The sequence below is a fragment of the Haemaphysalis longicornis genome, unplaced genomic scaffold (assembly GCF_048455015.1).
Source record: "Haemaphysalis longicornis isolate Haplotype H1 unplaced genomic scaffold, Haemaphysalis longicornis Haplotype H1 scaffold_7, whole genome shotgun sequence".
Lineage (NCBI taxonomy): Eukaryota > Metazoa > Arthropoda > Arachnida > Ixodida > Ixodidae > Haemaphysalis > Haemaphysalis longicornis.
The window spans coordinates 192,587,596-192,659,684 of record NW_027526422.1 but is presented as its reverse complement, the minus strand read 5'-3'; the positions used below and the strand labels follow the sequence as shown (position 1 = coordinate 192,659,684).

Here is a 72,089-nt window from a genome sequence, read left to right as displayed (position 1 = left end):
GTGACGGCTTCGAGCGGGCACTCCGGAGCAACGTCAGTTCTGCTGCCGGCGGCTCGAGCCTGGGCAGAGGGTGCTCGACGACGTTTGGTGCGAGTACTTCTGGATACCGGAAGCCAGCGGACGCTCATTCGTCAGGATCTGGCTAAAGTCCTTAAATGCACTGTTCTCGACACAGAAGAGCTAGCGTTGGTAACGTTCGGCAGGACAAAGGCTCACAAGATATTACGCTGCCGACGAGTAGAGGTGACGCTGCGTGGACAAGCTCGTGGAGATCGGGTCACTTTGGAAGCCTTGGAGGTCCCTAAGATTTGCTCGGTCACCAGTCCGCAACTCGATAGCGCGACAGTTAATATCCTCAGTGAAAAGCGGTACGACGCTGCCGACATCTACCATCCGAATACATGGAAAGAGCATGAAATCGGGATACTGGTTGGATCGGATGCCTACTGGAAAGTGGCCACAGGCAAAATGGACCAAATCATTGCAGATCTCACAGCTGCAGAAACGGCCCTAGGTTGGACAATTCAAGGAGCACTCAGATCTACGGCTTGTAGATTTGCTAGCGCCATGGTACTCTCGGGTGGCACACGACGGCGTTTAAAATTTGGCGCACGTGCTGTGTGGCAACGGCGGAACTGCTGTTCCAGTTCATCGCATGTACCCGAGTCGACTAATGCCTACCCGAGCACTTGCAAGGGATTCAGCACCAAACGCAAAGTAGTTGAAGACGTGACGATGGAGAAAGGGGCGGAAGGAACGGATAGCTCTAGCGAGCAAACACAGAAGGAAGAACCTGCCCAGAAGATGCCCACTTATCAATCCACACGTGGACGCAAGAAAAATCGATCCCCCGAAAGGGCCCCGAAAGAATATGCACCTAAGGATCCGACCTCGAACCCGAGCGCGTTATCAAGAGCGGGCACCGCAAGGGCAAGCTCGAGACGGGTCAGTTCTGGAAGTCCAGCAAAGGGGGAGACAAAGACAAACCAAACGCCCCATGCGTGTTCAGTCAACCTGAAAAATACGCACGTGGAGAAACGCCAGAAACTTAGATTGGGCAGCAGCAGCGAAGGAACCAACAGGCAGAGCGTAGAGCGCATCAGCCGTTTCTCAAAGCAAACCGAGCCCAAACAGTGTGCACAGCCATTTGTGCCTGCGGAGCCGGAACGTCAAGTTTCAGGTGGCTGCATGAACCCTCATACGTGGGCCTGTAACGGGAAGGTTCTCACGATGTTGACTCCATCCCTAAGCGATGGAAGTTACGCGTCGAATACGGACGATGGAGTTGGACGCCATCGCGATCGTGATCCTGCAGCGACAAGGCTGTTCAATTGCAATGGGGACTGCACCAAGTGTTACCGCCACATGAGAAGTTTCACGTGCAATCTTCCTGTGTAATAACTACACGTCTTTGAACTCGCCGAATGACCATCTTGGGCGCGCGGGAAGATGTTGCAAATGAAGAAGAGGGGAAAGCGGGCAGGGGCTTGCGGCGCATTATCCCAATTGGTGGTGTGGTTCGATGACAGCGAATAAAGAAACACGTATCGCTCCGTCTAGAGCTCTGGGCCATGACTCGCACGGCGACCCCCGCCTCATCCGAAACTTTCACGCGCGGAAGCGGTGACATATCGACAGTTACAGACTGGGTCCCTTCTAACCCCGGTGCTAGGTGTACATGTGTGCCCCGAAGTATACGAGACAGATGTGTGCCGATTGTGCGCGAGTGCCAAAGCAACTACAGCCCACATCCTGTGGAACTGTGAACTGAACCCGCGGGAGGCTGCCACACAAACGCAGCTTCCCCCAAACATTACGAACGCGATGACCTCGTCGGACTACAGCACCCAACACCTGGCCGTCCAGCAAGTGCAGGCGGCTCTTGAACGCCAGCTGCCTAGGATCGCACCCACGGGTACGGGACGCCTCTCGGAACTCGGGGCGTGCGGTCTGGCTGCGGCAGAAAGAGCACGCCGGCACGACGTCGTGGCCGCGTCTTAGAGGCTCGCCCCTACTGGGCTCGCTCCTAATTGCAGGCTTTCAATAAATGTTGTTCTCTCTCTCTCTCTCCGCGAGAGTTCAGGTCCGCTGACTCTGCAAGCTGCAATGCACTCTCTCTCTCTTTCTGCCCCAAATTAATCACTCCCTCTATTTCTTGCTATGGCTTAAAAATTCACTGCCGAGCCGCTTTCCGGTAACTACAAACCCATCGAATTCTATAGTATACACTGCCCTAAACTGCACCCGGATGGTTTCTTGAAGCTTTATATTTGTGCTGACATGTACATCAATTTTCCGTGTTCCTAGTTTGTGCACGCTTTCATGAGCCCATAACTCTAGGACGTACTGCGCTGTAGAGGAGGGGCCGCTCCGTATTGGCATTGTCATCGGTGGTCATCCAACAGCTACCAAAAATCTTTGTGATGCAAAGGACGACACCTGGCTGCCACGCTGCTCGGCCGCAATCTGCGGTGCTGTTTGGCTCGAGGGCAATGCCACCACCACATCGCGGCTGTAAATAAATGTATTCTTAACAGGCCTTCCGGCCGCGTCGACCTCGCGAAGTGACAGTGGAAATTGATATCATGCTTGGTAGATGGCTTAACTAAGGTCAACATGCTGCTACCCACAAGCAAGCACTATCAGCTCTATTAAAGGCAAGTATATGGTGAGAAAACTGACTTTTGTCATAATTGCTTCTATAAACCTGATATTTAAACAAGAGATACTTCATCTTTAGGGTTTGGTATGTCTACTTTCCCCGTGACCTGTGCTCAGTAATAACGCAATCGCACCAAAGAAGAAACGGCAACATAAGCTGTTGGGTATGCGGAATTTTTGATGCGTAATGCTTAACTGTCATGCCTCGTGACGCCAAACAAGAGCCACCGATAGATCAAGTCTGATGCCGTGTGGCGCATCGTTAGGATGGCATGAAGATAGCAATAGCTTGAGCCTATAGGCTTAATCCATTACGGAGATTTGCGAAATGTCTTAGATGTATCAAAGGATGAAAGAGGAAGAGACGCAAGGAAAACAAGGGCAGCCACTACATGGTGCGCCCCGGAAAGCCATCTTCACTCTTAGACACGTTTAAAGTTGGGAACTGCTGCGCGCGGCTGGATTTACGAAAGCTTTCAAGTGCTTTGCACGTCGTTAGAGATAACGTTAAGGTTGTAAATGTTTGAGGGGAGACATAAACCTAAAAGGGCCTATTTTCGTAGTATCTTGGTCCTCAAGGTCAGGAGATAAAAGGACACATGGACACAAGCTGCAGATTTCGCTACACGTTTCACTTTGGTGGTTTACCTATTCCTGTGACGCCGGAATCAACCACATTTTTCTTTGCTAAAGACACTGCGCGAAAGTCTTGTGCGGCGCCTCGCGTCAGGGACGCCGTCCGGTTGCCACGAGGCCGGCGCTCACGTTCACAAGGGAATTTAATTCTCTGCCGGATAAGTCTACGCTATTGGGAAGCCAGGGGCTGAGTCCCCTGTTGGGAATTTCACCGCTGACTCCACTGTTGCGAACCATGGTAGCGTGGTCGATGTGGGCCGAGGTGGGTGAAGTGCCGGGGCAGTCATGATGGGCAAGTTGACGAAGAAGAAAACTTTATATACAAGTATTTACATCTTGGTATGAGAGCGGGCAGTGCGCTCCTGCACGCGAGAGATTAAATAGGCACGTTGGGTCCCCTCCCCTTCACCCTTTTTCTCCGGCTGACGTCAGGATGCACCAATCACAGAGCACGGCACTGATGGGAGCGCCACCACGCAAAACACACGCGCACACGCACGAGAGGCCCCTCCTCCCCGGGGCAGGTGAGCGCCAGGTTGCTCCCGCCGTGGCAATCCGCCGTGGGTCAGAGCCCCCCCTTTGTCCTGGCGATGTTGCACTACCACGAAGACGCCCTGCATCCCTCGGTGGTAATATTCTTCGAGTGGCCTATTGAACACAACACGCCACAAGAGGGCATGACAATGAGGCGCGGGCACGCCGCCGAGGCTTGTTGTGCAGGGCGCCCAGCATTGCTTTTGTTAGCACCGCCGCTGGCCGGTTGGCGCTTTGAGAAGCCACGAGGTCGCTGAAAGGCGCATAGTTCAAGTAGGCGCAAAGTTCGCCACTGTGAATACGCCGGTTCGTGGCAAGTCGATGACGGAGGGTCAAAGGCAGGTTTTCGGGGAATCAGTGTCGCAACAGCACCCCCGCCGCCAGACAATGCATCAGGATGACGAGCGGCTGATCGCGGCTCGGCTGGAATGATGCGGTTGGTCAGCAGGTCCATCCCGGGCTTGAGGCGCAGTTCTCCGAACTTCTGCTTTCTTCTGGTCTCCTCCGTGAACCCACAGAAGGCACGAACTCAAGGCTCCTGCAGAAATGACTAACTCGGCAGGACAACCATTGTCGAAGCACACTCGATGCGGAAAGCGCCCTCTGAACACCACTCGAAATGCCAGACCATGATAACAAAACAAAACCAACATGACAGCTAAAACATTACACCCCTTGAAACGATTCGAAGTGCTCATCTCGTGGCACAAGTTCAGAATCAGACCTAAATTTTGGGTGTTGTTAAAACAACAACTACAACAGTACCAAAGAATCATGAATGGGCTATAGGAGCTCTACGAGGCAGATGACGCAAACGAGCGAAGAAGCCAACAGGAGCTCTAAAGGCATTCCCCTTTTTGCCCATGACCATTTGTCAAAACTACTCAGCTCCAACTACCGTACTTCGAGGCTACCGAGGCAACGCATGCCTTTCGCCACAGTCTACAGCACAAAAGTCAAAACTACGAGACCGATACGACGGTACAGCAAAACGAAGTGACTTTACAAGACTCTTTGAAAAACATAACATTTCGCACATACATTTACGAAAATGAAACCTGTGATAACATGAAAATCCACAGATATACGAACACTTATCTGAAAGATAACCTAGAGATAGCTTGCTCACAGAGCTCAGCTACGTCAATCAACAGTAATCTGTAGCTTCCCTTCTTTACACTGAACCATAAAATTGCGTTGGGCTCACCATTACGCAAGAGAACCAAACTGGCACCTACAAATGCCTCAGTATACAAACTGACCATAAACACGTAGTACTAAACGCAACTACTTCCGGTGTTTATATACAACAATTTCATACACTCCATCAGGGTGAGACGAAATGAACCCTGACACGCAGATTCCGCCTACCTTACGTGGCGTTAAATCGCGAACATTAACCACTTCTCCAATCAACAACACAAAATTTACGCTTACCTCACGCTCTGTTCGACCTCGAACAATAACTACTACTCTAACGCCTAACAAAAGGTCTAACTACGCGGTGTTAGATCACGCACATGAACCACTTCTTCAACAAAACACTAACATAACGCTTAGTTCACGCGGTGTTCGATCACGAACAATAACTACTTCTCTAACGCCAAGCAAAAGGATAACTACGCGGCGTTAAAGCATGACGATCGACACACTGCTAACCAAAAGAAACAGACGCTTAACTACCTCTGTCTTACGAAAACTCGAAAAACACTTGAATGACAAAACAGAATGAGTAAAGTACGTACGCAGTTATCCACGTGTACGCGGATTCGTCTGAATCCTTGGAAACAACCTATGCCCTCGTCAAAACAAACATTTCTGGGTGTGGCCTGCCGAAACGGTGCTGCCACTTAGGCCGACCGGCTCTACTCATCTTTTGCAAAGTACACCACACAGTGTACGGGGGAGGTCTTTGACACTGAGGGGGAAAATAGGCGCAACGCGTGCGGAGAGTACGGAAGTGAAGAAAACCCAGAGAAGAATGGGACGCCCGACCATGACGAACGCGTCGGCGGGGAACGCACTCTCCCCGAAACGTCCTCCCCTTAGCTCTCCGAGAATTCCTGCGGAACCCAGTCACCCCCTTCTGCCCTTTTCGGCGTAGTGCCCCTCGGCCTCTGTCACGGCTAGGGAGCGGCCTCTTTGTTTCCCTCAGACGTCTGACCTTTCGTGTTGCTCTGCTGCTTCTGGCCATCTCAGCCTTGAATGCTGCAAAGTGAAAAGGCTCGCCCACTTTCTTTGCCTTTTTACGCTGACTGTTTTTCGGCCGCCTCCTTTTTCTTCTTTTGGGTATCGCGGCGCATTCGAGCGGCAATGCCCCGATCCCAGGCGACTTGCAGTCAAACTTGTATGGCATGTTCTGGCTGCCCGGGCCTACCTGCGCGGCTACTGGTTCGGTTCGCGCTCTGCGATCCGCCGACGCAGTTGACTCGTTACTTCTCTGCGCGCCTACGGACTTGGGTCGCGCTTCGCGATCTGCCGACGCGGCCGACTCGCTACTTTCTGGCGCAGCTACGCAGTTAGCGCGCGCTTCGCGATCTGTCGACGCCGCCGACTCGCAACTTTCCGACGCGGCTGTGAAGTTAGCTCGCGTTTCGCGATCCGCCGACGCGGCCGACTCGCTTCTCTCCGGCGCGGCTACGGAGTTAGCTCGCGCTTCGCGATCTGTCGACGCAAACGGCTCGCTTCTAGTCTGAGCGACTACGGGCTCAGCCCGCTCTTCGCGATCTCCCAACGCGATCAGACCGCTTCTATCTCGAGCGGCATCGCATACAGCTGGGGCATCGCGATCTGCCGACGCGGCCGACTCACCACTCTCCTGAGCGGCTACGGGTTCAGCTCGCGCTTCGCGATCTGCCGAGACGATCGACTCACTACGTTGTTGAGCGGGTGCGGGTTTAGCTCGTGCTGCGGGGTCTGCCGACAGGCGGTACCCACTCCGCAGGAGAGCTGCTTTGACCCTTTCATACACCTTGGCATCCTTTTTGCTCAACCACCCGATTACATTGGCGACACAAGACGGCAGTAGCGCCAAAAGTTTTTGGGGCCAAACGTCGGAAGAGAAACCTGCCTTCTCGCAAGCGCACTCAAAATCCTCCAGAAAACCAGCGATGTCCTCGCCAACCGTGAACGGCTGCAGAAGGACTTGGTTTCTTAGGCTCGCGGACTCCCGTAAGGATGGAGCAGAGTGTTCGGCGGACATCCGAAACTCCAACTCCTTCATCTTGAGCTCATGCGCTCTCTCGGCAGCTTTTTCTTCCCTGGCCTCCCTCTCCTCCTGCTCCCTCTGCGCCTGGCTGTCTTTTTCAGCCCGCCGCTGAATCTCCTCATGAGCTTCCTGGGCCTCCTCTAGAGTTACCTCATCTGCCTCCATGAGCTCGAGGATCTGTTTTTTTCGCTTTGCGGGGCCAACAGAAAGACCCAACTCCTCGCAAATTTCGAGGAGGTCCTGCACTCTGAACTTGTCCATAGTTACTGCACCCCGAAACGTTTACCCTCGCCTACTCGCTACAACAAAGTAGAAAGAAAAGTCAAAACCTAGAACGCACGACGCTGCGCTAGCAAGGTCTGGCAAAACGAGAGGTAAAACTTCAGGCGCTTACCCTACCAAGGTGCTGACGCTGGCCGATCCCGCCGAGCTGCCATCCACTATTGGGAATCCCACCGCTGCCACCACTATTGGGAAGCCAGGGGCTGACTCCACTGTTGGGAATCCCACCGCTGCCACCACTGTTGCGAACCATGGTAGCGTGGTCGATGTGGGCCGAGGTGGGTGAAGTGCCGGGGCAGTCATGATGGGCAAGTTGACGAAGAAGAAAACTTTATATACAAGTATTTACATCTTGGTATGAGAGCGGGCAGTGCGCTCCTGCACGCGAGAGATTAAATAGGCACGTTGGGTCCCCTCCCCTTCACCCTTTTTCTCCGGCTGACGTCAGGATGCACCAATCACAGAGCACGGCACTGATGGGAGCGCCACCACGCAAAACACACGCGCACACGCACGAGAGGCCCCTCCTCCCCGGGGCAGGTGAGCGCCAGGTTGCTCCCGCCGTGGCAATCCGCCGTGGGTCAGAGCCCCCCCTTTGTCCTGGCGATGTTGCACTACCACGAAGACGCCCTGCATCCCTCGGTGGTAATATTCTTCGAGTGGCCTTTTGAACACAACACGCCACAAGAGGGCATGACAATGAGGCGCGGGCACGCCGCCGAGGCTTGTTGTGCAGGGCGCCCAGCATTGCTTTTGTTAGCACCGCCGCTGGCCGGTTGGCGCTTTGAGAAGCCACGAGGTCGCTGAAAGGCGCATAGTTCAAGTAGGCGCAAAGTTCGCCACTGTGAATACGCCGGTTCGTGGCAAGTCGATGACGGAGGGTCAAAGGCAGGTTTTCGGGGAATCAGTGTCGCAACAACGCCACCCTAAACATCATCATCATCAACAGCCTACTCAGGCCCACGACAAGGCGAAAGCCTTTCTCATTGACTTCCAACTACCTTTGTCGTGTGGTGCTCTGGTCCACTGTTGGCCACACAGTTTCCATATTTTATCCCTCCATCGTGTTATTAACCTTTCCCTACTTCTAGGCCCATCTCATGGCATCCATTTTGTAACCCCAATTGTCCACCGGTGGTCAGTTCGTCTTACTACATGCCCAACCCAAGTCTACTTTGTTTTCTTGAACAATGACAACATCTACTCCGGTTTCTTCCCTGATCCAGGAAGCTCGTTTCCTGTCGTTAAGTGTTATGCCCATCATTATTCGTTCGATGGCCTGTTGAACCGATCTAAGTTTGCTTTCCAGTTGTTTAGTTAAGCGCCAAGTTTCAGCTCTCTATGTTATCACCGGCAGTATGCACTGGTTGTATTTTCTTTTTTGATTGATAAAGGTAGCTGACTTCTCATTATTTTCTAGTGCTTACCGCGTGCTCGCCAGCCCATGCTGGTTTGTTTCCATTTTTTTATTTATTTACAACATAGTGCGGTCTTGGAAAGACCAAGCAGGAGAGGCGCAAAAATTCAGTGGAAAACACAGGCAAGCGTGATGGATGATAATGACAACAGGCGTACACAAAATACAGAAAGATAAATTAATCATACAGAGATGTAATTAAGACGTTATACAAAGCGTGACACGATTTTCAGAACAACGCAATATAGGTCAAGATCCTTATTACGTACTCACAATATACCGTAAACAATAATTGCATACAGAAAAAAACCAACTACTGCACAGACAATACCGCACGTTTCAGATCGCTACAAAACTGAGATGTACAGACTCATTCAGATAGTGAATTGCAGACCAATACTGAAAGAGGGAGCACGAATTTTTTATCACATTTGTGTGGGCTGGATAGGGAATGAAACTGTGAGCGTGCCGGTGCCTTGTGGGGCGTGATTGAAATGATTGGATGTATACCGATGCATTTAACTTTGTGCAACCAGTATAAAAAAAACAATTTCAGATGATTTATTTTTGTCTGTTTTCCAGGGCTCGAATGTCGTTTTCCATAATTAGAAAAGTTCGTTAGTCAGTGGTTACATTTGTTAAAAATGAACCGAATAGCGCGTCTTTGTACCGTTTCAAGCTGGTACATATCTTTTTTAAAAAAGGGGTCCCACAGAACCGAAGCGTATTCCAGTTCAGGAATTACTGTCATTTTGAAGGCCAGTTTTTATTGTGCGTTGCTGAAGCCTTGAGTTTATACCCGCCGCTCTGGCTCATTGGCTGAGATGTTGTGCTGCTGAGTACGAGGACGCGGGCTCAATTCCTGGCTGCGGCGGCCACTTTTCTGACGAGGCGGAAGCAAAAACGCCCGCGTTACGAGGTTTCGGCACACTTTTAATATCCCTAGGTGGTCAAAATTAATCTGGAGCCCTCCACTACGGCGCGCCTCATCGCCTGCGTTGCTTCGGTGCAGAAAACCCTACAATCAATCAATCAACCAATCAATCAATCAATCAATCAATCAATCAATCAATCAATCAATCAATCAATCAATCAATCAATCAATAAATCAATCAATCTTTCAGTTTATATCGAAAAAAGGCTAAATTTTGCGCGGCAGATTCGCAGATTTTTTTTCAATGCCCATACCTATATTCTGCGCCGTATTACTCTCTTGTGGTCGCGGTCACCACTAACCGCCTGTCCGATATAGTTATACTATTTTACTTCTTCTGGCGTTTCGTTTCTTAAGCTGAAGAGAATGGTTTTGGCATGCTTATTCCTCCTTACTTCAATACCCTTCTTCAATACCCCTCTTCAATTAATTCAATACGCCTCTCATCCCCCCCTGATATCCTCACCCACTACCACCTCAGCCGCCGCAGATATCCTCCCATCACCCTCGCCTTAGTCGTCTCGAAGCCACTACCCTCCGAAGGCTATAAACTAACTCTTACCCCCACCGTACACTCCTCCACAAAATGTACCCTACCCAATACTACACGACCTCTGCCTACTGCCCATCCCCTGGCACCCTATACCACCTGGTATGGGAATGCCAGCAATCCCCGTCTTTATCTCCAATCCACAACCCTACTTACGACCAGTGGGTGGACCGGCTGACCAGCTCGGACCTTGCGGCGCAACAAGAAGTCGTCGCTAGAGCCTGGGCAACCAGCCAGGACCAGGGCATCCCGGACTAAGGATGCCCCCCACAGGGCTGGTGCTCCTGCCATCTAGCCCCAAATTTGCTGGTTTTTATTAAACGCTTATTTCTCTCACTCTCTTCAGATTTATTCATATTTATTTTTAGCCCCACGGCCAGGTTTTCTAATTATAGTTCTTCAAGCATTTTTCGTAAATGTTGAGCAGTCTCTCTCTTCAAGACTATGTTGTCTGCAAACCTCAAATGACTCAAGTATTTTTCCTTTAGACTTTTTCCTGTGCTTGCTTAGGCACGCTTTAGAAATACACCCTCCAGACATGTTGCGAACAGATCTGACGTCATGGTATCGCCCTGTATTACTTCCTTTCGGACCGGGGGTTAACCGCTTTGCTTGTGAAGTGTCATCCTGCCCGTACAGCCCTTAAATACGTCGTCTAGAAGTGTTATGTAGGTCTCTTCTATTCCCTGGTATTTTAATGCTTTTACACGGCTGCGGTGTGTAGATTCAAATGCTTTCTCATATCTCAAACGGTGCAATTGATGGTGTCCTTTGAATTTTTCTGCGGTTCCCTCAAGACAATTTCTTTACAATAGTAATAACCCCTCCCTCCGAAGCCCCCATTTTTCTTAATGCTGGTAATCAACCATGGAGAACCTTGTGTCCAGATGCCTTCGTACCACAGTGGTCGCAAGTATGTAGACCGTGACGGTATTTTTCTTCCTCCGCTCAAAGGCACTGCCTCTTACGTGGACGACTTTAACCGTTTTCTTGCGCCAGTATGCATAGCATTGTTCCTCGGCCTCCCGTAATGCTACGCGTGGTGCCACTGAGTCAGCGTGTGTGGACACCGTTACAAAATGCGTTTTCTGAGAAGCTCCAGCACACTAAAAGACCATCATTTCTCGTCTTGGTACAGCGGAGAAATGAGGCCAGCGTAATTTTATGCTCACGTTTAGTTACCGTATTTTGTAAAACACTTCTGGTCTTGTATGCACTTTGACTAAATTGTTGTTAGCCCGCAATAGGACATAACTGGCCCAGAATGTTTTGTTGAAGACTGGTACTGTTGCACGCAGAACCCTAACTGTGGAAGGATAACCGCTGCTTAAGCTCGGTAAGCGGAAGAAATTCAGTCGGTTGTCTTTACGTCAACACGCCGTAAGCTAAGCATATGCTCGAATTCGATCCACTCAGTCTCTCTGCTGATCAGGCATTATCGCTCAGCCACTAATGGTCACCTTCACCTTGGTTCCGCAGCCGGTAACAATCACCATCAGTGTGTTGGGTTTGTTCTAGCGAAGCTGCTTCTCGCTTAACAAGCGCGGTCTACCAATCCTGTTTTTCTGGGCTCTCAATATATTGGTTTGCATGTTGCGCTATCAACACCTATTAAAGGCGAGATGTTTGAGTTGCGCCCTCTGGCTCTGACGCCGGCTTAGGGACTCGCGCCGCTGTCGTCCTCTACACTGCGCTTTTGAGCGGCACCAGTGCCTGTGCTAAAAATCACTCGCTTTGGTGCTTTAATGTATTGAATAACGTGTTCCCAGAAAATCACCTTTGTCAGCTTCTGACACATCTAAATAATTTCAAGCTGTATCCCCCACAAGTTTGAAACACACGAGGAGGGAAAGAACAACTCTTTTGATTGATGATTGATTGTGGGGTTTAACGCGCCGACGCAACGCAGGCGATGAGGCGCGCCGTAGTGGAGGGCTCCGGATTAATTTTGACCACCTGGGGATCTTTATCGTGCGCCGAAATCTCGTACACACGGGCGTTTTTGCTTTTCGCCTCCATCAGAAAAGCGGCCGCCGCGGCCGGGAATCGAACCCGCGACCTCGTGCTCAGCAGCGCAACGCCTTAGCCACTGAGCCACCGCGGCGGGTTAACAACTCTTTTCAAAGCATCGGTCAGAAGAATGTTCAACCCGTCTTCCCTAGCTTATCGCGAGGTTCAGCGTTCAGGGCTCCTCGATAAGTGTTCAAAATGCGTTGGCTTAGCTACAGTATTTTTGAGATGCTCTTATGACGACTCAGAAATTTAGTGCTAGGTACAGGAGCATCGCACAGCAGGAAATACCGTGGCTGTCTTCTATTTCTTGCGTTGTTGATGACTTGTATCGGATGCATGGTTTTTTTCTGTTCCCAGCGCATAAAGTTTCCTGCACCGTCACAAACGTCATATTAGTACGTTTGGGGATGTTTGGGAGGCTCACAAAGATCGTGTGGATATTTTCTTCAGACTGTATAGCATACATTCCCTTCTTCACAAATTGGCTTTCGTTATGGCTTCGTGCAAGAAGGTGCATATACGTTGTTTATTCACATGCAAATACAATGAGGTCTGTGCTACGCCACCGCGATCTCGCCCTCGGACAACGTTGTCCAGAGTACTTGAAGGCAGCTTTTGCGCCCTGAATTTCTATGGTAGCCATAGTTATCATAATGAACTGACTCTCAACCCGAAAAAAATGGCATGATTACGGTGTTGAAGGCTATACATTCTGGCTAACGAACGTAATAAATAGTATACGTGGATATATTACAAGAATCTAAACCGATGAATATTTCCAAGCAGCTCTTTATTGTATTCCAACCCTTCAAGGCGTAAAGAACACATCCTGGTCTACTCAAGACGGCGTTCTCTGAATGGAAAAAAAATTACTTTTGCTCTTTTCCTGTTCTGAGGCTCCGGTCCAGTAATAACCTCGATTTTACTGTTACAAAGGTTTCCTCCTGCTGATTCGCCTCCTCCTCCTTTTGAGCGCAGTTTACCTATCACCATATTTGAATATTGGGAAGATATCGCTGTAGGAAATGTACCCAAATATCCCTCCAAGTCCGAACAAAGACAGTGTTACTCTATCTTTACCGTAAACGTGACTCGTGTAGCTCAATAAACCTCCACACTGGCTAGAAGCCTAGTATAAAAGCAGCACGCGCCTATACACACAGTGAGTTATTTGGAACTCAACCTGTCGTCTTTGCAAGCCACATTGCATGTCGGCATACTTTCATGCTATGACAACGTAAAGTGATGTGACACAGTACTTTCGAGCGTTCGGCAAGGTTGCACAAACTGTTACCTTGAATACGATTAACGGGAATCGTAATACCTTCTGCCAAAGCCCAGAGCCCTGAAAGCCTGGTATTTGCTTTGGTCTTGCACTTTGGCTGTTGTAGGTTATTAGCAGCTAGCTATTACCTTTGTCATAAAGATTGCCTAAAACAGAAGATGACCACTAGCTCCGACTCTGCGCTCCGCACAGGACCGGCTTCGCAAGGAATGGGGCGACGCCGGCAGTGTTTCTTCCGTACCTGTATCCAAAACTTTACTTTAACTCACGGCTTGAGCTAGTGTATGCAATTTCATGTACATTATTGTGATAAAAACTTACGCACATGCCAAATCTGGAGCGGACAATTATCATACGTCAACCGACCGCAAAGAAACGGCAGGGGGAGTGAGCCCGAGTGAAGCAGACGACAAATGCGAGAATCCCTATGCCGACGTCCCGGAGGCGCGCTTCGCATCACCGCCCCTGGTCGCGCTCACCGCCATTAAGTATACAAACTTCTCCGAAGATGCCTTGTATGCAATTCCATTGAACGCATTTATTTAGAAGGGCAGTTGTGCCTAGACACTCCTACCTAAATTGATAAATCTGCTGAAAACAATATAAGAAACTGAATTATTTATTATTTGGTTACACTATTTTCCTACGAAGTAAGATTCCTTCCTGGAAGTAATGCAAAAAAAAAATCCAAAGAACGCTGCCGCTTTCAGTACAGGCGAAAGAACAATGTCAGCCCGGCGGTGACAATAAAACAAGAAAAAGGATCTGCAATACCTGTTGTGCCGCATTACTGAACCGCTTAACGAATTGCCCAAATACAAAAATGGATGAAAAACTAAAATATACCTATTCTCTCATGACGTGATCGCCGTTATCAAGTTTAAAACGTAAAGCACATTTTTACGCCAACATGCCGTTTTTTTCAAATGACCGGAAATATTGTGAGAAAGTGTAAGCTTGGGCGAGTCTTTGCTCACAGCAAATCACCACGTTGAAGTTTTTTTTGCCAGCTTCGTCGATGAAGCTCGGTTCAATTCAGCGCCTACCTCGTGTTCTTCATTAAGGCGTTGAATTATACGCCGGGCAATCATTGCAAAATTATCGTCGCGTATTTTTTGAGAAAGCGCCGTGAGCTCGGAGTCGGAACTCCCAGCTGGTAGACGCCAGACAGTACGAACCACGACGCAAAGACACTCAGTATCACCCCAAAGATTTTGTGCCAATTTCTTTCCGAAAACGATAACGCTGTTTACGCTAGAAGCTTGTGCGGTGATTTTTCAGAGTCAAAATTCAACGACGTATAGACTTACTGGTGCATGAAATTTATCACTGCATAGACTACAAGACATCACAAGCGCGAGCCTTAGGGGGCGAATAGGGTTCCTACCAATCATTACTTGGTCAGGTAAATAGTAGTTTTTAAAGCCAGGCTTTACTACTTTCGTCCAGCGATTTCGTGGATGATGCGCAAATGACCTTTTTACCGGAGACACACCCCCGGCGATACACTCGGCTAAGCGCATTGCTTGATTCGCCGGGCCCGATGTTGGCGCCTCCAGGGGCCAATGGCGGCCGCTACAGCTGCTGCGGCCGAGGCAGCCACCACCGCCGCAGCGTCCCATGCGTGCGGAACTAGGTCTTTTCGGGCAACGTGACTCGTCTCGCCCTCGGCGAAGAGGAACGGTGCGTTCACCATGAAGGAACGCCGCGTTCGCCAAGCCTGCTTCTGTGAGCGTTGCACGAAACCGAGGGGCTTTGAGACGTGGTCAGCAATACAGCTAAATCACAGGTTAACCAAGCGAAATCAATACTCAACCAGAGTAAGCCAAGCTTTTTTTTTTTGCATATCGAAGGTTACTTGATAGAAGTAGCAGCTGGCAGCACCCAAGTTGTGTGCGCTTTGCGCTTACGGATACTACTTCGCTAAGCATTGTCTGTCCTTTGTGCTGCAGTGCAATGGTGTCCGGGTTCACTAGGTGTTCTACGCGGCCAAACCGAGATACCGCTGGCCAAAATTGTTTTAACCATGTTCAATAATGGCCACTTTTCTCTGTGAAAACGTAAAAACTACGCAAACGTGCGCATTTCATAAAGCCCTATAGTCAACCAGCGCTAACGCGTCTTGAACTAAATACAGGGCGGGTCTTTATGTAAAAAAAACACTTGTGTGTGGCCTTTTTCCCATTTCAGTGGCTGAACATCCGTAGGCGTTGTCTAAACGCCCACGGCTTTTTGGTCGCCCGAAAGTAGCAACAAAAATTATCGTGATTTCGCGCTTGTTTAGAATATACTGCTAAACGACAGCCATGTTCATGATTGCAGCAATAGTAAACTCGGCCGCAGTAGCTAGTCTTTGAGCCGCACATAAAAGCAAACTCCACAAAGAACTTGATGCCGGCTGCTGGATCCAGTTAGACTGGCATGGCTACTTGCATATGTAGTAGGTGGCTAACAAACATCTGGACGTCACGTAGTGGACAACAATGCCAGCATATCTAAGTAATTACGGCCATGAAGCAAAATTGCTTCCCTCCAACAATAAGCTGATGCTTAGCAGTGTTTCAAGTGACGTCAACAGTGTTCGAAAATTGAATGACGTGGCATTTACATACAACCATTAGCCATTGACGATGTTTGGGGGAAATACGTAAGGTGGAGCAGGTTTCGTGAAGGAAAATATAAGGAAATCATTGACCCGGACGAATGTTTCTTCAACTGCGAAGTTTTTGAGAAAGTTGTACAGCTTTCCTTTTAACCGTGCGGCTGCATTGAGGTGGACGTCAAAGATTCCTTCACACTAATTTGCCATTAAGCAAAGTAAATTAACTACGTGTTAAACAAAACCAAAACATTGTCCATCGTACCTGAGTCTTCCAGCTAAGTTATAAATAGTTACACTATTTGCCTCGGAAAAAATATTGCCGCACGCGGCATGTGCCTTAGCGTGCAAGGTCATTTTATCTTGTGTTCAAAACTATTCTGTGTTTTGTGCCCGTAGCAGGGTTCGCGGCAATGCAGTCATTCTTCTTGTAAGATGCAGGAAGTTTTGGTTGGAAGAAACACTTGTGATACCCACAACAGTTTAGAGAATGAGTGGTGTTGCGCTGGTTATAAAAGAAGCGTTTGTTGTCTCGTACAGGAACGCGTGGCTATACGTCATCATTATCATCAATATCACAACGACCACTGTGATCCACTCCAGGCCCGATGTCTGAGACTTGGTATTCCAGCTACTTATATTCTTATAATGCTGGGTCCAGTTTCCAACTCCGATTTGCCCTAGCTTATTCCGCCCAGAGTCCTTTGATCGCGGACAAGTTTTTGCGACTTGGACAACACTGCTGCGGTGCCTAGAAGACTCTAAGTGCCACCACTTGGCCCTGGCTTCCTCCGCCTTTGCCAACCGCTTTCATCACAGCTTCTCGTTACCGCAATCCCGATGCTAACACAGCGGCCAGCTGAGCAAACGCAAATGAAGTCTTAATATAAGGACTTCAGCGGTGCTCACTAATGCTGTCTTAAAATAAAGACGTATTCTCCTCCTTCTCGTCTTGCTTGGACTGCCACCAGTTCTCTTATGCTCTATTGGCAGTGGTGACGCTGGACCGATGGTGGACGGTTCACCTGTTGTCCACCACACGCACGGCGCGGCCTTTGAGCCCCACTTTTACTCCTTAAATCAGGCTAGAGCGTCTTACACCTCAGTGATTTTTTGCCGCTCAAGCTGCCCTTACCTCCAAACGTGATGTAAAACTCAATTTGCTTTTAATGTTCTTAGTGAGACCGCTAGGTGACTCTTTGGGCTCCCTATGTGACATCCGCAAGTGCAGATACCTTGTATACCAGATTTACCAGGGTACCTTTGGGGCTTACTGCAAACTAGCTTAGGGTGACTCCATATTGCCTCCTATTTCATGTTAATCCTTCTTCATTGTACAGCAGAAAAATAACCTAGGCCGGAGGTCATCATAGGCGCTCATTTTTCAAACCTATTATGTTTACTATAAAATGATGTAGAAATATGCCCGCACGCGTAGTAAAAATACATGTAAAAAAAGGGAAAAAATCGAGAAGATGTGGATTATTTTCGCTAGTAAAAAAACAGATGCTAAAGCATCACAAAGTTTGAAAACACGTGCACGCTTGTATAACATCAGATGTGCACAGGTACAAGTACTAGAAATGACGGTTATTCACGGTGTTCTGAGTGTAGTGAGTGTAAGGTTTGTTATTAAAACGAAGCATTATTGCCTTCACTGATGGCCCGGTAGGCCAATTCGCCCTGCAGGAAAGCCAAATTTCTCATAATGAATGGTCGTATCTGAAGTGCAAAAAAACGCTTCCCGTGGCCGGGATCAAACGTGGGTCGCACGCGTTATGAAGCCTGCGTCTATGCCGTTGCTCCATTTCAACATGGTCGAAGCGGTGTGGAAACCTCAGACGACAACCAAAAAATCTGTCACGAGAAGAATGGCGTTGCTCTCCCTGCCGCAAGGTGTTATGACTCAGCGATGCGCACTCGGCAACGACACGGCGGCGACCCGTTGAACATTGGTTCAGACGAGCAACCGCAGGCCGGACAACACACAAAATCCATTCGAAAGATTGCGGTGGGGGAGTGCTGCTGCGGACTGCAATTAAAGGGGCCCTGAAAAAAGGTTTTACCGATACATGGGTGTTCACGTTTTCAGGTAAATCAATGTCATTGTAATCACTTCATTGGAGAATTTTGTTTGGGCGATGAGTATTAGTGGAGTTTATGCAAAACAAAACATCGCATTTTCGCCCGCTCTGCGAATCCCTCTTGTTTTGTCAACCTCCTCGAACAACGCCGGAGTGACTGCCTATGATGCCTCGCTTCTCAGTGACGCGCGTCTGCAAGAACATCCGCTGGCGGGCGTCGTCTTCTGCTATATTCTGCGCCGCAGGATCCCTTTGGGGCGTTGCCGTCTGACCTTCGCCATTCCCTTTGAGCCGTGTTTTATCATTTTATGAACCCTGCGCTTCGCTCACGACTGGAAAAATTGATAGAAGCAATGGGGCGGGACGTTTGCGCTTCCACAACACGCAGAAAGATCACGGGAACAGTGAACGACCCTGCCACCGCGCGTTGGCGGCGACGACGTGCCTGGGTACATATTGGAGTCTAAAATATGTGAGCGAACGACGAAAAACTCGCCTCCGAGTTTGGTAGAGTGAGCACATACATACGTAAAGAACCGACGTCGCTTTGAATACATTGGAGAATTGACCACTCGTTCGCGTCACTCCCGAGCTTGGTCGCGTTCTGGTGACGCCATGCACGTGCGTACACAGGCTTCGATATAGAAAATAATTCGATATATCCGTGTTCTATATAAGCGGTTTACTGTATCTCCCTGTAGAGGGCAACGTACTCGGGGGTCGCACGCGCTTCAGCGACATGCGTTGTTTGCACGGATGAAACCCCCCCCCCCCCTCCCCCGCCCTCTACGTTGGTTTGCGGCCAGCGGCTAGGGTTTGCTGTGTGTATGTGCATGTTTGTGCGCACTCTAACTTGAAGGACACGTCCCTTCCAGAGTGCGCCGCTGCTCGACGAAAAATTGCGGATCACTATTGGACAGTATTGTTTTGGATAGTGATCCCAATCCTAGGGATCCAGGGAGCGAGTATCTATAAAAACGGCGCGCTGCGGCTTTCCGGTTCTGTTCCTGTGTTCATAAATGTAAAAATGTTAATAAACCCATTGACGTTTCGCTCAAAAAGTGGCTCGGATGGATCTATGGCAACCAGCCCCACTACCGCAGATTGCGGACGCTACCACTCGCAATAAAGGCTGTTAGCCACGAGACGATATGCCACACTTCCCATTTTGTGGTTTAGGACGCTAACCCTAACGTAATATCTTGTGGTTTAACACCTCAAACCGGCAACCACTCAAAGACATTGGTGGCGTACCTGCTCACCTCGTTGCAAATGTCGACGAGAGAGGATAGTCATCTGCCGGCCCTGCCAGGTAAATGCTTCCATTCTCTTTACTGCTCACCTCTCATGCTCTTCCTCTACCGCGTCTCTCCACCCAGGATAAAGACGCTAGCAGTTTTCTCAAGTCAGTTTAAATTTACTGCGTTCCACTGCGCCACGCTGAATGCCTCGGTGACAGTACTGCCGTACGGCAGAAATGCGCGTGAATCGAGGCGCCCAACTCCACTTGCGTTCCAAGCAGAACGTGAAATCCCTCTAGTTGAACCTTTGGTTACTGTTGCCCTTTGAATTCTTAAAATACCGCTAGGTAAACCACGGGTGACCACTTTTGTATTTTTCTAGAGGTATGTTTCATTGAGTCAACCATCCATGTATTTTTAATACAGAATACACTGCCAATATCGCTTATTTATTGCTGTCTTGCCCCAGATAAGCGTAATATTTTTTGGGCTCAGCAATGTCGGCAAGTATGAACATTGCCGCCGGAAGTAGACGTTTAGATTTGGCTGCGGGTATATAAACCTGCTGTGCAGGCTCTGTCACTTTAACCGGGTGGCTGAATTGAAAGGCACACCGACAGACAGACAAACAGATAGAGAGACAGACAAAAATTTTCGCGTTCAAGTAGCCGTAGAAAGATTATTTGTATAATTGTCACTGAACGCCAAGCAGCAGGTACCGATTAGCGCCGTATACCCCAAACCCAAACGCTACGCCTACAGAGTGCACACTCGAGAGTTGCTGCGGATATTCTATAAAAGTGGTGTGTGTATCCAGAGATAGCCCATACTCGCCGTGTGGGATTGCCCAACCAAACAATTCAACACGGGAAAGCTTCGCGTTCTACCATCGTCGTCGTTAAATCAACGGGTGCATTCCTTTGTAAAGTTGTACTTAACGAAGTGTCAAGGAACGCCAAACTGAGTGGATTTCTAACTCAGGAGACCGTTTTCAGGCTCATGCATCTACAATAGCATTGTAAGGCCCCACCTCCATACTCTGCAGCGTCAGATGCTGTTACTTGTGCGCCCTTAATTGTTTTCTCTCTGATACTACAAATCAGGGCCCTGACTTTTCGCCTTGATTTGTCCTAACGTTAGGCCTAAAATTTGGTATGCTCAGGCTCGGTGTGGTGCCGCGGAAGACCAAACTGATAGCGCATAAGTTATGGCCGACACCGAAAATTTCTGGCTGATGTAGTTTTTAGGTGTCCTTGGCCGGTACGCTGGTATCGCGGAATTCTACCCTTGTAAACCTTTCGCATTTATCATTGCTTTGTTGAATGGAATAAAAAAACGTCGTCCATTTTCCCTCATTCTAATGTTAACACCCCCAAAGGCATTTGTCCTCTTTAGACTAAGACACTCATTATTTTGTAATGTGGACATGCAAATAGCCTCTTCCCAATTTCTTCGAAACTTTTTTGAGAGCGCTGAGAGGAAACAGGATTAAAGTCGACGTCATGTGTTGAATTAGTAAAATCGAGCACATCTGACTGTGGCCGCACTGCCGAAAGGTGTTTGCGTAATTTTTGATTTGGAAATAAATATACTGTTTAGTTCTTGTGTTTTTCTGGTATTGCTATCGAACTCTATTTTCTGTTACAGAAATTAGTTGAATTGGCTGAACGTGGTATCTCCATGAGTAAAACGTCGTTCATTTTTACAGCAAGAGGAAATCATCTCCCTACAAATATTAAAAGCAAAATGAAAACCGCAGTAAGCTGTTATTGGGAAACAGTAGGAGTTGTCAACAGATCGATTCTTGAAAAGTCCGTAATTGCAGTATCTCTTGTTTTTGAAAGCGACTGCCTGGGCGTTTTGATCTGGCGAGAGAGTACAGCAAAATATTACTCTTGGCCTCCTTTACAACAAGAAAAACGGTTGGCTACTGTACTTATAACAAAGCCATGCCACCGCTGGGTGCGTGTTCTCAGACCGGATCCCCAGGCCCTTTTCTCATCCATGCGGCGAGAATCTATTGCGCTTACTGCTATTGCAAGAGATTATTGCTTGAAAATTCTCAAGCTATTTCGTAATGTGAAAATCTCAGACCATTTCCACTAAAGTGAAACCTGGTGAGGGGCAAAGCATGCAGTGTTTATATGTTTTCTCGGCGCCTTGGCGTTTCTGCAACGGAGATGAAACCGTTTGGGAGGAGAGGCAGGTAGAGGTACACAGCTTTGCTATAAAAGCCTGTTGTCCTTGATGCACGAAGCTCCCTACCGCGAGGCGTAAACAAGTGTACCGGTGTTTTAATAGTACGCATTACGTTCCAGCGCTAGGCAAAAACGAATTCCCCGGTGTTTTAGTACCGTGACTACATGAGCGGAACGACGATTACTGTCTTGTACCGCGCGCCGTCAAGCCCCAAGCAAAGTAGTGCTCTCCGTCAAGCCCCAAGCGGGGAAGTACCGCCACCTGGTGGGGCCCACTTGAACGATGACTCAGGTAACTTAGATTACACGGCCTAGAGTGGCAGTACGCGCCCAAGCATGGACGACGCCGGTCACCTTTGTGTTCTGTCAGTGCGTCCACGAGTCCTGCATTCTCACCTCGGACTACCAAACTCCGGCAACTAACAATTACGACGACGGCGACAGCAGACGCCAACAGCACCAGCCCATAAGGAGCTTCTCCCGTGATACAGACGGGCGGAATTCCTTCCGTCCACGACTTCCCACTAGTGCTTTTTCCTCTTCTGGGTCGGCACTGCTAGCAACAATTTCTGCGCTTCGAACGAGAGAGGATGTCTTCATGTGTCAGCGCACCACACACAAGTGTGCTCGCCTTCAAATGAACATAGTCGGCGATGAATACGTTTTTTAAAACATACGTCATAGGGGTTTCGGATTGGTTTTACCAATTTTTCCTTCTCTCGACGTTACGGAGGCGACACAGTATGGTGTGTAGACGGTTGGTGCAATTCTCTGGCGGTAAACCAGACGCAAAGACGCCGTTGCGGTAGCACGTATTTCCAGGAATCTGCGGCGGAACCAACCCGAGTTCAAATTATGGAGCTTTTCAATCATGGAATTCTACGGAGCCGGGATGGATGAAGAATTATTCATAAATTCGAAATATTCAAATTTGAAGAAAAAAAAAAGATTTTTCACTCTAAATATGTCCGAATGTCTCCACTGCAACCTGCATCTGTTGCATCTGACTGATGGGATAGCACCATATTTGTATAACACGTTATCTATGATTGTTTTACTTGTTTGTTTGTTTGAGTTGCCTGTTTTTCTAATCAGGCTCACATTGAAGGGCGATAACCAAGTACTCGACTTTTTCTGTAGGTGACGTGAAAAAAAATATTCTACAGCATGTGATCATTAAAGCAACGTCGTTGGATGTGCTCATCAATAGAAACTAGGTAGCCCGAACGACCAGTAAGGCTCAGTGTACAATTGTGAATTTTTCTATATCTTAATTCGCAGGCTAAAAATAAAAGTATCGGTTTTGTGAATGTCTTTTTTTAGAAAAAAAGACAAGAATGCTTTTGCGCAAAAAGTGTATCCTAAATTTTTTTTAATTTTTTGGCCAGGGAAATGGGGAATTTTTTGCTACTTCTTTTCTTTACTATATATTCCACTAAATGGGTGGTATATCATCGAATCCGCAGACTCCGTCGCCTCCATCTCCACATTTTCGGCAAAAGCAGTGAGGAGGGCATTCCCCGTCCAGGTCAGGAGGTTTGCACTGGAAAAAGAAATCGATTTCAAAGCATGCGTAAGCAGCTCGCATTTTTCACAATTTGACAGCAGCTTCCTTAAAAGGATGAACAAATGTCAGTCTTTTGGAGAAATCGGATCCGAGTAATATTGTTTTAGCTACTCACGAACAAATGTAGGCAACACATTGAAAGGAGCGAGAGCAATATGCTTTAGACGTGCGCGTAAGTCAAAAGCTGCAAAATGTGACAAATACCTACATTCAGTAAAATAGTAGTGCTAGGTACGAGACGCGGTTGTTCTGTTGCTAAGGCTTTCTACGAATGCACCCTAGGTGGAAGGTTCAATCCCGGCTGCGGTGGCAGCGTTTCTGATGGGGTCGAAGTGGGAATACATCCATGGATAGAGATTTTGATGCGAGTTAAAAGTAGTTCGGCTTAAAGTAGTTCGGAGGCCCGCACTATCGCGTGCTTCATGGGCCAGTTGTATCCTCGCAGCGCTAAAACCTGAAATTTAGAAAAAAGATGCCAGAGTTGTGTTTTATTAGTCAGTGCGGATTTTTATCAACAAGTAGTATGAGTGCAAGTGGGTAATATTTCTTACGATCATGTCTGGGTACTCCGCTTCGAATCAGGTTGGAAACATATGAAATCTGATTGCTGTAACGTACTTATCTGCAACTGCCTATCGTTTTGATATTCCGGCTCTCAACTGGCTATAATTAACAGGCACGTGACGCCAACTGTGGTTACAGCAGCCCTTAAACGGCCCCTGCCTGTCCTTGTAAAACGATTGTCATGTCTCTTTTTTGCTAATATCCCCGGCACACACGTTACAATTCTCCCTAGCTTTAAATTGAAGTGCCTGAAGAAGTTGGTCTTTCACTAATTTCGAACTGAAGGATGACATTGGCAATCGATTACGATCTGTTCGGTAGGGCCCTCCGCTACTGCACAGGATGCACAGGCCTCAGGCACAGCGCGTATTTGCTCGCACCGGTCTTTGTTCCTAATGAGCCAGCTGAGTGCCCAAAGAGCAATGCATTTCCTTTTGAGATCGTGGAAACTAGTTTTCTTGATCCCTCGTTTCTCTGCTTGGTGACTTCCGTTTCTATCCTTCCTGCCAACGTAATCGTCTGCATTTTTTTCTTTCTTGATAGATCTTTTAGAGAAGGGGCTTGTGCGTATAGTGTGCACCGCACATGGTGATAATAGTGCAGTGAGCGCGCATCGAACACAGATAAGGACGTCAGACCCGACGTGTCACCTGCCCGTGCGTGGGTGTGCGATGAACACTGGGCGCGCCACGAACACGCGTGTATTGAGTGTTGCGGATTTCGTACGCAAGAGAAAGAGGACAAAGACGGCGTATCGCCTACTATAACCACCATCGGGGGTAGAGAAAAAAAAGGGGGATAAACTCGGTTCAGCTCACCCGTGGACTGACGTCCGCGTCTAGTGATATAACATTATGGTGCCGAAACCGGGGAAGAACAAACTAGCGGAACTCACGGCGCAGCGCGTTCAAGTTAGTGCGTGGCCTCGAATACATCGGATCTGCATATTTGGGATGCGTCACTCTGGAACAGTGGCTGCCATGGCTGCTTGCTGGACGCAGAGCCCCTGCCTGGAACCCGGAGATGAACACCAGCAGTCCCACAATCACGATCCTTGCTTTACTGTTCTCCCTGGTTCGAACAACAGGCGGGTCCTGAGAAACCTTGAAAGTTCGCAGGCCATCCCCCAGGTGAACATAACTGAATTTGCAAATACGTCTTCGTGTCCTGCAACCCTCATCACCAAATATAAGTACGCTTATTGATTTGTGCTGTATGGCAGAACAAAGACAGATCCGACTTCGAAAGCTGAACGGGCAGATTCAGAGTATTCTGGACTTCGACAGCTTCGTATATGACTTGGAAGAAGGCAAAGAGTACTTGTACATGATAAGTCGCACTAAGGTTTCGCTAATGGAACGAACTTCTGAAGCAACTTTGAGGAAGTCGTTCACCACGACGAAGGCTGTCGCCACCTCAACGCAAACAGGGGCCTCCAGGAGGTGGCACCTCTCAGAAAAAAGGCGCGGCCAATTCAGTATTCCCCTTAGCAACAAGGGCTGCCTCCGAAGCCATCGGTTCGTCGTCATCGGTAGAAGAGAGAATGGAAGAGAGCACAGCGCCCCTACATTTGCAGCGTCGTTGCTGAACCAGGCCGCAAGATGTAGCACCAAGACCGAGTTTTACCAAGGGGCCGGCGCCGTGGCATTCCGCCGAAGCAATCACAATACAATCCCAGACTTGGATACGCCCGGGGCCAAGCCTCAGAAGCTATCCGGCATGACCATCACCTTCATCATCATCATCATATTTACGCCGACTGCAGGGCAAAGGCCTCTCCCGTAAATCTCCATTTATTCCGGTCGTGTGCTAACTGCGACCAATTTATCCCTGCAAACTTCTTGGTCTCATCTGCCCATCTAACTTTCTGCCACACCTTTCCACGCTTGTCTTTCTAGAGATCCACTCTATTACCCTTAATGACCCACGGTTATCTTGTCTTCACAACATGGCCTGCCCACACCCATTTCTTCCTAATTTCTACTATGTCCTTAACACTTGCTTGCTCCTTGACTAGTTTGTCGCCCTCAATTTCAGTTGAACCCGTTTACTGAGCCTCCAAGTTTTTGTGCCGTAGATGAGGACTGGTAAGATGCAGCAGTCGTACACTTTCGTCTTCAGGGACAATGATAGGCTACCATTTATCAGCTGGGAATGCCAGCGCTATGCACTCCACGCCATTCTTATCCTTCTATTTATACCTGCCTCATTGTTGCGATCCGGGGTCACAACTTGGCCTAAGTAGATATATTCGCTTACCACTTTTACTGCCTCAGTGCATGGGACTGCACTGTGAATAAGATTGACAATTAGCACATTTCTTCATGCTAGCGGGCCCACGTGCTTTGCCACGTTGCATTTCCTTCGAAGTTTTCTTTACTTCGGTCCTTACTGGATGGATTCATACATCTTCTGAACTTCCTCCTGGTTCGGTATTATCCTGGATGTCACGGCTGCTGTACAGATCTCTATAGAACTCCTGGGATAACATTAGTATTCTAACATTATTGGGTGTGACATTGCCTTGCTTGTCTTTCACTGCATACATCTGATTTTTCTACATTCTTAGACGCCTCTGCACTGCTTTCAGGCTGCCTCCGTTCTTTACAGCATGCTCGATGCTCTCAGTATTATACTTCCCCATGTCAGCTGTCTTACGCTTATTGATGAACTTGGAAAGCTCATCTAGTTCTCTCCTGTCAGCTCGGGTGGAAACTGTCAAGCTTTGCCGTTTCCTAGTTACATCTTTCGTCTCCTGGGAAAGTTTTCCAGTGTCATGGACCTGTCTACCCTCGTACCTCCGACTTCTACTGCACACGCCGTGATAATGCGTGTACGATTGTCGCTGGCTCCCTGTGTCGCAAGCTCCGCTTCCTGGGTTAGTGCTGAATAGCGGTTTTGCAGCGAGATTCTGAATACCTCGACTCTACGTCTTACTGTTAGCTCATCGATCGGCTTCTTTCGTACTAGCTTGTTGCAGTCCCTCCTCAAATCTAGGGTAATTCGAGATCTTACCATCCGGTGGTCACTACACCTGACGCTTCAGGGCACTTCCACATCCTGTCCGACGCCAGTGTTATGGCATAGTAGGAAGCTTATTTAATTTTCTGTTCCCCATTTGGGTCCTGCAAGTCCACTTTTTTCTCTCCCGCTTGTGGAAGAAGGTATTTATGATGCGCGCATTGATGCATTCTGCGAGCTCTACTAACAAATGAACTCTGTTATTCCAACAACTCACACCATAATTTCCAAGTATCTTGTCTTCAGCCTGCTTCTTGCCTACTGTAGGATTGAAGTCTCCCGTAACTAGGATACACTGTAGCTTTAGCCATTGCCGATGCCCCATCTTTATAGAACCGTTCAACTCGCTGGTCGCCGAGGATGGCTGTAGGCGCGTAGCCCTGTAGAACCGTGAATTTGTACCTCTTGTGGAGGCTAATTACAAGACCGGCTAACCTTTTGTTAATGCTATAATATTCTTCTGTATACCATGCTATGCTTTTATTGACAAAAAATCTCACTCCCAGTCCTCTTCTGTTCACTAGACCCTGGTAACGCAGGGCGTGTTCATTTTTCGGCTCTGTGAGGGCTTCAGCTGTCCTCGTAACCTCGCTAAGCCCTATTACGCCCCATTTAGTGTCATCTTATTCTTCGAACAAAACCTCCAGACTCGCCTCGACAACTCTCGCCTCCACAACGCGCATGGACAACACTCAGATAAAGACAACGGGTGCACGACCTAGCAGCTGTCGCGCGTGCAACACGAACAAGACATTCACTCGTGCATCGCAGTTACAAACGAGTGGCTAGACAGAAAATCTCGGAACATGCCATTTCAAGCAAGTGAAAGTGAAGCGTTTGTTCGACTACTTGAAGAAAATCTAGATTCATGACAACGGTACGGACGCAAGTGGGAAAACCTGAGCCAGTAAATAGAGAGAAACTCCGAAAGCGAACGGGAAAAGAAAAAGGGACCACTAACCATTAGATTGAGGCTGCATTCCGAATGTGAATAATACATTCTTGCTTGAGGACTAAGTTTATTGCTTAATTCAGAAGACATTCCAATTCAAGTACAACTCCGTGTCCCTTCCTAGCTAAGAAAGCATCAAGAAGAAGGCATCGTGCCTCGAAGGACCTATGGAGGTTAAAGCAGAAAGCATCTACAACCTCTCGTTTCCATAGGAATGACATCGGACTACCAATCGACGGGAAAACCTATATCTCCTCTACACTTCCGCTCTAGTGTCACCGTCGGGGGCAGAGTATGCTGCGGATTTAGTAAGGAAGAGGACAAAGGCGGCTAATCGCCTAATATCATCCCCATCGTGGGTAGAGAAAAAAGAGGCGGAATAAACTCAGTTCAGTTCAACCATGGACTTGCGTCCGCTTCTCGCTCTACAACAGTGCGCATGGAACCCGGTACATGCGTACAACCACAAAGCCTGGCCCAAAAGCGCCGCTTTCGAGGGCAGAGCGGGGAGCCGGATGGATTAGCTCAGTGGCAGGGGATGGCCAGGATGGAAGCAGAAAGGGCCAGACAAGCGGAACCACGACCCTTCGCCTGCTCGGACTAACCAGCGCAGGTGGTGGGCGCGGAATGCGTGGTATGAGGCAATGACTCTGGACAGTGTCGTGGGTGTCTAGGTAAGCGCAATATTATTTTTTCTGCACAATCAGTGCTGGGCGTTATTTATTGTCGCGTTGCTCGTAAGGCCGTTATGTTCTTCATGGTGCTGTTAGTGTGCATGTTGTTTTTGTTGTGTTCCAGAATAAACGGGTGATTTCGTTTCATGCAGGTCGGCGCTACTTCATCGGGCGTGTTCGGGCTTGGGAACCCTTTATGCTTGAAAGGGGTCCTTTGCTGGCGAGAAACGTAGTTTACTTTTTTCTTTCCCTTTTCGAGCCTTCACTGCCCCGCGCTGATTACGTCTGTCCACTTTCGGGTAGATGGACATACCAGGATTGCTATGATTGAGATTGGTTGCGTAGGGGTTAAACTTTTATCGTGAGTCGTGAAGAACCCTTAGTCGTAGCTTCTGTCCTAAGAGGAGACCCGCCAGAAACCACCTATGCTAACTGTATGAGCATGACTCCATCCCCAAGAAGCGGTCGACCACACGAATAATACCAATGGCGGACGAGGCACAGATGCAATCGATTGGAAGTTGCGGAAGTAACCTTGTGAGTTACGCACCGGGGACAGAATAATACTGTTCTTTTAATACTGTTCAGAATAATATCGTTCTTTTCGCTCCGCTCACTGCCTAAACTTTGTATTCTGTGCTACGTCACAAACGTTGAAAAACACAGCCACGTCGAACGTTGCGTTCATCGCTGGTTCCGAGGGCGGCATCTGCCAATAATGTACTGTGATAGAACTACGCAGACAGAGATGGTATCTCACAGCACGGCAGTGTTGATGGCCAAATTGCTCTAACTGAAGAGCAAGTCCGAAAAGCAGCGTGTGACGCTCGAGGCGGCCGAATTTAATAGCATGGATCAATCGTTTGTTCGGATGCCATTCGCCAATGAGGGAAAGCGGCACTGTAGCACGTCGCTGCAGCTAAATTTAGCCATACCAACGTACGCGGCTAAGGCCAAGAAGGAAGCGGTCTTTGAAGTCCTTTGTGAGTTGTTCGATTACCACCTGGGAATGGCAATTTTGGATAACACACTAATTACCAGGATTCTGCCAGTGGCATTGCGAACCTCACCACCGGCTTGGGAGCCATATACAAACATGATAGATATTACGGTGCGCTTCAGGCAAAAGTTCCTGCCGCCAGAATTCAAATACCGGATTAAAGATGGACTGTGCTCAACTCCTGTACTCAAGGGGAGCACGAAAGCCTGTTGGAATATGATCGCCCATATCAGGATTTGGACGAGCGAGTGGAACCGAATGCACCCGAATGGGAAATGGTCTTTCGGGCTATCCGTTAGTGCTTTCCGAGATTCCAGCATTACTTGCACTTCAGGAAGTTGTCCAGCTTTGGTGATCTTGCGAAAGAGGCTTCGGTAATTGAGGCGCCCGTGTTTGCAGAAGCGGAGTGCCAATCGCCTTTGCCGGTAGAGACATGTTTGGAGCCATCCTGCGATGGGACAACCCCGCAATACTGAGGCCGGACTAGCCGAAGCACCTTGCCCCAACAGCATGGTCGCGGCCCTAGGAGCAGATTCTGTTCGTTGACTCGAGCCCCGACAACTTGCTACCCGAGCAATTCCATCGCCTAGCCAAAAGTGGTAATCACCGAATGGCACTTCGGCAACCCAGGGATCACCAATCATATCCAGCCGCCACTGGTCCACGCCCTGTGGCGCCACCGGACGAAAATCACTGGAGCCAACTCACCCCGGCATTGCGGCCCAGCCAATGGAAAGGTTTTTGTGCACGTCACCAGAGTGATGCTGGGCTGCGCCGCCTTGGGAGATTAGGAGTTGGTTCGAGCGGTGACACCCCAGCGGTGCGGCGCCACAGTGGAAGTTGAAAGGTTGAGGAGCGACAAGAAGCGCAAATAGGTGAGACATCGGTCTACCATCGTAACTCACTCCATGAATACATCACCTACGAATTCGTGCCCGCATCCCCCGAGTAAAGCGATACCGCAAGGTGAAAAAGGCTGTCCTGCAGACCGAGTACACAAACCGACCCACCTCGTGGAGCCCAGAAACGCCATCTAGGCCTGTCGCAATGCAGCAAACGAATGCAAACGACACCAACTGCTATTCTGCTCATCCAAACACGTAGGGGCAATCTTTGCGCAAAATCTGGGGCCACCTGGTGAAAGACGCTGCTGGAAATTGCCGTGAGACACCTTACATCGCGGTATGTAGCAGGTCACTGACACGAGGAAGCAGCAGTGCACGGTGACGCCCCCGCCAAAGCTCCCAAACCCGATGCTGAAAGCAACGCACATACGGCGGAGGCAGAATTAGAGCCAACAAGTTACACCATCAACTTTTAGGCACTCATAACGCCATATGGACGGCAGGAAAGGCGGTGGCTTGGTGTAGGAGGTACCCAAGTGGCCTCTAGAAAACAAACATTCAGCGCATGGTAATCTATTGGCGGTTTGCCTTTCGAGAACAGGCCGCAAGCCTGAGCGATGCACCTGTCATTACCGCAAAGCTAGTGCTAGCCGGCCTGAGAATACCTGTCGTACTGAACATTGGCGCGACAGTTTCTTTTTTCGGAGACCTTGGCGAAGCACGGTGCTCTGCTAGGACTGGGAAATTCTAACACGTAGCCACCAGTATCAGAGTACCTTCAGACTGGGTGGCACCGATAACATCAGGAGTGAGGCTGGCAGTAATCGTTGATGGTCGCAAACACCATCAAAGTTTTTTGCAACTTCCTGGGCTTTCGCGTCCAGCCGTCCTGTGCCAGAATTCTACGGCTAGGACAAGTCTAGTACTTCATGTGAAAGCCGGAAATGTCCACTACGGCCCGCGAACACCGCTACGCAGCTTCGCAGCAGCACCATCCGAATCGCTGTCAGGGTTTCTGACAGCAGAAACCTCTGGCGGCAGGGATTAAATGGGTTTGCAAACAATATTGCAGTCATTCGCAGGATCAGCGGAGGAAAACTATCGGCTTTTTAGCACTGCTACAGCCGTCTGCAGCATTATAAACAGGGGCTCCTGGGACGGTAAGCATTTTCGTACTTCACATCAAAGACGGGAGATGCCCGTTCACTCCGGTTCAACCGCAAGCCTTTGAGCGTCCACAAACTATCACAGCTGGACGGAGCCCTGGAAGTGATGGCGAATACTTGAGTGCTGAGGCCATCAAAAACCTCTTCTGCTTTCTGGTTGTATCGGCGGATGAAAAATATGGTAATGTCCTCATATACGTAGACTACAGATGCCTAAACGCGATAGCCACAAGAGATTTCTATCCATTTCCATTTACCGACGCGGTTACGTACGCGCTAGGCTCAGCACAGGTATTCACCACACTCGACTGTAGCAGACGTTTTCTGCAGGTTTCTGCAGCTCAAATGGTTATCCAGAAAAGAGCGGTCCCTTACACCAGAGGCATGTTCAAATTTGTCATGCAGCTTTCCGGTTTGTGGAATTCCCAGGCACCTTTCCAGCGCATGACGGACATCGTGAGGGCGGCGCAAAGTTCAAATGCGTGATGGCGTGCATGGATGAAGTGGTCCTACCTCCAGATAACCTTCATAATCACGTTGTTCATTTATAGACTGTTTTGCAGCGCATGCCTGACGCACGCCTCAGAGTGAACCCTCGCAAGGCTCAACTCACTGTCGCAGGATAGAGCTCCGGGCTCTATTGTGGGGCAAAGTTCAGTCCGGCCAAAGGAGGAGAAGCTCAAGGCGATCTTGCAGTTCCCAACACCAGAGAACGTCAACAGCCGGCAGCACTTCCTGGGTATGGTCGGTTTCTACAGGCACTTCAATCCAAACTGTGCCGACTGGGCACGGCCCCATTATCAGCTGCTAAAAAATGGCGCAAGATGGTCTTCGGCGGCTTCAGAGGAGCAGGCGTTTCGGCGCTGTCAACAGCCATCGCCAACACCACAAGCCCGCGTTTTCCAGATCTGAACGCCCCTTCGTTGTTCAAACCGATGCGAGTAAGTACGACATAGTGGCTGTTTTGCTACATGATCATAGCGGCGAACTGTACCTTCTCACGCTCGCCAGCCGGACTCTGTCATTTGCCGAAAAAAAAACTATGAAGTGACGGGGAAATTGTGCAACCATAGTGTTTTCCATCAAAAATTTCAACATGTGCAAGCATGGCGCAGATTTCACAAAGCAGACCGACCATTAAGCTCTGTCTTTGTTGTGATGGCTTCAGAACCCTGCCGGTCACCTCGAACGCTTGGTCCTAAACCTGCAAAAGTATCACTGCATAGTGGAATAAAAGAAGGGCACCAGCAACAAACCCATGGACGTCCTGTCTAGTGCCTCCCAGCACATGAGCAACCAACACCACAGACCTTCGCAGTTACTACGCCTGAAGAAGCCTGGTGAACCCTGGTAAGTCGCCAGCAGGTGATTAATTCGCAGCCGGCCGACGCGCAGTGCAAACGATTTGGCAGTCTCTTACGGCAGCAAGGATCGATGACGGTACAGTGACACGTGCACCGAACTACCAATGCTACATCGAAACCCAGGGTGAATTGCTACTAGGGTACATTCAAAGCGCAGACACAGACAGGGGTAAGTATCCCTTTCGGGTGATCGTACAAAGCGCCCTAGGTGGTCTTTTCTGGAGTAATTCGGCACACGACCTTAGCATGTCATAGTGACGGCGAGAAAACGTTCCAAAACCCCTTTCGCATTGTCACATGGCCTTGCGTGAGAACGAAGATTATGAAGTACGCGAAGACATGCTCAGTTTGCCACTCTGTGAAGCGAATAGGAAGTTAACCACCGGGCTCCATGAAGTCTGTCGAGAGCCACTTTCCGGGCAAATCGCGGCGTGGGACGTGATGTGTCCATACCCGCGATCAGTGGAGGGCAATCGTTTCCTCCTGGTCATCACAGATCATTTTTCGCAGCGTGTAGAGCAGTACGCCTCACGTGGGCTTAATTTAAAGTTGATGTGGGGCACGTTGTATTTTTTTACTAACTTTGGATTGCTGTAAAAACTCATACCTCGCCACGCGACGTACTCCACCAGCAAGAACCTCGGGGACACTTGCTCGGTTCTGGGCGTAGTAGACAAGAAGACATCGCCGTATCATCCAGAAACAAATATAACGGAACGTGTGAACAGAAATTTGTAGATGATGATGTTCGCCTTCATGGAACGCCGCAAAGACTGGGATAATAGCCTTTATGAAATAGTTTTCCATCTCCGTCTACGGGTAATTGCTCGACCGACTTCACACTACCAGCCCTTGTGTAGGGCCGTGACCTGTGTCTTCTTATTAAACAATCATTTAGTGATCCTGTCGAGGTGCACCCTCGCACTTATGTTCAGTATGCGCAGGCTCTTCGCCGCCGCCTGAACGATAATCTCCAGAATGCTAGGCAAGTCCTGGATTTGGCACGCCTCGAACAACACCGGCAGTACGACAAGGGCCACGCCAGGTTGAGATTTTCATCGGGGACCAGGTACTACGCCGGAGACATTAGTTGTGCAATACAGCTAAAGGGTTGGCTGAGCTGCTTTCCTGGCTGACAAAGGGGGAGGCCCTTTCGAAATCAGAAAGCACACAACAAATATTTCCTCAGTTGACCTAAAAATCTTTCACCGCAATGTTGGGGTTATAGCATAGCAATCGTAAGGCAATTTCTACCTCAAAAATAAAACCTGGGAGCCGGCTGTCACTTATTTGTAGTTGCTTCATGCTGACCACTATAAACAATCTGAAAAGTGTCTAGTGATTAACCGAGGTTCTAGACAGGGTATTGCAAAAGGTTGTATTTGTTTAGCATCCAAAGTGTGAAGTATAGCCTTGGACAATCCCTTCCAAGGAAATTACGTAGCAGAAAATTTTTAAGAACAATTACTTCATTTTTAAAAACAACTCTATCATCGTCTATATATTTAAAGAGTTCACCACAATTATGCTGAAAACCGCAAGTTGCCACCATTTCAGGCAATAACGTAAGAGGGTTTTAATGCGTGCTTGTGGCATCTACGCAGAAAAAATGTAAGATTCTCTTTGCAAAACGCAAAACCGCAATTCTCAAGGCAATCTTAACATGCATACCATAATACGTAAGAAAGAAATAAAAACCTTAATGAATGTTCACTAGGGTATGCTAAGAGTAAATCAAAAATTTGGAAGTCAACCTAAGATAAAAATGGCAGTTAGCAAGGACGTTTTTTGCTGTACCCTAATAGGTTTGGGGGAACTGATTGTAATAAGATATGCTTGGCTATTTTTCGATATACATCTGCCATATTGAAGGCGAAGCTTCAAAAGACACACAATGAAGGGACTCTGCAAGATTTCTGATTTCTGATTAAGATACGCCTTTATTTTCTGCTTGCTTTTTTGGCTTCCTTTTAAAGTGGATATCGAATGGGTTCATAGGTGCAACTGAAGGAAAGTCGGTGAATAGATGCTACACCGCTGCAATGAAGTAATTCCAGCAGTTGTAGAACGCCAAGACCGGTAAAGAGTTAAAAATCATTTTGAGCAAGTTTCTAAACTATATGATAGGCATGAGCAGTAATTTGGGCTCAGGTGCTTAATGGCCCCTTTATCTAAGTACCGGATGTGTTGGTTGACTACGTTCTGCAAGCATTTAAATTTAGAAGGAATTAAGGAAGCAAAATAGAGTACATGAAAGGCAGGGAGGTTCACCAGGGAACAGTCCGGTTGGACACTCTACAAATAGGAAGTGGGAAAGGAAGAATTTGAACTTAGAGAAAGCATATTTGAAAGACGGGGAATAGAGCTTGATGAGCAAGAAAATAAAATGATGACTACCGAAACGAAACTATGGACGATAATAAAGCCTAAAGACGAGCAGGTAAAATAACCAAATGACGAATGAAAAAACGGTGTCTCTACAATCGTTCAATCAAGCCTGTGTCCTTTAAAAAACGAAGTAATGCTTTTTCGCCTTTCGTGATTGGGATGTACAACGCCTGTGACTTAAAACAGTCCGCGCAGTTATTGGCTGCTGGTCGAGCTACCGGAATGCAGTTGACAGCTGCAGACTCTGCGATGAAAACCCGGCACACTGACACAAGAGCTGTTCTATCGCTTTGTCCATGCCACACATGTCATAAGTAGGGCTGTCAGCCATGCCGATAGTGAAGGAGTAAGCTTTGGTGAAAGCAACTCCTCTCCACAGACGGCACAATAGAGTGGCATCCGCGCGTCCCATATTAATGGGTAAGTGGTGCTGCAGGTCGGCGTGCACCCAGTGGAAGCGGCAGTTAGAAAACTACGACGTACTATCCTAAAGCGCAAACATGATTTTGCGGGATATTCAGTGCAGTGACATTGCAGCGTCATGGCGCTATAAGAGGATGTTGGCCAACTGGCCACTTTCATGAACATAATTAGCCGCTTTGTCTGCACATTCCATCTGAGAAATGCCGCAATAGCTCGGAAGCCATTGAAAATAATTATTGTACCCATGCCTTACTACAAGGTCTCACTCCGGACGGATTTCGGCCACAAGCTGTCCGTACGGTGCACGGCGAAGAGCAGACTGCAGGCACTGAAGAGTTGGCCAGGGTCACAACCCGCAGCCCATTTTTTGGGGTAATTTCTACTTGAGGTACAGAACAACCTCACGAATAGCTGTGAGTGTGGATGCAGTTGACGTTTTATTTTGAAAGCTTGAACTGAATTTCTACAGATCTGGCTGGCATTATTACAGCTCCCGCAGAGCTGAAGTTTGTTACCGAGACACCAGTTTCGACATGAATCCTTGTCTCTGTAGACTTCATGCTAAAAAGTGCATAGAGAGTGGTTTGCGACCATGTGGTGGCATATACGCTGTCTTGATTGTTCCCAGGACAGTTTGATACACTTCTGGCTTCCAGAGGCACCAAGTGGGTAATAATGGTCAGGCCGCAGTTGTGTGTCCTGAAAGGAGGCTCTCACTGTGAGCGGCGACTACCTTAGAAAAGGGTTTCCGTTGTCTCTTTGATGGCGGGGATGAGAGGTGGTGTTGAGGCAGCCGAGAGAGATGTCTAATGTGAGCCAGGAGTTCATTCACTGCTGTGTAGCTTGTTAGCGAATGATCATTTGCGGTGCATTGACACTTTTGAGACGCAACGTAGTAGACCAAAACAAGTCCGGACACCGCGGTCTTGTATTGCCTGAATTGCACGTAAGTTGGTTTGGAATGTATTGGACAGAACGGGCAGGCTATACCATAGAACATCCACAAATAAAGCATCGTAAAGATGTAGCATTAAGCGAATAGAAACACCCCACATCTTTTCGCACAGAAATTCGAAAAGCCGGACAATTGCAGAGACCCATTTTTTAAGGGATAAGATTTGTGCTGCTCATTATGAGTCCCGATCGATGGTAACGCTATGAAAGCTGGGACGTTTTACGTAAGAAATGGGGTGTGCCTTTAAAGCGATCTCTTATGGCGACATTGCTTTAGGAGTAAATGCCACCACTGCACACTTACGTGGTGCTGCTTCAAGTCCTTGTTAATGCAAGACTGGGTTTATGTGGGCCACAGCTGCCTGAAGGCGTACCCGAACCTGAGGACCTGAAACCCGTGATGCCCAAATGCAAATGTCGCCAGCATATATGGTTTGGTTGTGGTTATAATGGTTTGGATAAAGTGGTCGGTATGGTTTTTTTCATCCTGATTGAACAATGTCGTACTAAAAACCTTTCCTTGTGGGACACGCAGAAAAATGTTGTGCTGTGATCTCTTGCAGTCGGTGGTCTTAACAAAAAATTATCGCCGTGATAGAAAACTTCGAATCACTCCGTACGTTCAGCCACCCACTACCCTATCCTCCAGGCTATACAAAACGGGGTCACGTACTACGCTGTTGTAGGCCCCTTATATGTCTAGAAATAGCACTGCAGACAGACGTTTGAGCGCTTTTTCGTGCTGCACCGATATCACTAGATCACTTAATTGTGAAAGAAAGAAGGGCCGCGTCAGAATCCAGCCATAGCGTTTAGGTAAATATTGTCACGTGGATAGTTATCAAGCAGCGATGCTCTGCTTGCGGTATGCGTGATCGCCGTGCAGTGTTAATGTACAATCCCCAGCGAGTGTGACGTTCCCTCTCCTTGCCAGCCAAGCGTTCGAAGACGACGACGCAAGTGTGCGGGTTCACCGCTCGCGGGCAGAACGATTCAGCCTTCTTCGCTGAGACTCGCCGTACTGCCTCTACTCTTCGGTGTAGCGCTACGCCTAATAAATAGGTACATCTCCATCCTGCTGTCTACACCTCCGTCTACTAAGACGCAACACTGGTGGAGGAGCCGGGCTTTCGTATGCCTGGATCCCTGTCCGGTGCCAGCCCAGAAAGGCCGTGTCTCATCAACACGCCGGTCCATCGGAGCAGTCGGCGCAAGCTCGGTCTCTCGCCTGAATTACCTGGCCTTTCCGACGTCCGCACCCGTAAGGCCTCGCAAGCTCCCATTATGGCCGCACCACAGGTGGTAATTCACCAGCCTCGCGAACCCAATAAATTCCACGGGGATGCCTTCGAGGACGTGGAAGACTGGGTTGCTCACTTCGAGCGTGTTGCCACTTTTAATCAGTGGGACGATGCGCACAAACTGCGGCAGGTGTACTACTCGTTGGAAGACGGCGCTCGCATTTGGTACGAGAACCATGAGGCTACATTCACGACGTGGACCGACTTCCGCCAAAAGCTTCAGGAAGCCTTTTCTGACCCGGATCGTCCTGAGCACGCGCTGCGGTTGCTGGAGTCGAGAATCCAGAAACCCGACGAAAGTGTCACCATGTTTGCCGAGGACATGGCACGCCTTTTTCGCCGCGCTGATCCTGCCATGTCGGACGCGAAGAAACTTCGCTACCTTATGCACGGCGTCAAGGAGCAGCTTTTTGCCGGCCTTGTCCGAAACCCGCCGCGCACTGTGCAAGAGTTCATCAGGGAGGCCACGGCTATCGAGCGGGCTGTGCAGGAGCGAAGTCGCCAGTATTCTCGGAGGTCCGCCAACGCTCTCGTGACCACTGCTAGCCTGACGACAGACGACAGCTCTTTGCGGGAACTGATCAAGTCGATCTTGCGCGAAGAGCTAGGCAAGCTTGGAATTGCGACTCCACAGCCGACACCCTCCGTGGCCAGGATTGTGCGTGAGGAGCTGCGCCAAGCATTCTCGCCTCCCGACCCGCCCGTGCAAGAGAGCCCCGCAAGCTACGCAGCAGCCATGCGTCAGCAGCCACCAAACGTGCCGACTGTCGCTTTCCGTCAGCCACGGCCGCCTGTGCAGTCGTGGCCCACTTCGCAGGCGAAATTACCACCCACCCGGGTTCGCAAAACGGATTTTGTGGCGCACAGCTGACTGGCAACCCCTGTGCTATCACTGCGGTGAGCCTGGCCACGTCTACAGACGATGCCCCTACCGCGAGATCGGACTACGTGGCTTCTCTCCGGCTGCTCCCCCTCCCCGTTTTGGCCAGCGGCCGACCGAAATCGCCGACTACCTCTCCGCACGCAACACCACGCCGCCTACTCGTCGATCCCGCTCACCTCCGGCTGCGCACCTCCCGCCGACCCGTCGCGCCCCTTGAGACGACCCCGACGTCCGGTTTTCCAGCCCCCGGCGGGGAAACTAGACGAAGCGACCTCGGGAGGCAAGGTTGCTGATTGCAGAAGCTCGGAAGACCTCTCCCACCGCCACCGACGTCAACCAATGGTTTTGCCGCGACCACTCGAAGAGAACAAAGCGCCCATAGAGTTTTGCCGCTGTGTAAGCACACGACGACGAGGACCCTTAATGCCGACGAAGGCGCTAGTGCTGAGCTCAGCGTTACCATCGACGGGCATGAGGTGACCGCTTTGCTGGACACCGGGGCAGACTATTCTATCGTGAGCCAGCAATTTGCCGAGCGGTTGCGCAATGTAAAGACTCCGTGGGACGGGCCTCAGTTTCGGTCCGCCGGAGGCCACCTGATGACACCAGTCGGTAAATGCACGGCCAGGATTCGTCTAGGAGGCACTGACTTTGTTGGCACCTTTGTCATTCTACCTCGGTGCTGCAAAGACGTAATCTTCGGCATGGATTTCTTGCGGGAATACGACGCCGTTATAGACATAGGCGAGGGCAGGGTGAGCCTATCGACGCACCTGCCTCCATTACAGCCTACCGAGAACCGGCGTCTACCGCTGCGTATCGCCGCTGATGACGTAAGTGTGCCGCCACGATCCTGCGCGTTTGTCGCAGTAGAGTGCGACGATCCTTGCACTGCCGATGGCATTGCCGAGCTGCACACATCGCTCTTCCTCGACCACGGCTTTGCCATCGCGAGAGGCCTGCTGCACCTGTCCTGTGGCCGCGGAAACCTCCTGCTCACCAATTTCACCAATGAACGCCAGCACATCGTGAAAGGAACTACTGTAGCCTTCTTCGAAGCTGTTAACGACACAGAGGGCTGTTTTGTGCTTCAAACTAGTGCCACCGCAACAGCCAGCACTAAACTCGCGATAGACATCAGCACCAACCTGTCATCAAAAAAGCGCCGAGCGCTCCTCGACCTACTGAAAAAGTAAGCGGACTGTTTTTCCTCCACGTCAGGTGTCCGTCAGACGCATCTAACAAAGCACAGAATAATTACAGGAGAAACGACGAGGCCCATCCGTCAGAACCCGTACCGTGTGGCCCCTAAGGAGCGCGATGCAATACGGCGGCAAGTACAGCAAATGCTGGAAGACGACGTCATCGCACCGTCGAATAGTCCTTGGCGTCGCCCGTAGTGTTAGTGAAAAAGAAAGATGGGACATTGCGGTTTTGTGTGGGTTACCGCAAACTCAACGAGGTCCCCAAAAAAGATGTCTACCCGTTGCCTCGCATTGACGACTCCCTCGACAGACTACGACACGCCCGCTATTTTTCGTCTATGGACTTAAAAAGCGGGTATTGGCAGATCGAGGTCGATGAACGGGACCGCGAGAAAACCGCTTTCGTGACGCCTGATGGGCTGTACGAATTTAAAGTGTTGCCGTTCGGGTTGTGTTCCGCTCCAGCCACGTTTCAAAGACTGATGGACACCGTGCTGTCGGGCCTAAAGTGGCAAACTTTCTTGGTGTATCTGGATGACGTGATCGTGTTTTCCACCACGTTTGAAGAACACCTCGAACGCCTCACGTCCGTCCTCGAGGCAATACGATCCGCCGGACTTACGCTAAAGCCTGAGAAGTGTCATTTTGGGTACGACGAACTCCTGTTCCTCGGCCATGTAGTTAGCAGTGCCGGAGTTCGACCTGATCCTACTAAGACTGAAGCGGTATCCCAGTTCCCTGTTCCAACCAACAAGAAAGCCGTGAGGCGCTTTTTGGGGCTATGTTCCTATTACCGAAGATTTATACAGAACTTCGCCCGCATTGCAGCTCCGCTGACCAACCTTACACGGGATGATGTCGCGTTCCTTTGGAATGACGAGCAACAGAGGGCGTTCGATGAGCTGCGCCAGCGGTTGCAAACACCTCCTGTCTTGGCCCATTTCGACGAAAACGCCGTCACCATGCTCCATACCGACGCCAGTAACGTTGGACTCGGAGCGGTTCTTCTGCAGTGGCAAGACCGCCTCGAAAGGGTGATAGCGTACTCCAGCCGAACGTTGTCCTCTTCGGAAGCCAACTACTCGGCCACCGAAAAGGAGTGCCTCGCCGTCGTTTGGGCAGTACTTAAATTTCGACCCTACCTGTATGGCCGTCCATTTACAGTGGTCACTGACCATCACTCACTCTGCTGGTTGATGAGCCTAAAAGACCCGTCTGGTCGATTAGCTCGGTGGAGCCTTCGGCTTCAAGAATTCGACGTCGAAGTCATTTACAAGTCCGGCCAAGAGCATGCCGACGCCGATTGCCTCTCGCGAGCACCAGCTTGCCCTGCGTCGGCGAATGACTGCACCGATGACGACGCTTTTCTTGGAGTGCTGGACACATCCTCCGTGTCAGAGCAGCAACGGGGGGACTCCGAGCTACGGCCGCTGATTGATTTCTTGGAGGGATGTTCATCCACTGTGCCGCGGGTGTTTTCAAGAGCGCTGTCATCCTTCAGTCTCCGCGGTGGTGTCCTGTATAAAGCGAATATTTCTCCGCGTGGCCGAAGCTACCTGCTTGTTGTACCTGCAGTACTTCGTAACGAGGTTCTGCAGGCTTGCCACGATGAGCCGACGGCGGGTCACCTCGGCTTCACCCGTATCCTGACTAGGATCCAGCAGTCATACTACTGGCCAAAACTTTCTGCAGCCGTGCGGCATTACGTGCGCACGTGCCGTGAATGTCAACGACGGAAAGCGCCACCACTCCGGCCAGCGGGCCTCCTCCACCCTGTCCAAATCCCCGAGAAGCCATTTGAACAGGTCGGGATGGACCTGTTGGGACCATTTCCGACGTCGTCCGCGGGAAACAAGTGGATTGTAGTCGCTACCGACTACCTCACTCGGTATGCCGAAACAAAAGCCCTCCAAAGAGGAACTGCATTCGAGGTTGCCAAGTTTTTCATTGACAACATTGTTCTCCGGCATGGTGCCCCGGCCATTGTTATTAGGGACAGAGGCAAAGCGTTTACTGCTGGGCTTGTCGACGCAGTGATGCAACTGAGCGGTACAGCACATCGGACCTCAACAGCGTACCACCCGCAGACAAACGGTTTGACTGAACGGCTCAACAAAACAATAGCGGATATGCTGAGTATGTACACCGACGCCGAGCACAAGACCTGGGACGCCGTATTGCCATACGTGACATTCGCTTACAATACGGCTCAACAAGACACGACCAGGACGACGCCGTTCTTCCTCCTTTACGGCCGTCCCGTGACCACTATGTTGGACGCAATGCTGCCTCACGACACCAGCAACGACAACATCCAGCTAAATGAGTTTACGGAACGAGCGGAAGAGGCGCGTCAACTGGCGCGCTTACGAACAAGGCAGCAACAGCGCTACGACACGCACCGCTACAACCTCCGTCACAGGACTGTCGTTTTCAAACCCGGCGAACGAGTCTGGGTATGGGCTCCTGTTCGACGTCGAGGACTCTCTGAAAAGCTCCTCAAACGCTACTTCGGTCCCTATAGAGTTTTGCGCCAACTTAGCGATGTCACCTATGAGGTTGTCGACGACGGAATCGTTTCTCAACGCCGGCGTAACCGCCGCCCTGACGTCGTTCATGTCGTACGTATGAAGCCCTACCTGACACGTTGAGGGACAATGCCTCGAGCGCATTTTTTTTCCCAGAGCTTTGCACGCATCGGGACGATACTCTCTCGACGAGGGGGAAAATGTCACGTGGATAGGTATCAAGCAGCGATGCTCTGCTTGCGGTATGCGTGATCGCCGTGCAGTGTTAGTGTACAATCCCCAGCGAGTGTGACGTTCCCTCTCCTTGCCAGACAGGTGTTCGAAGACGACGACGCAAGTGTGCGGGTTCACCGCTCGCGGGCAGAACGATTCAGCCTTCTTCGCTGAGACTCGCCGTGCTGCCTCTACTCTTCGGTGTAGCGCTACGCCTAATAAATAGGTACATCTCCATCCTGCTGTCTACACCTCCGTCTACTAAGACGCAACAATATTGTGGTGATCAAGATACCAAATTTTCGTATCAGCTTGCTAGGGCTATAAGACGATACGGCGCCAGGTCCATTAGGGAGTTGCCTGGTTTGAGGAAGCCAACCAGACAGGTAGATTTTTACTTTTCAGGGACCGTGCCGTCTTGCCAAGACTGGTTCTCACAGCAAAAAAGGATGTGACGGGTTTCTTGACCGGGGGGGGGGGCACAGGCCTGCGTACGTGACACTATCAGGTCCCGACGAAGATGTACGCCGCACAGAGATAGCGCGGGGTCAACCTCTTCCATTCAAAACAGTAGGTCAATGTAGGAGTCTCTGACATCGGAACAACGCGGATTTAGTCTTGGCTCGGCGAAGTTGGGAACTGCGCGATTCTGAAGGAAAAATCTTCCGCAACGTCAACTTACAGGTGCTTCTGAGAAGGCGCCAAGGCACTAAACGGGCGTCGTTGCTGCGTCGTTCTTTTTAGGCCCCTAACAGTGTTCCAGATTTGGTACAAAGGATTTCGCTGATCAGGTTTCTGGCAGAACGAATTCCATCATGGTGTTTGCACTTGTGGAATACGGCGTTACATTTTCTTTTGTGTACCTTTCGCCTTACGAAAGTTACAAATAGACTTTTTGTGCTGGTATCTCCATTCTTAATGATAGCAAATCGCTTGTAGATGTTTGAAGCTTCGTCGAACTCGGTAAGTTTGGGATGTATCCGAAGACAACGCATGGTATCCTCTGCCGAGCTATTTATGACATTTTTGAAGCTACAGAAAAAACCTTCGTAAGAGACGTCTGCCGTGCAAGATGGAATTCTTGCAGTGTATTCCCCAGATGATTTTTCGAGGAAGCAAACCATCAAGGCCCTCGTCTTAAGTCATGGATGACGAGGATCGCTCCCGTGGGATTCAGTATCTGCGAACCACTGAACACTGTCAGTCACACTTGTTGAGACCAATGCCAAGTCTAAACAACTGCGATATGTTGCTCCACGAAGAAAAGTTGGACTTCCAACGTTAACAAAACACAGCTCATGTCGGGACGCCAGTGAGGCATGTCTTAAACCTCTTAGATAATTTTTTACACTGTGCCAGATCATCAGGTAAGCGTTGAAGTCTCCGATGGACCAGGGGTGGCTTGGGTAATTTTTTATAGTTTCTTACAATCGGGCGACCGGATATAAACGCCTATTAGCGGGAAAGATAAGCCCTTTATTTTCACCGTGAGGCAAATGTACTGGTCCCTGTCATGTGGCTGAACAAAGTGTAGAACTTATGTGAGTTATCTTCGGATGAACACCACTACTTTGATCGACACACAAGAAGTTCATCAGTTAAAAGTTTCATATCCAGAACGTATCAGCTCCTTGGTTGCGTTCTGGTCGCAAATGACGATGATAGGAAAGTTATTTATTACCACAAAGTGACGAAAACCCGAGAAACAGTGTTTCAGGACTCCAGAATTTCAGTGTAATATATTGGTGAATTTCAATTGATCATGAAAGGATCTTGAATTTAGGGTCATGATGCTGACCAAGACATGCCTCTGAAGAGGCATTGAACTGTGGGGGTAGTGTGGCAGAAAACCTCAAAATGAAGGGTTCCAAGTTCAGCAGGGTCTAAAGGATGGTTTTGGAGGAGCTTGGACTCATAGAAACAAGTTGGCATCGGAGAGCTCTAAAGAGGTCTTGTACAACTTTGTACAACTTTAAGACGGCGGCATATATACCCCCTCTGCTTTACACGGCAGGAGGCTCGAACTGCGGGTCGCGATAAAGGGGTGTAGTAGGGGATCCTGTGGTTCTCGTTGCTCAACCCTGGCCACATTTTCCTTGCGTTCGGTCATCTTTACGGATTGCTGTGAAATTAGGTCAAGAAAACTGTTTCTGTCTGGCGGCGTCAGCGGTGGTGGAGAGGAATTGTGATCCTCGATGAACACCTCCCACCTGTCTGGTGCACGAACGCGAAACGGATACCCGCTGAACCTTGCAGAGTGATCGCCGCCGCTATTGCACAAGTAAAGTTTGCTTTGAACTTTTTAAGATTGTACAGGCTTTCGCAGTGGTTACAGCGCTGATATACTTGGCAGAACTTTGCGACGTGGCCAAAACGTTCACACTTGAAATAGTGGGAGGGGGTCTCCGTATAATCGGCTGGAGCGTACCTTCTAAACCAGAGATTCATCATGGTCGGGCTTTGCGTGTTTGGCGCGAACGACAGCACCACTGAAGAACATGGAGTGGTTTTCCAGTTCTCCACTGACGAGCCAACGCCCCGCATAAGCTTTCTTACGTGCAGCACACCTTAAGTTGTGAGATAACATACAAGGCCTTCCTTCGTACACCACTTAGGAGCAATGTTAATGATACACGTGTTCTGTATGCAGGAGTAAGGCAGGCTTGCGTGAACAGCAATTCCCCCGAACCAGTCGCGTGTCAGCAGATTATTCACCTCCTAAACAAGTTAAATATAGAAAATTGTTTAGTTTAGTGCCACGAACCTGTTCTCTGGCCACATTTTTGGTGCTGCTGAACCATGAGCGCGACGTAAAAACGTGCTGATAAAACGTTTAGCACAATCCATGAATAATGAAATATCGACAACAAATCAGCGTCGTGGGTAGAGTCACATCATTTCTTGGAGTGCCCTTTTTTCTTTTCTCTTATAGATGTCTCATAGCAGGCTTGAAACGAACCATGAAAAACGTTTTTCAACTTTTCTGAAATATTAAGGGCCTGAAGAACGTAGTCAACCGACACATCCAGTACAAAGATAAGGGGTTCCACACTACCATAGCCAGAAAAATTACAACTTTAAGGCCATCAGAAGAGTTAAAAACCTACTGAAAAGATTTATCTCTTTCCCGGTCTTTGCGTTCTTTGACCGCTCGAATTACACCATTACAGCGATGTAGCAGCTACTGACTCGCTTTCTTTCAGTTTCAGCAGTGATCGCATTCGGTAGCCACGTAAAAAAAAGCCAGAAAAACAAAGCATAAACGGAAGGCATGTATGTAGCGATGTGTAAATCACGCTTTGCCGCTCCGTGCTATCGATAACTATAGCTTACAATGTGCTTCTAGACGCGAATGAAACAAAGAAAGTGTTTATTCGAAGTTTTGCAGAGCCACTATGAGACACAATTTCATGTGTGAAGGAAGACACCTGAGAAATAAAAATTTATGAGAGAATATGTTTGTTCCGATTTGTGTTTTATTTCCTCATAACAAAGCATTACCAATAAAGCCACTGGGAAATATCACTTTACTTTCTGGTGTTCTTGCTCTTTAAGAACATACAATTTCTACTAAATTAGAAAAAAATGTGTTTGGCCGGAATAACCTATAAAATTAAAAGGTCGCAAGTAGAAATACATTTCTTTATATATATGCTCAGCTGACAATCCATACCTTGTCTCCGCATTCCAATGTATCCAGACATTGTGCCCTGGGAAAAAGAATGTCAAGGTGGATTGAGTGTTTTGGAAATATACTGGCTAGATATTTGGCGAAATTCCTGAATGAGTGAGATGTATTAAAACCCTCAAAGGCTGATGTAACGTTATGCGTAATTCTGAAGGATCTGATAAGGTTATCCGAAGGTCAATTTGACCAAGTAAATTTATGTAGTTCGCTTTGCTTATCCTTTACGAGCACTATACTAGCAATAGAATTATCCTGCGGGTGTGAGGTGCCGTTCTCACAGAAATGACACGTATTTATATCTTCTTTTGCTTGCCATAGCTCTTTCTGCTATATTTCCTGAGTCAATGTATTCAGCAGTCTTACATATGTCATAAAGGACACTTTATTTTCATTATTTGCCGGGAAATTATTAGTGTCATTCTGCGCTGAACAGATTAGTAATGCAGCACCATTCTTTTTGGTGTGCTGCGACCGTCTTTTTCCTTTCGCTCTTTGTGCTTGTCCCTTCTCGTGCTGTCCCCTCTTTCTCTGTGTTTCGTTTTGTAGTTTTCTTTTTATGCATGTACATCGTGAAGCTTATTTCACATAGCTCGAATATGCAAGTTACACCAAGCATAATGATTATGAGTGTGCGAATATTCGAAAATTTCGAATATTACTCGAATAATAAATATAGTATATTGGTATTTGTTTCAAGAACTATGTATTCCAAACATTTCGAATCATCGAAATGATTCTAATAATGAGCTGTTATCGAATATTTGGATTGATTAGTTTAAGGGTGGAGGGAGGGGGGACGCGGCTTTCAGGTTCAGAAAAATGACCAAAAAAAAGCATCGTGTTTTTTTTTAAGCCACATATTCGGTTTCTGTGTTTTCTATCCTGTGAGTTTTCAAAGTTATTACACGGAAAACCATCGCAAAGTGCATAAAAATACTTTTGGCAGCCGCGGTGACAAAATGTCAGCCAAAAGAGCGAAAAAACTGCAATTTTTTCAGAGCGCTGTATCTCCGCAACGGTGTCACCTGGCGCGGCCATTTTGGTACCATTGGATCAGCCGCGCGATCTCATTTGTGGCCCTGAAGGACTTTTTATCTTAGTTTACTAAAAAATGCACGAACGGCACAAAAAAGACGCGCAAACAACCCAGAAATAGGTGCTGAAGCGCGGTTAGCCTTCTAGTCGGCGCGCGTTGAAACGGCCCTCCTGTTTAGTCGTCGCTGCGGCAATACAAGATGGCCGCCGGCTCTGCAGGTCGCTCTTAGGCTTAAATCTAACGTCACAGGCAATAATTTCAACTACTGGCGTTGAATCGTAACCGGTTGCGCAGTGAGGTGATGCTCTGACGCGCTGCAGCCATACCGTGCGCTCGGTAGCTTTTGACGCGTCGGCGGTTTCTTTCTAAAGCCTAGATAGTTTACTGTTAAACATAGATATACCTAAGCGTGTAGACATCACAAATTAGTCTGAAAGTTAACTTTGCGATCCGCTATCACAAGCGTGCACACCGTACTTCACCCTCCAGGGTAAAGTCACGCTCACCACGAAGAATTCGATGACCTTCGCCTTTCGAGCCATGCAACTTCCCTTAATCAGGGTCGTTATCTCAGGCATCTACATCGAGATAGCGTCCGTGTTGAATACCATAGCATATAAATCAATGAACAGAAACTTGGCCGAGCGAAGCAGCAACAATGAACTCCGAAAGACGCACTACGCAGTTCAGGCGGCCTTCATCTTCCGCACCGACAGCCAATCAGGAGGGACGTCTCTGCGCGCGCCGATGGGAGAGCCAATCGCGCTTCAGTATCTATTTCTGGCTTCGTTTGTGCTTCGTTCTTTTTATTTCGTTCGTGCGTGTGTGAATGACCGCCAATAAAAGAGACAGCTTGAACAGGAAACAGGATCGCTCGGTGGATCTATTGGTACCAAAATGGCCGCATCCAGTGTCAGCGTTGCGGAGATACAGCGATCCGAAAATTGGCGTTTTTTCACTATTTCGAGCTGATATTTCGTCACCGCGGATGGCAAAAGTATTTTTTATGCCATTTTGCATCAGTTTTCGGTGGGAAAACGTTGCAAACTCACCGATTAGAAAACATAGAAGCCATGTGGCTCTCGAATGACATGTGGCTCTCGAAAAAACAAGTTTTTTGTTATTCTTTCGAACCTGAAAGCCACGTCTCTCTTTTATTCTACAATATTATATTCGATATTCGAAGCTGTATACGTAATCGATTCGTATTCAAAAAATGTGATGTTCGCATACCCCTAATAATGAATATTGGACGATGACTCCACGATTGCTATAATTCGGGTGTACATTTCTTCTGAGTGGCACCTTACACGGAAGGTTTGCGCCGCAATAAGTAAAACAAAGCATGTTGGGAAAACTGCAGAAAATATAAAAACTAAACTCTCCTGCACAGCAGCTTTGTTTACTCGAGACAGAAAAGGTACAAACGCAAAGAAAACTACCATACAAGTAATTGACTTCTATCTAGAGCACAAATAGAGATACAAAAAGATAGAAACATTCAGAATTTTTTTTATTAGCAACAACTGCGGGTTGCACATATGCAACACTGGGCATAACTGTCATAGACTACAGAAGGGAAGCTAAACCGCCGCTGCGTTTACAATGTTTTTTTTTTCGCAACGAGCGAGACACTAAAACACAATTCTTCCAGTTGGCTTGTCAGGGGGATGTTAAGCCTGTTGGAAGTCGGTAGAACAATTTCTGCCTTTGTTTAGGCACAGGGACGTCTGGCACTTTGAGCAAAAAATGAAGGTGCAGCCCCCTGGGCATACCTTGCACCTGTTTCTACATTCGTTCGACAGTGGCCAGTGCTCTGCTCCATCCTTTCTCACGACTCGGGGAATTTCAGTGAGGACCTTCCTGAGAAGTGGGAGATTTTCCTGATATGGCCGTCAAGGTAGGCGTTTGCTGTAGAGTACCGATCCAGTTGCAAGCTCTGACAGAAATCTACGAAGAGGCATGCTACCATTGCCTTTCTGTCGTGCATGCGCAGAAAACATGCATTGACTGCTACCATTTTTCAGTGTACCAGAATATGTACAGGTACCATCGCTTTGCCCGCATCGGAAAGTGATAACTGTTACGCATTTTGTCTAGGAGGTCAACACCACCCATCGACATGTACTCGGGCCCTACAGCGGGGCACTCAACGGGAACATGGATCCTCTGGCTTTTGTCCCACCTTTTTACGGTAGTCGTTGCTTCGACACCAACACAATTGGAGATAAGCGCCACTGGCGTGTTGTCAAACCTTTTTACGACCACCATGTCTTGCTCACCGCAAGATGCCACGCAGGAGTCCAATGTGCCACGGCATTATTTTTCATTTCTTTCTCGTTCATCAACTTGCATGATTGCATTCTGTTCTCCTTCACGGTTCCAATGTAGGAAATTTTTCTACGTGTTAGCTTAGTGACCAATGAGGACATGAAAAAAAAGTTACCACCAACAACGAGGTTGTGGTAGTGGCTAGGGAGACTTGAGCACAACTGGATCACAACTCCTGACACAAGGCCGAGTTCATATCCACTTTGACCACCAGAAAAATCCTTGCTAAAAGCTAGGTACACGTGAAAGTCATAGCAGAGCCCCGACTCTCCTGCTCGGGCCCAAAGCTTGAGACCCCACTTGCACTTTGGCTTGCTTGGCAGGTACGGTACTGCCGTATAGGGGACCTTCCGCGGAACGGAATTAAAATCTCATCAATGCACGTCTTGTTTTTATGCGAAATCTTCAACATGTTTTCCCGCAGTTATGAATGCCAAAGGCGCACTTTCCAGCATTTGTCTTGCATAGTCTGTTCCGTCGCACTATCAGTGTCGACAAAGTGCAAGTGACTCGTCATTTTCTTAAATCGGTTCCGATACATAACTTGTGCTACAAGCTCATACCTGCTTCCCTGTTCTCAGTACGCATGCACCCTGTGCATATTCACTATGGCCATACGGAAAAACCTTCCAAGCACAGATGTGAGTTCTTGAAGTGTCAAGCCGAGAGTTCCATTTTTCTGTACATAGTACTTATTTGTTTCTTCAACGACGTGTAACAACATCGTTCCGGACACAAACAAATCTGAAAGCTGCTTTGCTGAGAGAGGCTCACAAGGAGGCAAAGAGAAGTCATTTTCGAAACAGCTTTTTGATTTTTCAGATGATGTTTTCTTCCATGTGTAGCGCTTCTTCGCATACGTCGCTTTCAAACCTGTTGTAGGGGTCTGGGCGGGGACCTCATCCTCGGGCTCCGTGGAAGGACTTTCTTCATCACTGCTTCCGTCAGCAAGCGCCTCATCCTCTTCATCGTTACAGCTGTAATAGGATATGTCCCTCTGGTTGCAGTCGAATTTGGGAAGCAAGTTGTCATCCCCAAGGAAACGTTTTCTTCGTGTTATCGGCAACCCTTAAAACGTAGACGTAATTGAAGCCTGCAATAACAATAGTACTAAATAAATCAATTGTACAAAAGCTAAGAGTCGTAATTTTTGCTTTTTCCTACGGAATATGGCACATACGCAATGCTATCCTCAAGAAAACTGTCACGTTGCATATATGCAACAGCGGTACACAAGGGCTCTACTGCCCGCCATTGCATATCTGCGACGTGATAAAAACAGAAAATATTGCGCTTCAACTAACGTCTGAGAGGCAAAACCATGCATACTAGAAAGATAAGGAACATGGTTGCTCTACAGCTTGGCAGCATGAAGTGGCTGTCTGGATGGATGGATGGATGAACGATTTTATTAGTTATTTCAAAAATACACATACCTGATCAGCGGAGGCAAGGGGGACGGCGCTGGCAAGGGGGACATCTTGTAGACAGTGCTCCGTGCGCAACGCTGCCCCCAGTGGCGGAATTTTGAACTTCCGAGATCAAGAAATGGCTAATGCAGAGAGTAGCGTCACCTTTTTGCCAGTATCATGCGAAACGCGCCATTTCTTGGTTGATAAACAGCGCGTTGCATATATGCAACCGGGGGCACGTGGGGTTTTTAGAGAAAAAGTGTGAAGATGCTGTTTTCCGTTTGCACAGCACTTGTCTATAAGAAAAAAAACTACGAGATGTGAGTTATTTAGAGGAGTTTAAGTGTAGCCCTGGATGGAGTAGGTTATACGAGTGTGCGTGTTGTCGCACGAGAAAAAAAAATTGCCCGGTATTTATTGGCTATTCAGCAGGCGTATTATATCTGATTCCTGATACCTACGTAAAAATACCCTTTTAAATGGGTGTAGAACTGCTAACTATCGTAGTCTATCTTATAATAAACTTCAGGGGTAGCTTTTAGCGTACATAGAAGGACGTGCGAAAACAATGCGAAGGCTGGAGTCCACCCATAGATCCGCGAGCCTAAAAGAGCCATGAAGAGAAAACACAAGTTTGGTTCATTCAAAAGATTGCCTCGTTATAATCATACTGACACCGCTTTTAACGTACAGTTCGCTCAAATAAGCTACATAATTACGAAAAAGGGGAATGGCCATGTGACCGATTAACTAGCTCATTTCCCGCAACAGAACCTATAATGTCATATCAGATAGCTCTGCAACCGGCGCAGGCTGGCTAAAGCAAACGCAACTTAGGCAGAGATTACAAGTTTGCCGAACTAGCTGTTTGTGCTTAAATTTAGGGCGCACATGCTTAAAGCCGTACGAATCTTGGGACAAACCGTGGAAGTTGCGAAAGGACACGTAAACACAGCACAGAAGTACCGATGCGTACTGCTGTTGGTACTGCAGACACTATGCTTGGTTTACCTGTACAGGACAGCGGGGCTTTCGGGCTGTCTCAAATGACACTTGTCGATTGACGAAAGCAACGCTGTCTTAGCAACCATATTTGTCGAGCAAGCACTATGTTTCACGAAAACAATATTTTCTCCCTGAACAAAAGCAAGCCAGGTTTAAATACGGTCAAAAAGAAATCAAAGGCAGAAAACGGCTCGCCACAATATGGTGGCGCCATTTAGGTTCACTAACGGCAAACAAGGCTTCCCAGTCGGCTGCAGAGCCGTAGGTTCCCGTGATGTCAGTGCAGACCACGAAACCACACGATTTAACGGGAAAATTAAAATTTTAACTTTAATTAATGAATGTCACAGTGAATAAAGCATCGTTTGCATTCGAACAAGCGCTGGGGGCACTTTAAAACACGAAATATTTAGAATAACACAAACTTGTATTTTGTCAGGGCTCCTTCCCGCGTGAATCGCAAAGAGCATTTTCTGCGCGAGAAGACGCGCCGCTCACTGGACAGGCGCGGTGAATGATGCCGCGGATCCCACCGAAATGGTGCGTGCGGCTTAGTGCTTGAAACAAAAGGAGCGAGCGAAATTGTTTTCGCGGGGAAAGGAGCTGATAATTCCTACCAAAAGGTCTGTATACTATGATATTTACGCCTTTACCTTTCATACTAATATACGCTAGAGGGGACACTAGCGCTAGAGTCTATGCGAGGTGCCGAAGGGCGGCTTCAGCCCCTCAGGAGGCGGCCATGGCTGGGGGATGCGTGATTTTCGAACTTGGCTTGACCCACCCGTTATCTTGACTTGACTCAGACTACTTTTTTAATGCCAAAGTTATAACTAACATTCATTAGTGTATAAATATTAATCTTGTCCCCGAGCCACACCGCACCCTGACCAGGGAGCAACAGACAATAGTCAGGCGCATCCAGGCGGGGTCACTAGTTCACCCCGTCCTGTTGCATACATTTTACCCTGAACGCGAGGGGGACCGCTGCCCATTCTGTAAAACAAACAGCAGCACGCTCGCACACATACTGGTGGAGTGCACTAAACTCAAGGCCCCTATACCCCCCCACCCTCCCTCCACCCCCCTACCCCACTCCACGAGCGATGGGAGACCTTGCGGTCCAGCCCCGCCCTGCCGACCCAGCTCGTGCTGACGGCCGGGGACAGGAGCTGCTGGCCCAATACGGCTCCCGCGACCTGGGAACCGCTCCGTCTGGCGTCTGAAAACGCCTCGAGCTCAAATAAAGTTACTACTACTACTACTACTACAGGGTGTGGAACCGGAACCGAACCGAACCTAAAACAGGAACTAAACCGGTATTTTTGCCAGAACTGAACCCGAACCCGAACCGTTATTTTTTTAGCACGCTCAACCGGAACCGCAACTGAACCGAAAAAAGAAATAACGGTTACCGGTTCACGCCGAAACGGTTCGACCCTCCGTTGTTGATATTGCACAGTCACTGCAATTCAGGCCTTTTTTTCTTTCACGTACCATCAACTTCGTACCCGCTCGGGCACTTTTTCCTCCAGTCAATTGAACACTATCACGCTCTATGTAACAACAGGGGAATGAATGAGCAACAATGAAGCAATGGTCTGTTGCGGCTGGAAGCGCGACCTTAGTGCAAGCTGCCCAAACAAATGTGATTCTCGGCAGCTTCCCGGATATATAAAACGACTTTGCCATTCCCTAGCTGCGACTTTATTAGAGCTATCAGGCTGTAGGAGTGCTCCACTGCGCAACAGCGAAAGCCCACACCAGATTCGCATTTCATAATTTCTTGAAAGGTCCGAAACCTGCAAATATTTAATACTCGACAAGTGTGACCGCAGGAGCTTCTCAGTGGCTAAACCGTTTGCTGCTGACCACAAGTTGCATTTATCTCCCTTCCCCACGATTGGTTTTCTGAAGTAGATGGAAATCGAGAACGTTTGTGTATCGAGATTTCGATCCACGTTTAATATCATTAGCTGGTTAAAATAAGACTGCCGGCCTGCAACATAAGCTTAAAATCGGAGCAGAGATATAGCACGGGGCATGAAATACACCAGTTTTTGTAATGAGCCTACACGGGAAACAACCAAAATGAAAAAGGCGAATGACGTTTTAAAACATTACCCAAAAAGTAAGTAAAACCGAATAAGCAAAAAAAGCACCAAATCGTGGATATCGCTCTATACTTGGCTTTGGCCTGCCTTTCACAACCAAACGTGTCATCAATGCGAAGGAAGTCAGTTCGTGGTCAGTTTTTGAGGACAGTACAGTGGACAAGTTCCGTTTTTTACGGATACAAATAACAACAGATATGTCAGGGAAAACTGTTAATGTGCGCACTTAATACCTTACCAATAAACTGCAGCCCTCGACATTGTTTCGGAAGCAGAAAAAGTAATAAAGCAGATGACACGTTCAAAAAGCAGGACGGTACGTAACACTGCCCCATTCGCCCAGCGGTCACCTTTTCGGCTTGTTCTGCATTTTTGTCTCTTTCAGATCTGCCTTTTTCGAGAGTGCACTTGTACTGACTGCCCAACTTGCTACATTGCTTCTACTGCTACTTGTTCCTGAGGGAAGTTCTGCTGTGGACGAATTTAAGAGCGTCTACTTAAAAAAGTCCCATCTCTAGCTCCGGGCATCAAATTTCCCTTTCATTTTGTAACAGCATAATCTCTTATAAGATTCCGCAATGTAGCGCACGGCACAATGGCCGGGGGTCAGGCAGTACGATGACATAGTGATTCTTATGCACACATCCGGCATAGGTATCGCAAAAGGAATTGCAGTGGTCAGAGAAATAATGCAGTAACTGAGGGGTAAATAGAGCTTACATTTAACAGCAGTGTGGCAAACACATTTGATAAGTTGACAGCTAACAAATTATTCAGGGTGACCAGATAATCGAATTCATTGGTAGTAATTATGTGCCTCTAGAAGGATTTTTCTGTTTTGTTACAACTACAAAAAATGTGCGCCATTGGTATTAAGCACTGGTATTTGACCGCGCCAGTACCCAGGCCTAAATGTACGGCTGCAAGGTTAGCGTAATGGGCGATTTCGTAGCGACGATTGCGATTTCAACAAAAAAAGGAAGGGGCAAAAAATATATCCAACCGTCAAATCTCTTGACGGTGGCTTCATGAATAGTCGCTAGGACAACATAAAGTCTGGGCGAGAAAGTAGGTGGTTAATCGTCGCCACTTCTTCTGTTTTTCTAATATCATGTAATTGTTTACAGTTTGTTTTGCAATTGCGCCACTAGCCTTGGGGAAGAGCAGCATTTTAAATTTTTGTTTGTATTTCGATTTGACTGTCGTTTAAAACTACTAAATGCCTTTTTCTAATTTCAGTGATAATTAAACTGATCGAACCGGTTCGCAAACCGGTTCGGTACGTGATTTTGTCGAAGCGGAACTGAACGGGAACTAAATAATTTCGCCTGAACCAGAACCGTAACCGAACCGGTATTTTTTTCGGTTCGACACACTGGTGTCAAAAAATTGTACTTCCAGTTAATCTGATGTTGAGGTTAATCTTACGCCAGACGGGAAGGTATTTGTAAAGTTTATACTCGGCTACGCTTAGTGGGGTGGACGATTAAGTCGATTAGGCGGCGAAGCGTTCTTTTTTGTGTGTGTGTACGAGTCGGCGATGGCTTGCGGCTGCAGGACGTTGACTGTACTGTATTCCAGAAGGTTGCATGGTCAAGGGCAGTGGCAGCGATATTGTGTGCACATTATTGATTGCCAGCGGTAAACGGCAACCTGGCAGATCACGGTTGCGTTGGCGGACTGGTTTCGTGCATGCGACCTGCCCTCAATCGCGTCGCCGCTTTCTACCATGATAATGTACTGACCACGGTCAACTTGGTGGTGACCCACCAGCCGGACGCATCTCCCCGATATACCTCCGTGAAGAAAAATTACACGGCTGTACCCATATATTTGCTGCTGGTAAAGATGTTTTATTTGGCTTAGCCAATACCGTGCTCGTGTAGTTCTCGAATGCGTCGTCATGAACGGACTAGAATCAGACAGCGTGCTCGTAGCGTCTATCTTGTGCGGAATGTCGAGTACGCGTCCGTTTTCAGAAATGCCGCAGAACATGACTATACTCGGGGACAGCTTTCTGTGGCAATGGAGAGAAAGCTACGGGAGGGGGGGTGAAGTGGCCGGCCGAACCACGACATTTCGCTGCTCAGTTGGGAGTAGTTCTACAAACATTATTCAATGCGCATAACCTATGCAATACAAAAACATATATTTCTTTTTTCTAGCCTTGCTTTGACAATGCGAAAAAATCGCCAGAATATAATCGCCACTAAGCGTTACTTTTCTTATATATTATCCGTTTTGTTGGTTGCGGAAATTACCACTGGTGGCACGACGGTTCTTTTAAAAAAATGGCGTCTTCATCGACAGCAGGTACTTTTCCGTCCGATAGCCCGCCAGTTAATTCGCCTCAGAGGATTTTCAAAAAGCTTCTCTACCAAAAGCTGTCAAACCAGACCAAGCAAGTTGTCTGCAACGTGTACGCCCAAGTGAGACTGAAGCAACCAGGACTCTTCGTCGTTTCCGCATTTCGTTCGGTTAGCCAGCTTACCGGCGTAAGCGAGCGTACGGTCGCACGGCTCAAGAATGAGGTTTTGCGTGGCACCCTGAAGTCCCCAAAGCGCAAAACACTTCGTTTGTCGACTGGGAAACCGCCTGCAGTTACACGACAGACAAGAGTACAGCGGTACGACAGCTTCACCCTTGCTGCTCTCCGACGGAAAGTGCATCAGTACTTCATTCGCAACGAGGCGCCAACTGCAGAAAAGATCCTCATCGATGTGACCAGCGACCCCGAATGGGGCTGCCGAAGCTGAGTGTCAGAACGATGCGTCGGCTTCTGAATGACATTGAATTTGCTTTTCGGAAGCGAAAACGTAACTCTGCGCTTCTGGAAAGGGATTGCATCATCGTGTGGTGGCGGAAATATCTGCGGACTCTTCGAGAAATGCGAAAGCAGAAACGGTACGTAATTTCGATTTGGCGGACGGATACATAAACGTCAATTCCTGCGATTAAAATAAAAAATTCCTATGTAACATTATTTGACAGTTGAAATGTAACAAGAAAAAATAACGATCGAAGTTATCGTACAGCCAAATATTTTATTGCTGAGAGGTACTTATCAACACCGCTCCACATGCATACTGGCGTTCACTTTATATTTTTCATGGCGTTTTTCTGTATCCCTGCCTCCTGTTCGTATTTTGCATGCTATTCTCGTTCTGCAAGTGAAGAAACAAGTATGCATCGACATGTTATAATAATGTATGGATAGCAATCAGTGAGTGGATCTCGTTAGCCGTGTGGGTGGTGTACGTTCTGCGAACCTTTTTATTTTGGTGTTTTGCCACCAAAAACTAAACATACCTGCCTGCGTAGTAGAATGATGTTAGTTGCAAGCAATAAGTGCCTTCTCTGTCTTTCCTAACCCTTCTCTCCAAAGAAAAACTGACACGTATTCCCTTTATTTTCGCAGGACTATATACTACCTAGACGAGACTTGGGTCAATGCTGGGCACACCAAGGGCACGGTGTGGGAGGACACCACTGTGTCATCCCGTGAAGATGCCTTTCGCAAGGGTCTAACTACTGGGCTTCGTGCACCAACAGGCAAAGGTGGTCGGCTCATCGTCATTCATGCTGGAAGTGAGAAGGGCTTTGTGGGCGGGGCATGTCTCATTTTCCGTGCATCAAAGAGTGCTTCCACTGACTACCACAGTGAAATGAATGGCCCACGCTTTGAGAAGTGGTTCGCAGAACAACTTCTACCCAACATTGAGCCACGCAGTGTTATTATCATGGACAATGCTCCGTACCACAGTGTTCGGACCGAAAAGCTGCCCTCGACGTCGTGGCGCAAGGCCGACATTCAGTCTTGGTTGACTGCAAAAACCCTCCCGTGGCGTGACGACCAGTTGAAACCCGAGCTCCTTCGACTGGTTAATGAGAACAAACACAAGTGTTTTGGATACCGGACTGAAGCCCTGGCCAGAGTTTCTGGGCATGACATCGTTCGCCTTCCTGCTTACCACTGTGAATTCAACCCTATTGAAATGGTGTGGAGCCAGGTTAATGGGTATATTGCTGCCAACAACACTCCATTCACTCTCGCTGACGTTGAACAACGACTCAACGAAGCCATCGCCCTCGTGACGCGCGAAAACTGGGTCCGGGACTGCGCTCATGTGGAGCGTCTTGAGAAAGAGGCCTGGGAGAGGGATGGTGCAATCGACACCAGAATCGACAACGTCGTGATTCCGCTAGGTTCCGACTCCAGCAGTTCTAGTGGCTGCAGTGACAGCGTAATGAGCTGCGTAGAGGAACTTTGATGAAACAGGTGTGCGCTGACTTATGTGGTGCTGGTCGGGTGTGGCGACCAGCACCACACGACCAGGTGCTTTGCTTACGGTTGTGGTGACCGGAAGCTTGGAAGTACGCGCGGTTGGTGCTGCTTTTTCGTGGCAACTTACAGAGCCCCCCGTTTAACTTTCCGGTGCCCAGTAGCTTAGAAGTACGCTTTGTAGGTTATGTGGTGCTGGCCTTGTGTGGCATGTGACGAGGTACTTTGTTTTCCTTTCTGTTGGCCAGAAGCTTGGAAGTACGCTCTGTTGGTTTATGTGGTGCTGCTTGTGTGCAACAACTTACAGGACACCTTGTTTACTTTTCTGACGCCCCGCAACTTAGGAGGTAGCTGCTCATACAGTGGTGGATTTGTGCAGCACCAGGCAATCATTTGGAGTGGTTGTTGCTTGTTGTCAGTGTGCGAATTAGGCTTCAGGTTGTCGGTTGTGGGTGGAGGCTAAGATGCACTTGCTGTACCTTTGTCATTCATAAAATGAAATCTGACGACGAACGCTGGTAGCAAGCAGTGAGGAGTGGCACGTCACATATCCTGTTTCACCCAGAAGAAATGCAATGGGAAAATTTGATTACAACCCAAGAGGTTGTTAACAGCCTCTGCAAACAGCAGTTACCTGTGCATGACATGACAAGACTGGAAGAATTATTTTACAAGAACTGCGAGATGGTAGTGATATCCAGAAATACATTGTTGAGTTGTCTATCATTTGTAATTATTTCAGTCATCTGAAAAAAATACACTACCATCAGTTGCACATTGTAAGTGAGGTAATCATTTGTACTCACTTGCTCATGTTTTGTTGGTCTTCGACTACAGAGGGTAGATTGCTGAAGTAAAAGACCATATCCGGCTCAAATAATTTCTTTTAAATGCGTATTTACAGGGTTAAATGGCGAGGAGTAATACGAATCGTCAATGCCTCACTTCCGAATGTCAAAAAGCTGTGGGTTTTCTTGCTACCAGCCTTAGCTTTTGTAAAACTACTACCTTCCCGAAGCCGTGGAATATGAGGTCGAACACCCGAAAGGTAACGGCACGCTCTCATGAAACAGGATTTATAGAAATGTTCACTGACATGGGGACGGGCAGTGTCACTTTGTCATGTTTGTCGTGCAATGTCTGGTACGTGAATGTTGTTTTCACATTTATCATGGAGAAATTACTGCACACCGTACTCAGTCACTGCGAATAACTGCTAACAGAGCCAGAAATGTTTGTTTCAAAATACCTGGCTGCGTGCCTTTGAGTGCTCAAGTGGGCTTGAAAGATGGGGCCATGGTTTTAAAGGTTTACTCCTGTGACTGGCGTTCGTGTGCATGTTTGTGGTTGTGTGACTACTTGGAGTGGCTTCCAGATTTCGTCCAGTTGATTATGCAGGAAATAAATAAATGAAACAACACACATTATTTCTTCTGCTTCAATTTTTCGCGTAGCACATATTATTCCTGCTGACTCATGCTCACGGTGTACCGATGTCAAACGGTTTGCAATTGGCGGTGGCAGCCCTGAGTGTCGAAGTGTTTCTGCTTGTTCTGGAATTGTGTGGGCAAATCCTGGCCACAGCCACAAAATCGTACATTTTTGCGAAAGTTTGGAGCACATTAGCGATGGTGGGGTGTCACGTCGCCGCGAAATGAAAATTGGTGAATTGGACGGGCAGGACCATCACTGGTGAACCCACGTGTTGGGCTTGGGAACAAGTGAGAGCATGGTGAGGCCATCATCAAATTTACAGCCATGAATACCAGTCAGCTATTTTTTAATGCAGAGCCAGCCATGCTCCCACAACATTGATGTAAGTGACAAAGAAAGGAGGCTGTTGCAGCGAATTGGAATGTTGATGAAGAGTTAGCAGCTACACTCAGCCAACGCGAATTCTGTTGCCTTGTTTGGAAGCCAATTAAACTTCTGGTGACAGGCCCAGTTGCGGTGTTCTGGTTACGGTGATTTTTTCGGCAAGTGACCCAAGAAGTATGCGAGTGACCACACAGTAAAAAATGGAAAGGGGTGGCTTAACCACCAATCTGAGAACGCCTCGATATATTGGCGTTTGGCAAAGTTAGCTGATGCAATGTACTTTACGACGTCAGTGACCACATTACTTGCAAAATGTTCAGTGAACAATTGTTTTTAAACTTTACGACCAGCGCTAACTGTGCAGGTGTTTAGACAGCGTTACGTTTTTCGTCCGTCCAAGTGCTGACACGCCTTTACGCTGTAAATAGGCAATTCAGCCAGTGAAGTACGACTGCTATCCTAAGCTATGAAACCTGCGCCACGTAGTATAGCGAGACACACCCGAAAGCCCGCTGTTCATCAAAGATATTGGAATAGGAAGGCGTGGCGATTGAGCGCAAGATTCATGGGTCTGCAGCGCGAGCTTCCCCTATACGCTTTCCGAGTTGCGGGTCACCGAAACTTCTTGGGGCCTGCCTAACTCAGCGCGATCCAAATGGGATTTCACTACGCGCCGTAGTGACGTGCGCTGCCCTAACTCTAGAGCGAGCCTGCGCTATGTAAGCACGCTACAAGTGCGCGTTGGGCTGCCTAGTTTTCGGCTAAAGAAGAGTTTAAATATCAGTGCCTGCCTTCAAAACTGCCGCGCTGACAAAATTAACGGCATTTCTGGGCGGCTGAGAGTTCGACGGTACCGTCCACGCTATAATATATCAGGTCGGTCCGAGTTCTCCAGTGAATGCGTTGGCTTTTGCTTAGAATCAAATGAAACGTAGACAAGGATACGCCAATATGCCTGCATAATTGGTGATTGCGGTTCAGCGCACTCAACCAGAGAGCTCAAGCGAAGAAACGAACTGTAGCAAATGCGTATGCGTCGCGCCGAAACCGAAACCGAAACTAGTTTATTGAGAACTATTTTGGCGCAGTAACACAAAGCAGTCCCCCCCTCCCCCCCCCCCCCCCCCGCGTAGCTTTGTCTCCATTGCCACAGGAAGTTGTCCGCGAGTATAGGTCTAGTGTAGGGGCTACATGGAGCTGCTACTGGTTTCAGCATCCACTTCATTCCAGCCAGCCGAGCAGTATTCGGTAGTTACAGCTACTGCCATCGGGCGCTAACAGGAATTTTGCACCGGAATGCGCGCTCGACGCTTTCGACGCCGAAATGGAAACTGATGGCGCAGAAAAATCTCGAATCAAATTGCCCATAACAAGCACCAAGCATCAGGTTAAGCTCAGTTGTAAAATCATGAGTATACGTCAAACAATCATCTACATTTCGGTTGAACGATTGCAGCGCCAGTGTTCCCTCTAACTTTTAGTTTTAACCTCTACGCTCCACGAAGTTTCTGAATGCCTAATAAAATATCCGCCATAGTGGCAGGCTTAAACATCGCTCGGTGAGCCAGCCGGATACCCCGAGCGCTTCTAAACTCCCGGCACGAGGCGCTGCTTTTGTCACCGCCAGTTTCGTGGTCACCCAATTTTGCAGAAAAATCGAATGTTTTGCACAAGACTTGAAAATGACCCGTTTTCGCTAGTGTTGAAGGGCACGTACTTTCTAAGCAGCAAAAATCACTGCATTAAAGCTTGGAAACAGTATACTCACAATATAGGCAGTAGAGCTAGCACAAGATATGCCTGGTACAATTTCATTCCTTTTCACAGAAACCCAGGCTATCATAACAAATCTTACGCGTGGGCGTCTGCGACGTTTCTAGTGCTTTACCACCCCGCAGCTGCAGTTTAATACAAAAGAAAAAAATTCTACACCATTTGTACAATTGTTGTGGCTTATTTGATTTGTTGTCATGGTTTGTTCTGCCTAGCAAAAATGTTGCGGTCACCTGAAGAAATTGATCACCCATTCACAAGAAAATTTAAATTCGATATGCGGACAACAGAGTATTGTCGACATTTAAGGGAGGTGTTAGGTTCAAGAGAATCGCATTACCAATTTTATTTTATGGCAGACATAGCCGTAAAATTTGGTGGAATTGTTAATAATATTTTGGGACGAGTGCTCAAGTTTGGAAATTGCAATATTTTCATGGAATTAGCAGTTTCTCTCTGTTTTTTATAGAGTTTCTTGTCCTTGTTTTGCGTCGTTCTGATTCCTCTGAACCATTCTTTGGTTTCTTTCTATGTAGAGAGACCGCTCCGGCTAAACAAATATTTCTGTGATTCTGCTAGATTATGTCCCGTACTGTCATCTAATTTTTTAGGCTTTTAATTTTCTAGCGCACTTTTGTGATAATGGAGGCTTGATGTGGCTGGGTTTTTCTTGAGAATATTTTCTGTACGTCTGAATTTTTATTTCTCACCCTCGATGGCAGTGTGTGTCCCTCGCCGCACCTTGACACTAAACGGCGAAAATAAGGCTTGCATGGGGACGTAAGGTGACACGGTCCTCGACAATCCTGAGAACCGTAAGTTTTTTGGCGCGCGATTGCGGCTTCACCAAATGATCAGATGAGAGAGAAACTTATAGACTTTGCCTGCAAGTCAATCATAGTGCGGTTGTCGATTGAAAAGCCATACCCAAGGTTACGTGACGAAAGCAATGAGGGAGTATGACGAACGCGGTAGGGTACGGGGTGCCGTTTATGATGATAGCCGACGTACAGGCTTAATTTAGTGTGAGGAGATGGCCTCATTCTGTGCGTATATGCGGTCCGTCCCAACTGGTCAAAACGTTTTTTCGTCTGTTTTTGTGAGAACGGTGCACTCATTACTAAATAGCCTGCTGTCGTGTTAACATGAGCCCGGGTAAAAAGCTATAAAAGAAGAAAAAAAACAATTTTCCGTAAGCAGGATAACACTCAAAGAAAAAAAACAAGCATAGATTTTCCAGGGAAATTCATTGCGATGCGACCAATCTGCAGTTCAACAATAGCTTTGAAATGATGCCTTGACGGTAAATCACGCGCATCTTTTGAGAGCGGAAGCTCTGGTGGTACGTTTGTAATGAATGTAACAATTATATTCCCTTTAGTGTTAACAGAAAAAATCTTCGGGCTCTTGAAGGAACCCTGGAACACTTCTTTCAACTTTTTTAAGAAACCTATATGTTAGTAGAACGTAGTGCATAAATTACGGGGTCGCACGCTGCCTTAGCCAAAAATAACGACTGTCTGCCCATCGGATAACTTAGATACCTGCTCGAAAGATTAATTTTTTTCCCCGTCTTTGCGTTCGTCGACCGCTCTAATTACGCCCTTCGAGCGGTGTTGCGGCTATTGGCCGGCTTCCTATCAGTTGCAGCAATTAACGCATTCGAAAGCCACTTTAAAAAGAAAGCCACAAAAGCAAAGCAGATACGGAAGTCGTCTCTGCTGCGACTAGCAAATCACGCAGTGCTGCTCCATGCTAGCCTAAATACAGCTTTCGCAGTACTTTCAGAGGCGAAGGAATGAGTGAAAGCGTCTATCAGAAGTGTTGCATAGGCCCTTTAAGACTCTTAAGTGAGTTGAAGGCGGAATCCAGCGGGTACGGCAGACTTCTTCACTGCTGCATCGTGTTTGCGGTGTCACCGCGCTCATCTCTCATGCGGCCGGCATCTGGATAATTTTTAGTTCGATCCTGGCAGGTGTGGGGTTAGCGCTTGGCTGCGGCTCTAGCGAACCGAGTTAAAATCCCATTCTAACCAAAATAACTCTCTAAATACAGTTTATTTCCTTATGGTGTGTTTATATGGTCGTTGTTTGTGTTAATTCGTGTAATCGCCAGCACCTACGGTTACTTTTGGCGTCAGCGATATCCGAGGCTTTCTCCTGAAAGGAGTACTGACACGAAATTTCAAAGCTGTGATAACTATGTAAAACGCTTCCTTTTTATCAGGAGATGCCTCCCAGCAAGTTTCAACAGCAACAGTTCAGCGAAACATATTTAAAATCCATTTTAATTTTCGCCCGCACGAGAAAGCCCAGAGCGGGCCGACATGACATCATGTGCACTACGCCTGCTGGTGGTCTTTCCTTTCCTTGTTTACAATAAATACATTCATTCATTCCCGTGACAAAGCCGACGCGCTGGCTGTGGTTGGCGCGCGCTGCTCGGGCGTGTGTACACGTCATGGTTTTGGGACTGACGTCATGCTGCCCGGGCCTGTAGGGACGGCGAAGACCTCGGCCGGTCTGGGCGCGCGCGTGCGCTCGCTCGCGCGCGCTTCCAGAGAGGCAGCGATGCGGCAAGAATGGTGACGTCATGTGATACGTCCTGGGGCGGTATTCTCATAACTGTCCCTTTTGAAAACGTCCCTTTTGCGTCCCTTTCATCGTAACGTACTTCCGGTTAAGAAGTGGACGTTGGCAGCATGGAGGAAGGTTGGCAGTAACTTTGCCGCGCTTGCGTTACGTCATTTCCGGTTGTTTGCTTTTAGCCAATCAGGGCTCGCCAAAAGGGAAATTTTTGAAAGGGACGCAAAAGGGACAAAACTCGAGAATACCGCCCCTGTTATGGCGGCTGCTCGGCGTTTTTCAGTCGAAACCGAAACTGGCACGAATAAACGACGCCGTAAATGAATGTTTACGCTGCGCTCGACCGTCTAATCTGTCATTCTATGATTAGTGGGCTGGTAGGCACGCATAGCAGCGAAAAAAACGTAGCACGAAAATTTCGTGTCAGTACTCCTTTAAGGAGTACGTGGAGTTGTTCAAAACTCTATGGAATTGTATTTTTTCATTTTTTCATATTGGTCTGAATAAAAACGGATAAACTTTTTGAACGCTTCCCATAGGGGACCCCTGAGTAGTATTCGAAGCGGCCATGGGGTCGAGTCAAGTTTACATTAATTTTCAGTTCGATCGCGGCGTTGCGGGAGGAAAATGAGGGGAGCGGAGCGCGCGCGTCATTCATACCGCGGAGCTACAGTGCCGCCCCCAGCGGAGTATGTAACGGCTACCGTCGCGTCTCTAACCCTACGCTGCTTCGAATTATCGCGCGCGGAGCCTCAGGTATGGCCATTTGTTGCGCAATCCCGGATAGGAGAGGAGCTTCGGAGAGGAGAGGAAGAATGCCGGAGAGGAGAGGAGGAATGCCTCGCATACTACTCACCGTTCCCCTACGGGAAGATGACGACGGTGGTTGAATGTGAAGCTATCTCGTGATGGATTTTTTGGTTCGCCAATCCTTAGGGGCATCCTGCCACAATCATCATCAGCGGTGCCTGGCCAGGCATGCGCAGTGGGTGTGCGGATGGCGGACAACGACGACAAGGGTGGGAGGGAAGTGCCATCAATACTTACAAGTATACGGGTCCAGTGTCCATTAGTGCGACTACACCAAGGCCGTTGATGCATAGCCGAATGTCACGCGTTGTCATCTTCGAGTTTTGGGTGCGTCCACGCGTCGAATCTCTCCTTGTGCAGGTTGGTTTGTTGAGTACGTCAGTGAATGGCACCCACCCACGCGGAAGATCGAACAAGAGGCTGTGTACTTAATCAGGATGTGACCTATTTCACTTTGGAGGCAAAAATTGAGGGTACCTACGCGGCTGATTATCATCGCCTTGTATTTCGTGCTTGGCCACATGTAATAGGCGTCCCCCCGTGCGGATGTCGTCGTGTTAGGGATGGCGTCAGGGTTACATGGGGGCGTCAAGTTGGGGCATGGTAAATCTTGGTCTTTGGTGCATGGTTACGGGGATCTCGTTTTACCGACGTAGCGCAACTTCACCTTCACAAATTGATGCGTTTAGTTTCTCCTTGCTCAGCTGGAGGCTATCAACGGGTGAAGTCACCGTTGCTGCGTCGGCTAGGTAATCCGTATGAATAGGAAGACGGCGAATGGTCTAAACAAACTGGGCTAGGTCAGCTATGATTCAGGTAATCGCCGATCTTGTTGGGTCGCCGTCCGGGCAACAGAAGAGGTGCGTTGACAGGAAACCTAGCTACCCGAGTTGCTTGTACGGGCACCGTCGGTAGACGTGGCCGGTTTTTCTGGAGTGGTAGCACAGTGGATTGGAGTGGTAGCACAGGCCAAGTTGTGACCCCAGGTCCCAACCATGAGGCAGAGATAATTAGAAGAATCAGATTGGGGTGGGGTGCATATGGCCGACATTCTCAGATAATGAATAGCAGCCTACCATTGTCGCTGAAGAAGAAAGTGTATGACAGCTGCATCTTACCGGTACTCACCTACGGGGCAGAAACCTGGAGGCTCACTAAGAGGGTTCAACTTAAATTGAGAACGACTCAGCGGGCAATGGAGCGGAAAATGATAGGTGTAACATTAAGGGACAAGAAGAGAGCGGAGTGGGTCATGGAGCAAACTGGTGTTAAAGACATATTAGTAGAAATTAAGAAGAAGAAATGGACGTGGGCAGGGCATGTAATGCGAAGGCAAGATAACCGCTGGTCATTAAGGGTAACAGAGTGGATCCCTAGAGAAGGCAAGCGTTGCAGGGGGCGGCAGAAAGTTAGATGGGCAGATGAGATCAAGAAGTTTGCGGGGATACATTGGTCATAGTTGACACAGGACCGAGGTAATTGGAGAATAATGGGAGAGGCCTTTGCCCTGCAGTGGGCGTAGATAGGCTGGTGATGATGATGATGATGATGATGATGATGAGCACAGTGGATTACGGTCACGTCGGTCCTCCTGCGGGTGGAGGGCTGCATGGCAGGTGGCCGGCCATTCTACATTAGACGGTGGTAGGACACGTCTAGCTGGCAAGTAGAAATCGGCTTGCTGAAGCAGCGAACAACAGCGGCATGTGCTATAGATTGCTGTTCACGGGGTGATCTCTATGACGTAAAAGTTGCCCGTGGGTGTCCACGCTGTCTCCCCAGCTATTTCCCGTGACCTCGATGATCGTGGTCGACTATGGGCTGAGGAGCAACCCCTTGTCGACTTTACAAGGCGACGCTCCTATTCCAGGTCTAGGTACCGGCCACGGCAATTTCGCCCGACCTCGCCAGTCAGGCACAACCCATGGTATACGTTATGGAAAGACACTCAAATCTTCCCGCCAAAACAGCCACCCTAGCCATTTTCCAAGTTCTTGATTGTCAAGCTCGTCATTGTAGTGGCGACGACAGCAATCAACCGGACGGAGTGGGGACTATCGAGTTCTTAGAGGGGCCTTGCAGGGAAAACACATATTTGGTTCTTTTTTATGATTTGCGTCGTTAGAATCATACTGACACCACTTTTAACGCACACTTCGCTGAAATCTTCTATATAATTACTTAAAAATCAACTGGCCATGCGAGCAACTAGCTCATTTGCTGCAACAGAACCTATGATGTCATATGCCCAGCTCTGCGGTTGGACGAGGCCGGCAAAGGCAAACACCAATTAGGCTGGGCGCAAAGTCCGGCCGAACGATCTGTTTGCGCTTACATTCAGGGCTCATTCTTTTATAGCAGTAAGAACGGTGGGGTAAACACTGCAAGTTACGAAAGTACACGTAAACATAATAAAAGTACCGACGCGTTTTGTTGTTGGTACTCCGTGCACTAGGCTTGCTTTAGCTACACAGCAGTGCGGTGCTTCGGGATTGTCTTTGGCTGCACTGGCCGATTGGTGTACGCTACGGTGTCCTACGTGACCCCATTTGTCGAGCGAACAGCTTGTTTAACAATACATTTATTTTCTAACAAAAAAAAACAAGCAAATCGCAAATATGGCGAAAAACAAGGCAAAGGCAGAAACGGCCCGCCGCAGTATGTTCAAGCCATCTACAAGGAATGATGGTAAACAAGGCTCCGCAGTCGGCTTTCGAGCATAATGTCACACTAGGTTTCGCTTGATGACCTGTTCTTGTAACGTAATTATTACATTCTTCACGAAAACACACGATTTGAAGGAAGAATCAAATATAAATGTATTATTTTCTCAGTGAATAAAACATTGTCTGATTCCGGACAAGCAGGGGGGACGCAATAAAACTCCGAAGTTTTCGAACAAAATGAACTTGCAGTTTTTCCTGCATGGCTCCTTTAAACTGCTGTCCACACCGTTAATTAGGCAGCCGAAAACCGAGCTTGCCGCAAAAATTCCAGGTGGCTAGCGGCGCCTAATAATGTTTCTTTCAAAGTGTGTCATAAAGGTAGAACATCTACGATTAGAACTGCTGGGAAAACTATCAACTTTGGTGGGCACCCTATCCCTCCATAAACGCTCATTAACTCATCAAGGTGTCTCCATCATCGCCTGGGACAATCTGAAGCCGTTACAACCCAACGACATCCCACCGCCTTTGGCTCCCTGGAACCACCCTTCTGTCACGGACTCTACTGCCACCCATCCCGTCCCGCGTAACGCCCACCCCGTCCGCGCAGCCCGCATCAACGCCCTCCGGAACAGTAAACGCCCCCAAGAAATTGACATTTACACCGACGCAAGCATAGCTAATCCACTAGTTGGCATCGCATGGACATCACCTGATCTCCCCTCCATCCAAGGCAAACGAACCCTTAATATTCCATGTGTTACCATTCTGGAAGCGGAACTCCATGCCATCATTCAAGCCATCGACTTCCTCATGTTCGACTTTCACTCCTCCGTCCCTTCACAAATACGCATCCTGACGGACTCATTCGAAGCCCTAAAGACACTACAAAGTCCCACATCCACCAATCCCATTGCCAACAAAATCCTGCATCAGATCTCCATCCTAAAATCTAGCGGCATCCATCTTCGCATCGACTGGTCGCCTGGACACGAGGAGTCTTCACCGGGGAACCAGGCAGCTCACTCGGCTGCACGGGAGTGCATAACCTCCAGTCCTCCGCTGCTACCCGACTTGGCTCCTCCGCCTCCTGACTCATTACCGCCAGCCATACAGATTCTACGGTACAAAAAAGACAAAAAAGACCGCCTCAAGACCCTCACTCCAACCGTCTTTTTATCTGCTCTACCCCCGCTCCTAAGATCAGCCGAAATTTTTATGAACAAATATTTTGCAAATGCTAGCTTAACCCCAGAGACATTCCGTAAATGGTACACCCCATCCCTGCCGCCTCGATGCCCCTTCTGCGCCTCCCTCCCACCCGCCAATCTCCAGCACCTAATTTGGCACTGTCCAAAATTTACGCGTTACAGAAACTTCAAGCCTCCTCCAAATGCCTCCTCCTCATAAATCGACCCTCGAACACTGGAACCCTCCACGCTGACTTTAATTGCGCACTACTCTCTAGAAAGCGTTCTAGCGCGAGCAGTTTAGAGCCGTGAGCCTGCTCTCCTCACCCCACGTGGCCTCTTCCGCCTTAAGGAGCCAACCAGCTTCAACTTGAACGGTTTATTTTCAAGATGTCCCAAGCCTCGAATATCCCACCCTCTACTCCCACTTCCCCCACTTGACCTAGCGTCTTCCTAATGTAATAAAGGCTATCTTCTCCTCCTCCTATTTCGACACGTACCGATCACTGTAGTGCTGTTGCTTCTTGCCCCTGCCTGCGATTTTTCAGAAATATCCCTCGACCCCTCGTCCCCTCGCCTCGACCCCTCCCAGCAAGGATGACGTTGATGTCGCGTTGTCAGCTTTTACGGTCGTGATCTGAATTTTGGTCTCTTCATCAACACAGGGTAGGGAGAATAAGTGAGTAGGGAAGGGTTCGTTTTAACAGAATGGCGATATTTATTAACAACTTCTTTTCTGCAGCATCACAATTGTTCCACTTTCTTCCCTGTCGTGTCTTTGTATTGTGAAAGAACTATGTAGAGCATCTTCCTTCCACCTACACCGCGTTTGCGAGCCTTCCATTCCAATTCTTCCTCCTACGTCGTGATTACACCAGCCGCAGACGAGCAAACGCCGGAGCTTGCTAGAATAGTGACTGCTCTACGGCTGTTCTACTCACATTTAGGTGCCACACGCCAGGGACTCTTATACAAATTTTACGTTTACAATTATACTGTTCTCAATTTTGTGAAAAGTGCACATTAGCTCCTTAAAGGAGCCATGAAGAGAAAATGCAACTTTGTTTTTAATTTGAAAGAACTAGGATTCAGTATCTCACTCAGCTCTATTACAGCCACAAAAGATGTTTTTTAACGAAAAAAAAGCAAGAAGTATTTAAAAACTTTCAAATTTCGCGCCGCAGTGACGTGTTATGAGCAAGAATGACGTCATACGGGCCAACAATAAAACATAATTTTCAGTGCGTTAGCTGCACGTTAGCATACACGTGATGCGGTCAAATGGAACTAGAGGCCGCATTACAGACGTCCAGTCATGTGTCGTCGCGACAAGTCAGTTAGGTGGCCGCCAATCGCACAAACAAGGTTCCGTGACGTCACAGAAAAGTTGCGGGAAATTGGCTAGGGGGTCGCCACGGCTTCACACGTTTTCTTTAATATCTCCGTTATTTGTTCGAAGATTGCGATGATATTGGTATCATTGTTATCGGGACTAAGCAGTCTTTCTAATAAACCTAACTTGTATTTTGTCTTCATGGCTCCTTTAAAAGTCTTGGCTCATGACTAATCCCCAAAGTGTGCATGCGCCCAAACAACACCAAACCGTCCTTACCCTCAGAAAGGTGCAAGCGACCACCCGCCCCCACGGACCACTACGCCATGCAATCTAACGAATAACATACACATTGGTTTGTCAGCACTGCTCCACACCCAAAAGTCTCTACCAAAAGTGCCGATAATCACTATCTCTAACCCCACTACCAGACCCCACTCTTGAGCAGTGGGAGGACAAGCTAACTAGCTCACGCCCTCAAGAACAGCAACGACTGGTGGACAGGGCCTGCCGGGCAGCCAAGGACCAAGGTTTTCTGGACTAAGGAGGCCTCCCACCAGGGAACTCATTCACTTGAATAAATGTTTATGGCTCCTCCTCCTACTGCTTGCTACGTGAGAGGATAGCATAGAAGCGGTGGCCGCTTTTTCACCACGGAACAACTTGAACTACAGCGAACATTTTTTAACAGCAGAGCTGAATAAGCTTTTAGTCCCGGGGTAGAGCATTGCCAGGAAAATCAGCCCGCCCTAGTGCACATGTGTGTGCGCGTGGTGAGGAGCACTCACGCTTGTCCAGCTTTGCGCGTGTGCTTGCCGCACGTGAGGAGCTTGCAAAAAATACCGAGGAAAAGAAAGAAGAGCGCACGGCACCGGCCAGGTCCATATTTCCAGAGAACTCTGCCAGAATTCGGGGTCTGGTTTCTGGCGTGCTGTTCTCGGAGACCAGAAAGTCCGCGTGCGTTCGCGCCTGAAGTGAGGAGCACAAACGTCGACTTCACGCTACAGACACCGAGTTCGCGAAGTCGGTTGCCGCGAGTTCTAGAGCGTGCTAACGTGGTTCACTTCGGGAGTGGTGCGATAGCCTGAGGACAAAATGGTCCGAGCCTACCAGTCATGGAGATCTTTCAGCAATAATTTTAGAAATCCATGTGAGATGTCACAGCCAGGTATCGGGTCCACCAGCACTGCTATTCCTCTAGACTCGTCCTACTAGTACAAGCAGCGCCAAGTTTTTTGCAGAGTAGGGGACCATACACTCTTCTCTTTAAAAAAAGCATCTTTCATAACAAAAATTTTGGGGAGAACGCGGAGGCATTTGTATTCAAACTTAAACTCTGAGATGTATATTTAGGTA

At 48.3% G+C, this 72,089-nt stretch overlaps 1 protein-coding gene and 1 long non-coding RNA gene across 2 annotated transcripts in view; one reads left to right on the top strand and one right to left on the bottom strand.

The window, feature by feature from the left end:
• LOC144146728 (uncharacterized) overlaps window positions 1-7,183 on the top strand; it is an 8,446-nt gene extending 1,263 nt beyond the window's left edge. Inside the window, exons 2-3 of the mRNA XM_077678655.1 lie at window positions 1-70; window positions 7,141-7,183. The exon at window positions 1-70 is cut by the window's left edge and continues 46 nt beyond it. Of these exons, the coding sequence (XP_077534781.1) occupies window positions 1-70; window positions 7,141-7,183 (113 nt within the window). The remainder of the gene's footprint in view (window positions 71-7,140) is intronic.
• A 15,806-nt stretch (window positions 7,184-22,989) lies between these two features.
• On the bottom strand, window positions 22,990-62,277 carry LOC144145662 (uncharacterized). The gene is made up of 3 exons (XR_013317563.1): window positions 62,145-62,277; window positions 46,364-46,400; window positions 22,990-23,185 (listed from the first exon to the last, which is right to left on the bottom strand). It is a non-coding gene; the product is annotated as an uncharacterized LOC144145662 (long non-coding RNA).
• Between the last annotated feature and the right edge of the window lie 9,812 nt (window positions 62,278-72,089).